The 71,647-nt window shown below is 45.9% G+C and overlaps 4 protein-coding genes and 1 non-coding gene across 7 annotated transcripts; 1 reads left to right on the top strand and 4 right to left on the bottom strand.

Annotated features, from left to right (window-relative positions):
• Positions 1–36,668: 36,668 nt before the first annotated feature.
• Positions 36,669–39,076, top strand: LOC123060987 (protein pygopus). 2 transcript variants are annotated; one of them, XM_044483871.1, is made up of 3 exons: positions 36,669–37,095; positions 37,842–38,276; positions 38,502–39,076. In XM_044483871.1, exons 1-3 carry the CDS (start codon positions 36,780–36,782, stop codon positions 38,792–38,794), a joined length of 1,044 nt encoding a protein of 347 aa, XP_044339806.1. In that variant the 5' UTR covers positions 36,669–36,779; the 3' UTR covers positions 38,795–39,076. The 2 variants fall into 2 exon arrangements, with proteins under 2 accessions (XP_044339806.1, XP_044339798.1); XM_044483863.1 differs by having other exon boundaries at positions 36,670–37,095; positions 37,842–39,076.
• A 480-nt stretch (positions 39,077–39,556) lies between these two features.
• Positions 39,557–42,574, bottom strand: LOC543496 (phosphoglycerate kinase, chloroplastic-like). The gene is made up of 6 exons (NM_001405832.1): positions 41,907–42,574; positions 41,258–41,335; positions 40,895–41,155; positions 40,418–40,735; positions 40,133–40,291; positions 39,557–40,045 (listed from the first exon to the last, which is right to left on the bottom strand). The coding sequence occupies exons 1-6, from the start codon at positions 42,567–42,569 to the stop codon at positions 39,827–39,829; spliced, it is 1,698 nt and encodes a 565-aa protein (NP_001392761.1). The 5' UTR covers positions 42,570–42,574; the 3' UTR covers positions 39,557–39,826.
• A 3,214-nt stretch (positions 42,575–45,788) lies between these two features.
• Positions 45,789–47,275, bottom strand: LOC123060999 (uncharacterized). Its single transcript, XM_044483881.1, has one exon. It carries the CDS (start codon positions 47,107–47,109, stop codon positions 45,934–45,936), a length of 1,176 nt encoding a protein of 391 aa, XP_044339816.1. The 5' UTR covers positions 47,110–47,275; the 3' UTR covers positions 45,789–45,933.
• A 3,441-nt stretch (positions 47,276–50,716) lies between these two features.
• Positions 50,717–54,596, bottom strand: LOC123060969 (polyubiquitin-I). Of its 2 annotated transcripts, none has more exons than XM_044483849.1 (5): positions 54,111–54,596; positions 53,928–54,000; positions 53,610–53,683; positions 53,314–53,358; positions 50,717–52,272 (listed from the first exon to the last, which is right to left on the bottom strand). In XM_044483849.1, exons 1-5 carry the CDS (start codon positions 54,492–54,494, stop codon positions 51,070–51,072), a joined length of 1,779 nt encoding a protein of 592 aa, XP_044339784.1. In that variant the 5' UTR covers positions 54,495–54,596; the 3' UTR covers positions 50,717–51,069. The 2 variants fall into 2 exon arrangements, with proteins under 2 accessions (XP_044339784.1, XP_044339776.1); XM_044483841.1 differs by having other exon boundaries at positions 53,314–53,361; positions 54,111–54,594.
• An 11,228-nt stretch (positions 54,597–65,824) lies between these two features.
• TRNAY-GUA (transfer RNA tyrosine (anticodon GUA)) lies at positions 65,825–65,910 on the bottom strand. The gene is given in 2 exon segments: positions 65,825–65,860; positions 65,874–65,910. It is a non-coding gene; the product is annotated as a tRNA-Tyr (tRNA).
• Positions 65,911–71,647: the final 5,737 nt, after the last annotated feature.

A 71,647-nucleotide genomic window follows, 5' to 3' on the forward strand; every position in this document is an offset into this window, starting at 1 on the left:
CTCACGACATAAGTAGCAACGTCTACTCTTCACTTTCTTCTTACTTGATTTCTCAACTCGAGAAGCATTAGCTTGAGGATTCTTGGGAAGAGGACTTTCTTCAACTTGTGGTTGAGCATGAGATCAAACTTATGGCCGCTTCCCTTGTTGCTTGTCACTAATGGCCTTCTTCTTCAATGGGCAAGATCTAACATGATGCCCTTCTACTTTGCACTTGAAGCAAACAATCTTGGCCGAGTTCTTGACTTGTTCTTGGCCCTTCTTTTTGTTCATCTTGGACTTCTTCTTATTCTTGGAGTTGAATACAAATCCACCTTTGTCATTGGGGGATTTTTGCACACTCAAGATATTGTTGAGTGTGAATTTCCCTTCATGACTCTTTTCCAGGTCTTTCTTCAAAGAAGTGACTTGGGCCTTGAGCTCTTTGATTTCCTCTACATGGTTAGTTTCAACACAAGTACTAGAGGAAGTATAAGTTTCATTGTTAGAGCAACAAGGCAAGGAAAGCAATTCATCACAAGATGTACCAACATTGTGAGTAGATGAATTACAAGGACTAGGACTAGCCCATGGCAACATAGCATTTTGACTAGAAGTAGTGCTAGTATCCACATGAGGCTCACTAGATGTTACCTTAGCAATCATGGCCTCATGAGCTATCTTTAGCACATTATGGGATACTAGAAGATCGTCATGAGAGCTTGAGAGCTTTTCATGACTTTCTTCCAATTTCCCATAATTGCTAGATAACAACTCAAGTTGAGCCCATAGCTCAATATTCTCCTTCAAAATGGATGCTTCACAAGTAATAGAGTTAGTAGCACAAGCATCATCATTAACAACAAGAGGAGAGGACAACTTGGAAAGCTCTTTTAAATAAGAAGCTTCAAGTTGAGCATGAGACTCGATGAATTTGATGAGCTCACCCTTAATGACCCTTGAGCCATTTTCGAGGTGCTCAAAATCCTCAAGGAGTCTAGCATGAGCAACTTCAAGCTTAGCATTTTTAGTTTCAAAATCATTGGCCACCACAAGAGCTCTATCACGAGATTTCCTCACTCTAGATAATTCTAGAGCAAAAGTCTCCTCAAGAGATACCTTGGTGGTTTGTTCAAGTTCAAGAGCTTGAGAGAGGTCCGCAATCTCATTAGCGTAATCACGCTCATGACCTTCCATTTTATCAATGGTGACCTCATGCTCCTCAAGACGAGATTCCAACTCATCAATATATTTCTTGCCCTCGGTAGCAATAGACATGATTTCCATGAAGTTGGAACGAGCAATTTTATTCTTAAGAAGAGCTTTAAAAATCATTTCCCCTTAATTTTTAAGGACGCAACATCATCATTCTCTTCATCATAATCAACATCATCATCACTCTTGCCATCATCAATATCATCACAAGATATATTGGGATTCAAAGTGGGAGATACCTTTGAAGCCCTGGCCATAAGGCAAAATGCAATAGATGATGATTTAGGATCCCTTGAAGCACCATCCAAGACCACATCTTGTTCCATGGAGTGTTGGGTTTCCTCTACATTGTTAGCACAACAACTCGAGGAAATACATGCATTTTCATCATGGCAACAAGATATAGCAAGCATATCATCATGAGATTTAGTCAAGCAATTTATACATGATATGCAAGGACTATCAACACAAGCATGTGAAACATTTGGAGTGCTCGAAGTTCTAAAGTCCAAAGATGAAACATTGCAATAAGAAAGTGATGAAGGATTATCAACAATGAGCCCACTATCATCATTGCAATGAACACCACTACTCACCATGTCATTACCTTGTGGCAAACCACACGTAGGTGAAGTAGAAGAAGTTGATAACACAACACGGCCGGAGGTGGAGGGAGAAAAATCATCCCCACAAAACTTGGACACGCCATATTTATCTTGAAGCTTTGTCCACAACTCATGAGCATCCCGGAACGACATGAGTTGAAATATAACTACATTGCTGAAAGCATCGAAAAGCACATTAGAAGCTTGAGCGTTGAGATAAGAGTTTTTCTCATCCTCTAAAGATAATCTTAGGGGATCCTTTGGAGGAGAAAAACCCATATCTACAATTCGCTCTAAATTTGGGTCCATGACCCTAAAGAGATTAAGCATGCGAATTACCCAAACATCAAAATTTGTGCCATCGAAACTAAGAGTGTCAGAGAATCCTAATCCCCTAGTCGACTGAGGGAGTCCTGGATTAGGGGGTGTTCGGATAGCCGGACTATACCTTCAGCTGGACTCCTGGACTATGAAGATACAAGATTGAAGACTTCGTCCCGTGTCCGGAAGGGACTTTCCTTGGCGTGGAAGGCAAGCTTGGCGATACGGATATGCAGATCTCCTACCATTGTAACCGACTTTGTGTAACCCTAACCCTATCCAGTGTCTATATAAACCGGAGGGTTTTAGTCCCTAGTACAACATACACAACAACAATCATACCATAGGCTAGCTTCTAGGGTTTAGCCTCTCTGATCTCGTGGTAGATCTACTCTTGTACTACCCATATCATCAATATTAATCAAGCAGGATGTAGGGCTTTACCTCCATCGAGAGGGCCTGAACCTGGGTAAAACTTCGTGTCCCCTGCCTCCTGTTACCATCCGGCCTAGATGCACAGTTCGGGACCCCCTACCTGAGATCCGCCGGTTTTGACACCAATATTGGTGCTTTCATTGAGAGTTCCTCTGTGTCGTCGCCGTCAGGCTTAATGGCTCCTACGATCATCAATGGCGATGCAGTCCAGGGTGAGACCTTCCTCCCCGGACAGATCTTCTTCTTCGGCGGCTTCGCACTGTGGGCTAATTCACTTGGCCATCTGGAGCAGATCGAAAGCTACGCCCCTGGCCGTTAGGTCATATTTGGAAGCTTAAACTACACGGCTGACATCCGCGGGGACTTGATCTTTGACGGATTCGAGCCACTGCCGAGCGCACCGCACTGTCACGACGAGTATGATCTAGCTCTGTTGCTGAACAGTGCCCTGGAGGCCGCGCCCACATCGGCTTCAACCCTTAACTCGGAGCCAACTACGCCAATCAAGGATGGGTGGTTGGACGCCGCCTCGGGGGCTGCGATCCCAACGGCGATCGAGCCGAACACCAGCCCCGCACTCTGCGAGACTCGTGACTCCAAGGAGCCAGACTCCTATCTGCACTCCGAACCCTCCGCGCCCCTGCCGATCGAATCCGATCGGGCGCCGATCATGGAGTTTAATGCCGCGGACATCTTTCAGCACTCGCCTTTCGGCGATATTCTGAAGACACTAAAGTCTCTCTCTTTATCAGGAGAGCCCTGGCCGGACTACGGTCAGCAAGGTTGGGGTACGGACGATGAAGAAATTCAAAGCCCGCCCACCACCCACTTTGTAGCCACTGTCGACGATTTAACCGACATGCTCGACTTCGATTCCGAAGACATCGACGGTATGGACACCGATGAAGGAGATGATGAAGAACCAGTGCCTATCAGGCCCTGGAAAGCCACCTCGTCATATGACATATACATGGTGGACACCCCAAAAGAAGGAGATGGCGATGGAACAGCGGAGGATGACCCCTCCAAGAAACAGCCTAAGCGCCGGCGTTAGCGGCGCCGATCAAAATCCCACCAAAACAAATACGACGATTCCAGCACGGGAGATAATAATACTCCGGAGAGTGCCGAAGAAAACCCCCTCCAGCAAGATTTAGCACAACAGGATGGAGAAACCAGCCCTCATGAGAGAGCGGCAGATAGAGAGGTCGAGGACAATAATTATATGCCTCCCTCCGAAGACGAGGCAAGCCTCGATGACGACGAATTTGTCATGCCAGAGGATCCCGTCGAGCAAGAGCGTTTTCAACGCAGGCTTATGGCCACGGCAAGAAGCCTCAAGAAAAAACAGCAACAACTTAGAGCTGATCAAGATTTGCTAGTCGACAGATGGACTGAAGTCCCACTAGCATCCGTCATGGCGGATTCGCCGCATTGGTCCTAGACCCAATTATTGACGGATTTCACCTCACTAGAGTCCTTATGGACGACGGCAGTAGCCTGAACCTGCTTTACCAGGATACAGTGCGGAAAATGGGCATAGATCCCTCGAGGATTAAGCCCACCAAAACGACCTTTAAAGGCGTAATACCAGGTGTAGAGGCCAACTGTACAGGCTCAGTCACACTTGAAGTGGTCTTCGGATCTCCGGATAATTTCCGAAGCGAGGAGTTAATCTTCGACATAGTCCCATTCTGCAGTGGCTATCACGCACTGCTCAGGCGAACCGCATTCGCCGAGTTCAATGCGGTACTGCACTACGCATACCTTAAGCTCAAGATGCCAGGCCCTCGAGGAGTAATTACGGTCAATGGAAACACCAAACGCTCCCTTTGAACAGAGGAGCACACGGCGGCCCTTGCAGCGGAAGTACAAAGCAGCCTCTCCAGGCAGTTCTCCAGTCCGGCCATTAAACTACCGGACACCGTCAAGCGCGTCTGGCGTAACCTACAACAAGACCGCCTGGCACGATCCGAGCAGGCGTAGCAATGCGGCCCCAACCCCAGCCCTCGCAAGAATGCGACACTAGTACTTCGCGTGCATAACTACACTCTAGAAATACCATGGGTACAGGGGGAGGGGCACCATCATGGCACGCCCGAAACACGGCTTAAACCGCACCAGGGGCTGCCGATTTTTTAATTTTCTCTTACTTTCAGGACTCCACTCTTCGGAAGGCCTGTTCGGCAGTTCAATTGCCGCACAAACGATGCAAGAACCAGGGAAGCAGACAAGCCACGCCGCATTACGGAACTCCCAGGTGGTCTCTATCACGAGCAGTATACCTGTTTCGCATACTATTCCGCAGCTTGCCCCTAGAACGGACATGTTACATAGTCCAACCTTTTGCTTATCGCATTATTTGTATCATTCTGCTTTGATCACAGCCCTCTTTAATAAACAATGCATAGCTTTTGTCTATTTTTGCATTACTCTTATATATATATATATATATATATATATGTTCCTTAACGACATATTGCACCCGCACACTTTGGTACGGCCTAAATACGCCAGGGGCTTTAGTACCCCTCAATATGGTGTGAGAAGTCCGAACACTTTAACAAGTGCGGCACCCCGGACTTATAGCATTATATGCATCGGCTCCGAATCATGTCTTGGGTCAATAGTTGGGTTTGCCCGGCTCCTATGTTTTGGTGCCTTACGTTCCGCTATATCAGCTAAGGTAGCACTAGGAGAACCACTGCGATTGTGCCCCAGTTGAGCTGGGTCGAGCACCTCAGTGGAGAAAGCTAAAACTGGCTGTCATGATGAAGCGAGAGCTGGTCGCTGTTCGAGAGGTTTTTCGAGTCCCTAAAGACTTATGCCGCTTAGAGCGAGGAGCCGGCTCTGTCCGGCCAAGGCGTGGATAGCGCCCCGAACTCGGTCTTCCGAATACCAGGGGCTTCGCCGAAATTTAAAATTATAGAATTCTATGGCTAAGTGAGAGTGTTCACGCATTATAGTCCGATTGCCTTGTTCGTTGGGCTGAGCGCCTCCCTCGAAGGACCCAAACATGGGAAAAAGAGCGCTCAGGTTTATCCCCGAACACCCCAGCACTAGCGGCACGGGGGCAGAAGCCGACGACTTGCCATCTCTCAGAATTGATAAACAACCGCACATAAGGTAATATTTTAAATTCCAAACAGCATTGCTTAGCGCATATGAACAAGTTTTCAGCGCACAGGACAAAACGGGCAAATTTCACTCAAAAATTACATCCCTAGAACATTCATCCGCCACAAGGCAGGCACCCTTCAGAACATCCTTATAGTAATTCTCGGGCTTGTGATGCTCTTTCCCCGGCGGTGGCCCGTCCTTCACAAGCTTCTCAACATCTAGCTTTCCCCAGTGCACCTTAGCACGGGCAAGGGCCCTACGGGCACCTTCAATGCAGACGGAGCGCTTGATGACTTCGAGCCTTGGACATGCCTCCACCAGCCGCCGCACCAGCCCGAAATAGCTCCCAGGCAGAGCCTCTCCAGGCCACAGCCGAACTATGAGGCCCTTCATGGCCTGTCCGGCCGCCTTGTGGAGCTCGACCAGTTGCTTCAGCTGGTCGCTCAGGGCCACGGGGTGTCCGGCCTCAGCATACTGACACCAGAACACCTTCTCTGTCAAGCTGCCCTCCTTGGCTCGATAGAATGTGGCGGCATCGGACACACTCCGGGGAAGATCTGCGAACGCTCCTGGAGAGCTCCGGATTCGGGTAAGTAACAAGTAACTCACGTTTATGTATTTGCTTTGCATAAAGAATGCCTTACCCGCCGCTATCTTCTTCACCTCATCCAACTCCTGGAGGGTCTTCTGGGATTCGGCCTTGGCAGACTTGGCATTTTCAATAGCCACCGTGAGCTCGGACGCTCGCGTCTTTGAGTCAAGCTCCAAACTCTCATGTTTTTCCATGAGAGCCTGGAGCTCTTGCCGCACCTTGCCAACCTCGGCCTCATACTTCTCCTGCTCGGTGCGCTCCGTGGCTGCCCTCTTCTCGGCCTCGACCAGCGCTTGCTTAAGGGTCGCCACCTCAGACGTGGCCCCTACAATAGCCACGATAATCCTGTCATTTTTTGCAATTGCACCTTTATATATATATATATATATATATATATATTTAAACAAGGTATTTCTTACCTTCATTGTCCTCGAGCTGCTTCTTGGCACGCCCGAGCTCTTGCTCGGACCGCTCGAGGTTCTGCTTTAGCGTGTCCACTTCCGCAATCAGTGCGGCGGACGCAAGCAGAGAAGCCTGCATACGCATATTGACTCCTTTTTGTTAGACTCCTGCGAATTTTATTTGATCCTCTATTCGGCTTTTCTTCCCGAACGTCAAACAGAGCATCAGGGGCTACTGTCTATGCGGTAATATTATCTACACATTCTTTACTTACCTCAAAGCCAGTTAAAAGGCTAGTACAAGCTTCAGTCAGTCCTCTCTTGGCGGACTGAACCTTTTGGACCACCGCACTCATAATAGTGCGGTGCCCCTCATCGATGGAGGCGCCTTGGAGCGCCTCCAAAAGATTGTCCGGCGCCTCCGGTTGGACGGGGGTCACCGGCACAGTGGGCTTGCTCCTCTTGGAAGGAGGTCGCCCGCCGGACTCTAGAACCTTTGAAGGTTCCGGAGCAGTGTACGGCCTAGAACCGGACTTGGAGCCCTGTGAGATTTTTCCCCCGTCACCCCTGGAGTCCGGGAGGTCGCCTTGCGGCGCCTCCAGGACCACCTCCTCCTGGCTTGGAACTTGTTGGGGCAACACTTCGGCGTCGTCCGTAGGGCGGGGGGAGGAAGCCGTCAGAAGCGAATTCACATCCGACGAGTCCAGTGAACCGCTCGACGATGCGTCAAGCCGGTCTTTGGGTGGGCTGCATAATCATATTCGACATAAGGGAAAGCTGTGCAATAAAGGAATACTATGAATTACTCTGGTATCCGGATACTTATGATTTCGCCAGGGGCTCGGCCCTCGTCGGCCACTCCTCTTCGCCGTTGTCGGCGTTGGTGGAGTAGTCCGGAGGAAGGGTTTTCCCCTTCTTGGACCCTCCGGCCTCCCCAGAGAGGGCGGCCTTCCTTTTCTTCTCTCCTCCCGCTAGAGGGGGAGAGGTCTCTTCTTCCTCCTCCTCGTCTTCACGGGAGGAATGCGCCTCGGTACCGTCGGATGATGGATCCGACACCTCCTGGCGCCGGTCACTCTTTCGAGTCCCCATGGCCTTTTTTGCGGCCTTCTTCTCCGACACCACATAGGGTGCCGGAACTAGCAGCTTCGCCAAGCGAGCGTCCGCTGGGCCTTCGGGCAAAGGAGCCGGACAGTTGATCTGTCCGGACGTCACCTGCCAATCCTGTCAAAGGTAAAGGAGCTTAGATCCCGCATGGAGTCAAACTATGAAAAACTGATACCCTGTAAAAGGAAAAAATAGCTTACCGCATGAGCGTGACGCTGCGTACTGAATCCGCGATCCTTGGTAGCGGATGCAGGGGCCTCGGCGCCCTTGAAAAGCACCTTCCAGGCATCTTCGTACGTCGTGTCGAAGATCCTGCTCAGAGTTTGGTGCCGCGCCGGGTCAAACTCCCACAGGTTGAAAGCCCATTGTTGACACGGGAGGATCAGGTGGATGAGCATAACCTAGACTACGTTGACAAGTTTGAGCTTCTTGTCCACCAGGGTTTGGACGCATGTTTGGAGTCCGGTCAGCTCTCCTTTTTTACCCCACGACAGGCCCGTCTCCTTCCAGGAGGTGAGCCGCGTAGGGGGTCCGGATCGAAACTCGGAGGCTGCGACCCATTCGGGGTCGCGCGGCTCGGTGATGTAAAACCACCCCGATTGCCACCCCTTCAGGGTCTCCACAAAGGAGCCCTCGAGCCATAGAACGTTGGCCATCTTGCCCACCATGGCGCCTCCGCACTCCGCCTGGTTGCCGCGCACCACCTTCGGCTTGACATTGAAAGTCTTGAGCCATAGGCCGAAATGGGGGCGGATGCGGAGGAAAGCCTTGCACACGATGATAAACATCGAGATGTTGAGGACAAAGTTCGGGGCCAGATCGTGGAAATCCAGGCCATAGTAGAACATGAGCCACCGAACAAATGGGTGCAGAGGGAAGCCCAGTCCACGGAGGAAATGAGGGAGGAACACCACCCTCTCATGGGGCCTAGGGGTGGGGATGAGCTGCCCCTTTTCGGGAAGCCGGTACGCAATGTCGTTAGACAAGTATCTGGCCTTCCTCAGTTTTTTTATGTGTCCCTTCGTGACAGAGGAGACCATCCACTTGCCTCCCGCTCCGGACATGGCTGGAGAAGGTTGAGGTGGGGAGTGCGGACTTGGGCGCTGGAGCTCGAGTGCGCAAGAATGGATAAGCAAAGGAGGAAGAAGGTGTAGGTGAAAGGTGGATCCTTATCCCCTTATATGGGTGGACGCAACTACGTGTCCCCACCAGCCTGGTAAAACTCGCTTATCTCCAAGCGCCGTAATCAATAGCGCAGTTGGGTTACCCATGCCCGTATTGATGAGAATCCCGGAATAAGGGGACACGATCTCTGCTTTAACAAGACGTGCCAAGGAAACTGCCTCGCATGACGCGCTGAGGTGGGATAATGAAACGACTCGGATAAAGGCTTGGTCGTGGTGTGTCACACTACGGAATACGTCAGCAGATTAGATTTGTGTAAATATTATTCTCTCTATGGCAATATGTGGAAACTTATTTTGCAGAGCCGGACACTATCTTTGTGTTCAAAATCTTCTATGAAGTACTTGGGGGAGGAACCCGCCTTGCAATGCCGAAGACAATCTGCGCGCCGGACTCGTCGTCATTGAAGCCTGGTTCAGGGGCTACTGAGGGAGTCCTGGATTAGGGGGTGTTCGGATAGCCGGACTATACCTTCAGCCGGACTCCTGGACTATGAAGATACAAGATTGAAGACTTCGTCCCGTGTCCGGAAGGGACTTTCCTTGGTGTGGAAGCCAAGCTTGGCGATATGGATATGCAGATCTCCTACCATTGTAACTGACTTTGTGTAACCCTAACCCTCTCTGGTGTCTATATAAACCAGAGGGTTATAGTCCGTAGGACAACATACACAACAACAATCATACCATAGGCTAGCTTCTAGGGTTTAGCCTCTCTGATCTCATGGTAGATCTACTCTTGTACTACCCATATCATCAATATTAATCAAGCAGGACATAGGGTTTTACCTCCATCGAGAGGGCCCAAACCTGGGTAAAACTTCGTGTCCCCTGCCTCCTATTACCATCCGGCCTAGACGCACAGTTCGGGACACCCTACCGAGATCCGCCGGTTTTGACACCGACATCGACATCTTTACTCTCTAGGTGGTTAAGCCTAACAAAGATAGACGAGGCTCTGATACCAATTGAAAGATCGTGGATGTGGCCTAGAGGGGGGTGAATAGGCGCTTTAAAATAATTACAATTTAGGCTTGAACAAATGCGGAATAAACCTAGCGGTTAATTCGTCAAACACAAAACCTACAACAACTAGGCTCACCTATGTGCACCAACAACTTATACTAAGCAAGATAAACAACTATGTGATAGCAAGATATATGACAAGAAACAATATGGCTATCACAAAGTAAAGTGCATAAGTAAAGGGCTCTGGTAAGAGATAACCGAGGCACACGGTGTTGGGGAACGTAGTAATTTCAAAAAATTTCCTATGCACACGCAAGATCATTGTGATGCATAGCAACGAGAGGGGGAGAGTGTGATCTACGTACCCTTGTAGATCGACAACGGAAGCGTTAACTTGGTTGATGTAGTCGTACGTCTCCACGGCCCGACCGATCAAGCACCGAAACTACGGCACCTCCGAGTTCTAGCACACGTTCAGCTCGATGCCGATCCCCGGACTCCGATCCAGCAAAGTGTCGGGGAAGAGTTCCGTCAACACGACGGCGTGGTGACGATCTTGATGTACTACCGTCGCAGGGCTTCGCCTAAGCACCGCTACAATATTATCAAGGACTATGGTGGAAGGGGGCACCGCACACGGCTAAGAATATGATCACGTGGATCAACTTGTGTCAAGGGGTGCCCCCTGCCCCCATATATAAAGGATCAAGGGGAGGAGGCCGGCCGGCCCTCTATGGCGCGCCAAGGACGAGTCCTCCTCCTAGTAGGAGTAGGACTCCTACTAGGAGTGGGAAAGAAGTGGGGAGGGAGAGGGAAAGGGGGGCACCGCCCCCCCTCTCCTAGTCCAATTCGGACCAGGGGGGAGGAGGCGCGCAGCCCACCTCTGGCTGCCCCTCTCTCTCTCTCCACTAAGACCCATATGGCCCATTACTTCTCCCGGGGGGGTTCCGGTAACCCTCCGGCTCTCCGGTTTTCTCTGAAATCACCCGGAACACTTCTGGTGTCCGAATATAGCCGTCCAATATATCAATCTTTATGTCTCGACCATTTCGAGACTCCTCGTCATGTCCGTCATCACATCCGGGACTCGGAACTAACTTCGGTACATCAAAACTCATAAACTCATAATATAACTGTCATCGAAACCTTAAGCATGCGGACCCTACGGGTTCGAGAACAATGTAGACATGACCGAGACACGTCTCCGGTCAATAACCAATAGCAGAACCTGGATGCTCATATTGGCTCCTACATATTCTACGAAGATCTTTATCGGTCAGACCGCATAACAACATATGTCGTTCCCTTTGTCATCGGTATGTCACTTGCCCGAGATTCGATCGTCGGTATCTCAATACCTAGTTCAATCTCGTTACTGGCAAGTCTCTTTACTCGTTCTGTAATACATCATCCCGCAACTAACTCATTAGTTGCAATGCTTGCAAGGCTTAAGTGATGTGCATTACCGAGAGGGCCCAGAGATACCTCTCTGACAATCGGAGTAACAAATCCTAATCTCGAAATACGCCAACCCAATATGTACCTTTGGAGACACCTGTAGAGCTCCTTTGTAATCACCCAGTTACGTTGTGACGTTTGGTAGCACACAAAGTGTTCCTCTAGCAAACGGGAGTTGCATAATCTCATAGTCATAGGAACATGTATAAGTCATGAAGAAAGTAATAGCAACATACTAAACGATCGGGTGCTAAGCTAATGGAATAGGTCATGTCAATCAGATCATTCAACTAATGATGTGATCCCGTTAATCAAATAACAACTCTTTGTCCATGGTTAGGAAACATAACCATCTTTGATTAACGAGCTAGTCAAGTAGAGGCATACTAGTGACACTCTGTTTGTCTATGTATTCACACATGTATTATGTTTCCGGTTAATACAATTCTAGCATGAATAATAAACTTTTATCATGATATAAGGAAATAAATGATAACTTTATTATTGCCTCTAGGGCATATTTCCTTCAGTCTCCCACTTGCACTAGAGTCAATAATCTAGATTACACAGTAATGATTGTAACACCCATGGAGCCTTGGTGCTGATCATGTTTTGCTCGTGGAAGAGGCTTAGTCAACGGGTCTGCAACATTCAGATCCGTATGTATCTTGCAAATCTCTATGTCCCCCACCTGGACTAGATCCCGGATGGAATTGAAGCGTCTCTTGATGTGCTTGGTTCTCTTGTGAAATCTGGATTCCTTCGCCAAGGCAATTGCACCAGTATTGTCACAAAAGATTTTCATTGGACCCGATGCACTAGGTATGACACCTAGATCGGATATGAACTCCTTCATCCAGACTCCTTCATTTGCTGCTTCCGAAGCAGCTATGTATTCCGCTTCACACGTAGATCTCGCCACGACGCTTTGTTTAGAACTGCACCAACTGACAGCTCCACCGTTTAATGTAAACACGTATCCGGTTTGCGATTTAGAATCGTCCGGATCAGTGTCAAAGCTTGCATCAACGTAACCGTTTACGATGAGCTCTTTGTCACCTCCATATACGAGAAACATATCCTTAGTCCTTTTCAGGTACTTCAGGATGTTCTTGACCGCTGTCCAGTGATCCACTCCTGGATTACTTTGGTACCTCCCTGCTAGACTTATAGCAAGGCACACATCAGGCCTGGTACACAGCATTGCATACATGATAGAGCATATGGCTGAAGCATAGGGAACATCTTTCATATTCTCTCTATCTTCTGTAGTGGTCAGGCATTGAGTCTGACTCAACTTCACACCTTGTAACACAGGCAAGAACCCTTTCTTTGCTTGATCCATTTTGAACTTCTTCAAAATCTTGTCAAGGTATGTGCTTTGTGAAAGTCCAATTAAACGTCTTGATCTATCTCTATAGATCTTTATGCCTAATATGTAAGCAGCTTCACCGAGGTCTTTCACTGAAAAACTCTTATTCAAGTATCCCTTTATGCTATCCAGAAATTCTATATCATTTCCGATCAGTAATATGTCATCCACATATAATATCAGAAACGCTACAGAGCTCCCACTCACTTTCTTGTAAATACAGGCTTCTCCAAAAGTCTGTATAAAACCAAATGCTTTGATCACACTATCAAAGCGTTTATTCCAACTCCGAGAGGCTTGCACCAGTCCATAAATGGATCGCTGGAGCTTGCACACTTTGTTAGCTCCCTTTGGATCGACAAAACCTTCCGGTTGCATCATATACAACTCTTCTTCCAGAAATCCATTCAGGAATGCAGTTTTGACATCCATCTGCCAAATTTCATAATCATAAAATGCGGAAATTGCTAACATGATTCGGACAGACTTAAGCATCGCTACGGGTGAGAAGGTCTCATCGTAGTCAACCCCTTCAACTTGCCGAAACCCTTTTGCGACAAGTCGAGCTTTGTAGACAATAATATTACCATCAGCGTCAGTCTTCTTCTTGAAGATCCATTTATTCTCAATTGCTTGCCGATCATTGGGCAAGTCAACCAAAGTCCACACTTTGTTCTCATACATGGATCCCATCTCAGATTTCATGGCTTCAAGCCATTTTGCGGAATCTGGGCTCACCATCGCTTCTTCATAGTTCGTAGGTACATCATGATCTAGTAGCATGACTTACAGAACTGGATTACCGTACCACTCTGCCGTGGATCTCACTCTGGTTGATCTACGAGGTTCAGTAGTATTTTGTTCTGAAGTTTCATGATCATTATCATTAGCTTCCTAATTGGTGTAGGTGTCACAGAAACAGTTTTCTGTGATGCACTACTTTCCAATAAGGGAGCAGGTACAGTTACCTCGTCAAGTTCTACTTTCCTCCCACTTACTTCTTTCGAGAGAAACTCCTTCTCTAGAAAGTTTCCGAACTTAGCAATAAAAGTCTTGCCTTCGGATCTGTGATAGAAGGTGTATCCAATAGTCTCCTTTGGATATCCTATGAAGACACATTTCTCCGATTTGGGTTCGAGCTTATCAGGTTGAAGCTTTTTCACATAAGCATCGCAGCCCCAAACTTTCAGAAACGACAACTTTGGTTTCTTGCCAAACCATAGTTCATAAGGCGTCGTCTCAACGGATTTTGATGGTGCCCTATTTAACGTGAATGCGGCCGTCTCCAAAGCATAACCCCAAAACGACAGCGGTAAATCAGTAAGAGACATCATAGATCGCACCATATCTAGTAAAGTACGATTACGACGTTCGGACACACCATTACGCTGTGGTGTTCCAGGTGGCATGAGTTGCGAAACTATTCCGCATTGTTTCAAATGTACACCAAACTCGTAACTCAAATATTCTCCTCCACGATCAGATTGTAGAAACTTTATTTTCTTGTTACGATGATTTTCAACTTCACTCTGAAATTCTTTGAACTTTTCAAATGTTTCAGACTTATGTTTCATTAAGTAGATATACCCATATCTGCTTAAGTCATCTGTGAAGGTGAGAAAATAACGATATCCTCCACGAGCCTCAATATTCATCGGACCACATACATCTGTATGTATGATTTCCAACAAATCTGTTGCTCTATCCATAGTACCGGAGAACGGCGTTTTAGTCATCTTGCCCATGAGGCACGGTTCGCAAGTACCAAGTGATTCATAATCAAGTGGTTCCAAAAGTCCATCAGTATGGAGTTTCTTCATGCGCTTTACACCGATATGACCTAAACGGCAGTGCCACAAATAAGTTGCACTATCATTATCAACTCTGCATCTTTTGGCTTCAACATTATGAATATGTGTGTTACTACTATCGAGATTCAATAAGAATAGACCACTCTTCAAGGGTGCACGACCATAAAAGATATTACTCATATAAATAGAACAACCATTATTCTCTGATTTAAATGAATAACCATCTCGCATCAAACAAGATCCAGATATAATGTTCATGCTTAACGCTGGCACCAAATAACAATTATTTAGGTCTAATATTAATCCCGAAGGTAGATGTAGAGGTAGCGTGCCGACCGTGATCACATCGACTTTGGAACCGTTTCCCACGCGCATCGTCACCTCATCCTTAGCCAATCTTCGCTTAATTCGTAGTCCCTGTTTCGAGTTGCAAATATTAGCAACAGAACCAGTATCAAATACCCAGGTGCTACTGCGAGCATTAGTAAGGTACACATCAATAACATGTATATCACATATACCTTTGTTCACCTTGCCATCCTTCTTATCCGCCAAATACTTGGGGCAGTTCCGCTTCCAGTGACCAGTCTGCTTGCAGCAGAAGCACTCAGTTTCAGGCTTAGGTCCAGACTTGGGTTTCTTCTCTTGAGCAGCAACTTGCTTGCTGTTCTTCTTGAAGTTCCCCTTCTTCTTCCCTTTGCCCTTTTTCTTGAAACTAGTGGTCTTGTTGACCATCAACACTTGATGCTCCTTTTTGATTTCTACCTCCGCAGCTTTTAGCATTGCGAAGAGCTCGGGAATAGTCTTATTCATCCCTTGCATATTATAGTTCATCACGAAGCTCTTGTAGCTTGGTGGCACTGATTGGAGAATTCTGTCAATGATGCAATCATCTGGAAGATTAACTCCCATTTGAATCAAGTGATTATTATACCCAGACATTTTGAGTATATGCTCACTGACAGAATTGTTCTCCTCCATCTTGCAGCTATAGAACTTATTGGAGACTTCATATCTCTCAATCCGGGCATTTGCTTGAAATACTAACTTCAACTCCTGGAACATCTCATATGCTCCATGACGTTCAAATAGTCGTTGAAGTCCCGGTTCTAAGCCGTAAAGCATGGCACACTGAACTATCGAGTAGTCATCAGCTTTGCTCTGCCAGAGGTTCACAACATCTGGTGTTGCTCCAGCAGCAGGCCTGGCACCCAGCGGTGCTTCCAGGACGTAATTCTTCTGTGCAGCAATGAGGATAATCCTCAAGTTACGGACCCAGTCCATGTAATTGCTACCATCATCTTTCAACTTTGCTTCCTCAAGGAACGCATTAAAATTCAACGGAACAACAACACGGGCCATTTATCTACAATCATACATAAACAAGCAAGATACTATCAGGTACTAAGTTCATGATAAATTTAGGTTCAATTAATCATATTACTTAAAGAACTCCCACTTACATAGACATCCCTCTAATCCTCTAAGTGATTACGTGATCCAAATCAACTAAACCATGTCCGATCATCACGTGAGATGGAGTAGTTTCATTGGTGAACATCACTATGTTGATCATATCTACTATATGATTCATGCTCGACCTTTCGGTCTCCGTGTTCTGAGGCCATATCTGTATATGCTTGGCTCGTCAAGTATAACCTGAGTATTCCGCGTGTGCAACTGTTTTGCACCCATTGTATTTGAACATAGAGCCTATCACACCCGATCATCACGTGGTGTCTCAGCACGAAGAACTTTCGCAACGGTGGATACTCAGGAAGAACACTTCTTGATAATTTAGTGAGAGATCATCTTATAATGCTACCAATCAAAGCAAGATAAGATGCATAAAAGATAAACATCACATGCAATCAATATAAGTGATATGATATGGCCATCATCATCTTGTGCTTGTGATCTCCATCTCCGAAGCACCGTCGTGATCACCATCGTCACCGGCGCGACACCTTGATCTCCATCGTAGCATCGTTGTCGTCTCGCCAATCTTATGCTTCCACGACTATCGTTACCACTTAGTGATAAAGTAAAGCATTACAGCGCGATTGCATTGCATACAATAAAGCGACAACCATATGGCTCCTGCCAGTTGCCGATAACTCGGTTACAAACATGATCATCTCATACAATAAAATTTAGCATCATGTCTTGACCCTATCACATCACAACATGCCCTGCAAAAACAAGTTAGACGTCCTCTACTTTGTTGTTGCAAGTTTTACGCGGCTGCTACGGGCTTAAGCAAGAACCAATCTTACCTACGCATCAAAACCACAACGATAGTTTGTCAAGTTGGTGCTGTTTTAACCTTCGCAAGGACCGGGCGTAGCCACACTCGGTTCAACTAAAGTTGGAGAAACTGTCACCCGCAAGCCACCTATGTGCAAAGCACGTCGGGAGAACCGGTCTCGCGTAAGCGTACGCGTAATGTCGGTCCGGGCCGCTTCGTCCAACAATACCGCCGAACCAAAGTATGACATGCTGGTAAGCAGTATGACTTATATCGCCCACAACTCACTTGTGTTCTACTCGTGCATATAAAATCAACATATAAAACCTAGGCTCTGATACCACTGTTGGGGAACGTAGTAATTTCAAAACACTTCCTACGCACACGTAAGATCATGGTGATGCATAGCAACGAGAGGGGGAGAGTGTGATCTACGTACCCTTGTAGATCGACAACGGAAGCGTTAACTTGGTTGATGTAGTCGTACGTCTCCACGGCCCGACCGATCAAGCACCGAAACTACGGCACCTCCGAGTTCTAGCACACGTTCAGCTCGATGACGATCCCCGGACTCCGATCCAGCAAAGTGTCGGGGAAGAGTTACGTCAGCACGACGGCGTGGTGACGATCTTGATGTACTGCCGTCACAGGGCTTCGCCTAAGCACCGCTACAATATTATCGAGGACTATGGTGGAAGGGGGCACCGCACACGGCTAAGAATATGATCACGTGGATCAACTTGTGTCAAGGGGTGCCCCCTGCCCCCATATATAAAGGATCAAGGGGAGGAGGCCGGCCGGCCCTCTATGGCGCGCCAAGGAGGAGTCCTCGGAAAGAAGTGGAGAGGGAGAGGGAAAGGGGGCGCCGCCCCCCCTCTCCTAGTCCAATTCGGACCAGGGGGAGGAGGCGCGCGGCCCACCTCTGGCTGCCCCTCTCTCTCTCCACTAAGGACCATATGGCCCATTACTTCTCCCGGGGGGTTCCGGTAACCCTCCGGCCCTCCGGTTTTCTCTGAAATCACTCGGAACACTTCCGGTGTCTGAATATAGCCGTCCAATATATCAATCTTTATTGCTCGACCATTTTGAGACTCCTCGTCATGTCCGTGATCACGTCCGGGACTCCGAACTAACTTCGGTACATCAAAACTCATAAACTCATAATATAATTGTCATCGAAACCTTAAGCGTGCAGACCCTACGGGTTCGAGAACAATGTAGACATGACCGAGACACGTCTCCGGTCAATAACCAATAGCGGAACCTGGATGCTCATATTGGCTCCTACATATTCTACGAAGATCTTTATCGGTCAGACCGGATAACAACATACGTCGTTCCCTTTGTCATCGGTATGTCACTTGCCCGAGATTCGATCGTCGGTATCTCAATACCTAGTTCAATCTCGTTACCGGCAAGTCTCTTTACTCGTTCTGTAATACATCATCCCGCAACTAACTCATTAGTTGCAATGCTTGCAAGGCTTAAGTGATGTGCATTACCGAGAGGGCCCAGAGATACCTCTCTGACAATCGGAGTGACAAATCCTAATCTTGAAATACGCCAACCCAATATGTACCTTTGGAGACACCTGTAGAGATCCTTTATAATCACCTAGTTACGTTGTGACGTTTGGTAGCACACAAAGTGTTCCTCTGGCAAACGGGAGTTGCATAATCTCATAGTCATAGGAACATGTATAAGTCATGAAGAAAGTAATAGCAACATACTAAACGATCGGGTGCTAAGCTAATGGAATGGGTCATGTCAATCAGATCATTCAACTAATGATGTGATCCCGTTAATAAAATAACAACTCTTTGTCCATGGTTAGGAAACATAACCATCTTTGATTAACGAGCTAGTCAAGTAGAGGCATACTAGTGACACTCTGTTTGTCTATGTATTCACACATGTATTATGTTTCCGGTTAATACAATTCTAGCATGAATAATAAACTTTTATTATGATATAAGGAAATAAATAATAACTTTATTATTGCCTCTAGGGCATATTTCCTTCACGCGGAGACGACGATGTATCCCGAAGTTCACACCCTTGCGGATGCTAATCTCCGTTTGGAGCGGTGTGGAGGTACAATGCTCCCCAAGAAGCCACTAGGGCCACCGTAATCTCCTCACGCCCTCGCACAATGCAAGATGTCGTGATTTCACTAAGGGACCCTTGAGGGCGGTCACCGAACCCGTACAAATGGCAACCCTTGGGGGCGGTCACCGAACCCGTACACTTTGGCAACCCTTGGGGGCGGTCACCGGTACCCGTCAAATTACTCGGGGCAATCTCCACAACCTAATCGGAGATCCCGACGCTTGCTCGGAGCTTTACACCACAATGATTGAGCTCCGAACACCACCAACCATCTAGGGAGCCCAAGCACCCAAGAGGAACAAGATCAAAGGTAACAAGCACCCAAGAGTAATAAGCTTCTCAACTTGTAACTTCCACGTATCACGTGGAGAACTCAAATCGATGCACCAAATGCAATGGCAAGGGCACACGGAGTGCCCAAGTCCTTCTCTCTTAAATCCCACTGAAGCAACTAATGCTAGGGAGGAAAATGAGAGGAAGAACAAGAAGGAGAACACCAAGAACTCCAAGATCTAGATCCAAGGGGTTCCCCTCACCTAGAGGAGAAAGTGATTGGTGGAAACGTGGATCTAGATCTCTTCTCTCTTTTCCCTCAAACACTAGCAAGAATCCATGGAGGGATTGAGAGTTAGCAAGATCGAAGAAGGTCAACAATGGGGGAAGAACACGAGCTCAAAGGATAAGGTTCATTGGGGAATAAGACCCCCTTTTATAGGTGGGGAAAAATCCAACCGTTATGCTCACAGCCCGCACTGAGCGGTACTACCGCTCCAAGGAGTGGTACTACCGCTAGGGCAGTAGTAGCTCTTTGAAACACAACAGCGAGGAGGCAAAAAAGCCAGAAGAACCGTCGGAGCGGTAGTACCACTTGACCTCACGGTACTACCGCTAGGGGTAGCGGTACTACTGCTAAGGGTAGCGGCACTACTGCTTGCGAGCGGTATTAAAAAATTACATCCGTGCCTACCACCGCTGGACTTGTGACGAGTTTTTGGTCCCGAGCGGAAGTAGCCACGGAAGTAGCCGCGGTAGTACTGCTCCAAGCGGTAGTACCACTCCCAAGAGCGGTAGTAAAAAATTACATCCGCTCCTGTCCGTGGTAGTACCGCTGCAGCCTTTTCAGAACACCAAAACTGACACAACTTCTGCAAACGGACTCCGAATTCGACGAAACCAAGTTTGTTGGAAAGCTAGCGACAAGGGCTAACACAATCTTGATAGAAATGCCAATAAGAAGCAAATGAGAAAAGGGCCAAAATAAAATGGTGAGAACCCTTCCTCGGATAAGACCGGTAAAACCTCCAACACCGAAAACATCATAGAAGACGCATGCAAACTCCATTTTTGATGAACTCAAGCTTGCCATCAAGATGACCATAAGCTCTAAGACTCACAAAGAGAACCAAACAAGAACCAAGAAACATGATGCAAGTATGCAATGGTTTGAGCTCTCGATGAACGATACGATCAAGCTACTCACTTGAGAGCCCCCCTTGATAGTACGGCTATCGATCCTATAACCCGGTCTCCCAACTATCACCATGAGACTGGTAAAATAGAAAACCTATCAAGGGCAAACCTTTGCCTTGCACATGATCCACTTGAGCTAGATGATGACGATCTTGTCCTCCTGAAGATGGACCACGTTTCTTGATTGCGTTGGGTCGATGGAGACTAGATGATTGCTCCCCCATACTCCACTATGGGTGAGACACTCTTCGGCACATCTTCACAAGTCCATTGACACCACAATGGATGGCAAGCTTCAAGCACTTGATCTCTTCGTGATTCTCCACTTGAACTTGCACACGGCAATCTTGATGACGATCACCACTTGATGTCATCCTTCCCATGGGTTGTATGATATCATCCTCTTGATGCAAGCCCATGGAAACGTACCTAACCCCACATAGACTATCACATATACCATGGGTTAGTACACAAAGTGCAATGGACAATGCTTACCATACCATGGGATCACTTGATCCCTCTCGGTACATCTTCTACTCTTTGTGAGTTGATCAACTTGATTCACTCTTGACTTAGTCTTGATCAACCTTGAATCTTTCCAACTCTCTTCGTTTGGATGATGCCTTGAAGGTAAACATGAATGATCACACAATCTTGCCTTCTTCAAGACATGCTTGCAATAAGCTCATCACTCACATGACCAATCTTTGGATAATTCCTTAATAGCACCTTGGTCAACCCGTAAACTCCTTGAAACCAACACATGGACTTCAAGAAATGCCAATGGAAAAATCCTTCAAATATAACTCAATGCAACCATTAGTCCATAGAGAATGTCATCAATTACCAAAACCACACATGGGGGCACCGCATGTCCTTTTAGTGGGGAGGGGTGATTGAACTCACCACCATCATGAATTCCATTTCAAGATAGTAGAGAATAGTCGATGAGGATGCTCACAATACTTGCAAGCTTCATGGTACTCCCAAATTTGAAAACACTACTCTAAAAATAAATAATTAAAAGCAAATAGATATTTTTGGACAAACAATGAAATAAATGTTGTAGACACAAGAAACCCATTGAAAGACTATAAAATCTCTAAAAGTGGATAAACTCTTCGGTTGAGTGGTAGTATGGAAGTACCCCGCTTGAGAGAATTTCCTGTACAATCATAAACAAAAATCCTCTGTATTTTATTGAGAGTAAAATTCCTTTTTTCGCTAGAACGACTTCTTCATGTATTTTCTGCAATGACATATACAAACACATGGGTTCTCTCTTCTTTGAAGTCTAAACAATAGCCAAGCAGTTGGGGTCCCATGGCCTCCAAAGCAGTAAAGTTGTAGCCGACTTGGTCAATGGGGGGCCATAATCCCAACAAGCCCAGGAGGAGTCACTGGCCAATCATTGGGAGCACCTTCTCGCCCTTCGCTCTGCCGCATCCTCCTCCTCAAAAGAAGCAACGCAATGCCACATTGCCTCTCTTTCAATGAACACATGGTGATCCAACCGACGACATCAGCAGGGAACATATCTGGTGCACTTGAGCATTTGGTGCTACTGGTGTCCCGGTCACCACAACTTCCTTCGAAAACATAAAAAAAGTTGTAAAACTTTTTGAGGATGTAAGTATAATACATATCAACCATGGTATTAATTTTAGATCTAAGTTCAAAGTTCAAAACTAGAAAATGACAAACCATGGTGTGGATAGTAGCTAATGTAAACTAGCCCTTGAATTTGAACCATTTATTCATCGACAATGAATTTTCTTTATTTTTTCTCATACCAGGTTTTGAATTTGGATCTGAAATTCGGTAGCATGATGATTTTTTTGGCTACTACAGCATAATATTTTTCAGAATGTTTAACATTCGTGAAACAGTTATGTAAATCGGGTGCGTGGATATCACCAAATGCCCTAGTGGACCATATATTTCCCTGGCAACATCACAAAGCCACACATGGGTTCAGATTAACAGACAGAAGAAAATAAGGATTTGCTTTATTGCCTGGATAAGCGAGAATAAGTGAGTTCTTGAATCTTCTGCACTTCATTTCTTCATCGGCAATGGGTACAACCTTTACTTGTTTCTTTTAATCTATGCTTAATCCGTTACACCACTGCCTTTTTCCGGGTTTTTTGTAGCTAGAACAATGGTGGGCGGCGGCCCACCAGAATTTCGTCTCAAAAGGCTAGAAAAAGCCAACATATACATATATATATATACAGTAGTGTCTTATCAGACTCCCATAGGAGAGAGTGCAGCGCATCAAGGATTGGTACATCAAGTACACCCATGGAATCGGCGCAACACACTCAAAAAAGAGGGGAACACCAGAGATTTATGGGGCAGAGATCAGCACGAAGGGGTGATCAAGTGATAAAAGTCCTTTTTCAGCGGTTTTATCCCATCTAATTGATTGATTCTTATGTGTTTGATTTGTAGTTTGCACAGTTGAATCAACCAAGGGAAACTTGGAGAAATTTCCTGGTGCCTCCCAGACCAAACTAGCACTTTTTATGTGTTCGCCCAATGGCAATGTGATAGCTATAAACTTGATGGGCGAGCTTACACTTTGGTTGTGCAATCTTGAGTGTACAACTATATACTCGTCGGGACCATGCAGATAGGTGCAAAGTAGCTATTCAACACTACATTTATGGGCCGGGTGTTGTTGATTTTACCGCCTCAATAGCCATAACTCCATGTGTACGACTTGTATTGGTGCCAGCAATCCTAAAGAATTAATTTTGTTCCAGATAACTAGAAGTCTAGTGTTGTGCTATGTGTAATCTAGGTGAATTTATGAACCTCCGTTAATTAGAGGTCTAGTTGTAACTCAACTTATACACATGTTCAACACAGTTCCAAGAGAAAAACCTGCTTTAGGTTTTCAATTTATTTTACTTTAATTTATCCTACACAAAATTTATGTTTTTCATTTGAGTTTTTCCTAGCCTATAGTTTTGAAATTTATGAAAGGTGAGAAGAGAAAATAGGTTGATGAAAGTGGTTTGCATGTCTCACACGCAACTAGTGAGTGTATGTAGTTGACACCCACTTTCACAAGAAGTTGTCATTAAATTAGTTACTCCCTCCATAAAGAAATATAAGAGCGTTTAGATCACTATATTTCTTTACATAGGAAGTACATCACACATAATGTAGTTATTTGCCTTTATACTCTAATCAATACTCTATGTAGAGAAGAGCATAACATGTTGGGGAACGTAGCATAAATTCAAAATTTTCCTATGTGTCACCAAGATCTATCTATGGAGTCATCTAGCAACGAGGGAGGAGTGGATCTACATACCCTTGTAGATCGCGCGCGGAAGCGTTCAAGAGAACGGGGTTGATGGAGTCGTACTCGTCGTGATCCAAATCACCGATGATCCTAGCGCCGAACGGACGGCACCTCCGCGTTCAACACACGTACGGAGCAGCGACGTCTCCTCCTTCTTGATCCAGCAAGGGGGGAGGAGAGGTTGATGGAAGATGGCTCCAGCAGCAGCACGACGGCGTGGTGGTGATGAAGCTGTAGTACTCCGGCAGGGCTTCGCTAAGCACTATGGAGGAGGAGGAGGTGTTGGAGAGGGAGAGGGAGGCACCAAAGGCCAAGGTAAGAAGTCCTCCATCTCCCCCACTATATATAGGGGGGCCTAGGGGGGGCGCCGGCCCTAGGAGATCCAATCTCCTAGGGGGGCGGCGGCCAAGGGAGGAATCCCTCCTCCCCAAGGCACCTAGGAGGTGCCTTCCCCTCTTAGGACTCTTCCTTAGGGTTTCCCCACCCTTAGGCGCATGGGCCCTAGGGGGAAGTGGCGTCCCAACCCACTTTGGGCTGGATCCCTTCCCACTTCAGCCCATGGGGCCCTCCGGGATAGGTGGCCCCACCCGGTGGACCCCCGGGACCCTTCCGGTGGTCCCGGTACAATACCGGTGACCCCGAAACTTGTCCCGATGGCCGAAACAGCACTTCCTATATATAATTCTTTACCTCCGGACCATTCCGGAACTCCTCGTGACGTCCGGGATCTCATCCGGGACTCCGAACAACATTCGGGTTACTGCATACTAATATCCCTACAACCCTAGCGTCACCGAACCTTAAGTGTGTAGACCCTACGGGTTCGGGAGACATGCAGACATGACCGAGATGACTCTCCGGTCAATAACCAACAGCGGGATCTGGATACCCATGTTGGCTCCCACATGTTCCACGATGATCTCATCGGATGAACCACGATGTCAAGGACTTAATCAATCCCGTATACAATTCCCTTTGTCTAGCGGTACGATACTTGCCCGAGATTCGATCGTCGGTATCCCGATACCTTGTTCAATCTCGTTACCGGCAAGTCTCTTTACTCGTTTCGTAACACATCATCCCGTGATCAACTCCTTGATCACATTGTGCACATTATGATGATGTCCTACCGAGTGGGCCCAGAGATACCTCTCCGTTTACACGGAGTGACAAATCCCAGTCTCGATTCGTGCCAACCCAACAGACACTTTCGGAGATACCTGTAGTGTACCTTTATAGCCACCCAGTTACGTTGTGACGTTTGGCACACCCAAAGCACTCCTACGGTATCCGGGAGTTGCACAATCTCATGGTCTAAGGAAATGATACTTGACATTAGAAAAGCTTTAGCATACGAACTACATGATCTTGTGCTAGGCTTAGGATTGGGTCTTTGTCCATCACATCATTCTCCTAATGATGTGATCCCGTTATCAATGACATCCAATGTCCATGGTCAGGAAACCGTAACCATCTATTGATCAACGAGCTAGTCAACTAGAGGCTTACTAGGGACATGGTGTTGTCTATGTATCCACACATGTATCTGAGTTTCCTATCAATACAATTCTAGCATGGATAATAAACGATTATCATGAACAAGGAAATATAATAATAACTAATTTATTATTGCCTCTAGGGCATATTTCCAACAGTCTCCCACTTGCACTAGAGTCAATAATCCAGTTCACATCGATATGTGATTAACACTCAAGGTCACATCCCCATGTGACTAACACCCAAAGAGTTTACTAGAGTCAATAATCTAGTTCACATTACCATGTGATTAACACTCGATGAGTTCTGGGTTTGATCATGTTATGCTTGTGAGAGATGTTATAGTCAACGGGTCTGAATCTTTCAGATCCGTATGTACTTCGCAAATCTCTATGTCATCTTGCAGATGCAGCTACTACGCTATATTTGGAGCTATTCCAAATAACTGTTCTACTATACGAATCCAGTTTACTACTCAGAATAATCTGGATTAGTGTCAAAGTTTGCATCGGCGTAACCCTTTACGACGAACTCTTTTACCACCTCCATAATCGAGAAAATTCCTTAGTCCACTAGTTACTAAGGATAACTTTGACCGCTGTCCTGTGATCCATTCTTAGATCACTCTTGTACCCCTTGACTGACTCATGGCAAGGCACATTTCAGGTGCGGTACACAGCATAGCATACTGTAGAGGCCTATGTCTAAAGCATAGGGGACGACCTTCGTCCTTTCTCTCTATTCTGCCGTGGTCGAGCTTTAAGTCTTAACTTCATACCTTACAACTCAGGCAAGAACTCCTTCTTTGACTGATCCATCTTGAACACCTTCAAGATCATGTCAAGGTATGTGCTCATTTGAAAGTACCATTAAGCGTTTTGATCTATCCTTATAGATCTTGATGCTCAATGTTCAAGTAGCTTAATCCAGGCTTTCCATTGAAAAACACTTTCCAAATAACCCTATATGCTTTCCAGAAATTCTACGTCATTTCTGATCAACAATATGTCAACAACATATACTTCATCAGAAATTCTATAGTGCTCCCACTCACTTCTTTGGAAATACAAGTTTCTCATAAACTTTGTATACACCCAAAATCTTTGATCATCTATCAAAGCATACATTCCAACTCCGAGATGCTTACTCCAGTCCTTAGAAGGATTGCTGGAGCTTTGCATACTTATTAGCATCTTTCAGGATTGACAAAACCTTCCGGTTGTATCACATACAACCTTTCCTCAAAAAAATCGTCGAGGAAACAATGTTTTTGACATCCTATCTGCAAGATTTCATAAATAATGCAGTAATCGCTAATATAATTCCAACAGACTCTTAGCATCGCTACGAGTGAGAAAGTCTCATCGTAGTCAACTCCTTGAACTTGTCGGAAAACATCTTAACGACAAGTCGAGCTTTCTTAATGGTGATACTTACCATCATTGTCCGTCTTCCTTTTAAAATCCATCTGTACTCAACAGCCTTACGACCATCAAGTAGTTCTTCCAAAGTCTACACTTTGTTTTCATACATGGATCCTCTCTCGGATTTTATGGCCTCGAGCCATTTATCGGAATCCGGGCCCACCATCGCTTCTCCATAGCTCGTAGGTTCATTGTTGTCTAGCAACATGACTTCCAAGACAGGATTACGTACCACTCTGAAGTAGTACGCATCCTTGTCATCCCACGAGGTTTGGTAGTGACTTGATCTGAAGTTTCATGATCACTATCATAAGCTTCCACTTCAATTGGTGTAGGTGCCACAGGAACAACTCCTGTGCCCTGCCACACACTAGTTGAAGAGACGGTTCAATAACCTCATCAAGTCTCCACCATCCTCCCACTCAATTCTTTCGAGAGAAACTTTTCCTCGAGAAAGGACCCGATTCTAGAAACAATCCCTTATTGCTTTCGGATCTGAGACAGGAGGTATACCCAACTGTTTTGGGTGTCCTATGAAGATGCATTTATCCGCTTTGGGTTCGAGCTTATCAGCCTGAAACTTTTTCACATAAGCGTCGCAGCCCCAAACTTCTAAGAAATGACAGCTTAGGTTTCTCTAAACCATAGTTCATACGGTGTCATCTCATCGGAATTACGTGGTGCCCTATTTAAAGTGAATGTGGTTGTCTCTAATGCCTAACCCATAAACTATCGTGGTAATTCGATAAGAGACATCATGGTATGCATCATATCCAATAGGGTGCAGTTATGATGTTCGGACACACCATCACACTATGGTGTTCCAGGCTGTATTAGTTGTGAAACAATTTCCACAATGTCTTAATTCTGTGCCAAACTCGTAATTCAGATATTCATCTCTATGATCACATCATAGATCTTTTATCCTCTTGTCACGACGATCTTTCAACTTCACCCTGAAATTACTTGAACCTTTCAATAATTCAGACTCGTGATTCATCAAGTAAATATACTCAACATCTACTCAAATCATCTGTGAAGTAAGAACATAACGATATCCACTACATGCCTCAGCACTCATTGGACTGCACACATCAAAATGTATTACTTCCAACAAGTTGCTTTCTAGTTCCATTTCACTGAAAACGAGGCTTTCAGTCATCTTGCCCATATGGTATGATTTGCATGTCTCAAGTGATTCAAAATCAAGTGAGTCCAAACGGTCCATTTGCATGGAGTTTCTTCATGCATATACACCAATAGACATGGTTCGCATGTCTCAAACCTTTCAAAAACGAGTGAGCCCAAAGATCCATCAACATGGAGCTTCTTCATGCGTTTTATACCGATATGACTTACGTGGCAGTGCCACAAGTAGGTGGTACTATCATTACTATCTTATATCTTTTGGCATGAACATGTGTATCACTACGATCGAGATTCAATAAACCATTCATTTTAGGTGCAAGACCATTGAAGGTATTATTCAAATAAACAGAGTAACCATTATTCTCCTTAAATGAATAACCGTATTGCGATAGACATAATCCAATCATATCTATGCTCAACGCAAACACCAATCTCGATGGTAGAGGGAGCGTACGATATTTGATCAACCTTGGAAATACTTCCAACACATATCGTCATCTCACCTTTAGCTAGTCTCCGTTTATTCCGTAGCTTTTATTTCGAGTTACTAACACTTAGCAACCGAACCGGTATCTAATACCCTGGTGCTACTAGGAGTACTAGTAAAGTACACATTAACATAATACATCCAATATACTTCTATCGACCGTCTTCTCATCTACCAAGTATCTAGGGTAATTCTGCTCCAGTGGCTGTTCCCCTTTATTACAGAAGCACTTAGTTTCGGGTTTGGGTTCAACCTTGGGTTTCTTCACTTGAGCAGCAACTGACTTGTCGTTTCATGAAGTATCCCTTTCTTGCCCTTGCCCTTCTTGAAACTAGTGGTTTCTCCAACCATCAACAATTGATGCTCCTTCTTGATTTCTACTTTTGTGGTGTCAAACATCGCGAATATCTCAAGGATCATCATATATGTCCCTGATATATTATAGTTCATCACGAAGCTCTAGCAGCTTGGTGGTAATGACTTCGGAGAAACATCACTATCTCATCTGGAAGATCAACTCCCACTCGATTCAAATGATTGTTGTACTCAGACAATCTGAGCACAAGCTCAACAATTGAGCTTTTCTCCCTTAGCTTGCAGGCTAAGAAAATCGTCGGAGGTCTTATACCTCTTGACGTGGGCACGAGCCTGAAATCCCAATTTCAGCCCTCGAAACATCTCATATGTTTCGCGACGTTTCAAAACGTCTTCGGTGCCTCAACTCTAAACCGTTTAACTGAACTATCACGTAGTTATCAAAATGTGTATGTCAGATGTTCGCAACATCCACAGACGACGTTCGAGGTTCAGCACACTGAGCGGTGCATTAAGGACATAAGCCTTCTATGAAGCAATGAGGACAATCCTCAGTTTACGGACCTAGTCCGCATAATTGCTACTATCAACTTTCAACTAAATTTTCTCTAGGAACATAACTAAACAGTAGAACTGAAGCGCGAGCTACGACATAATTTGCGAAGACCTTTTGACTATGTTCAGGATAATTAAGTTCATCTTATGAACTCCCACTCAGATAGACATCCCTCTAGTCATCTAAGTGATTACATGATCCGAGTCAACTAGGCCGTGTCCGATCATCACGTGAGACGGACTAGTCAACATCGGTGAACATCTTCATGTTGATCGTATCTTCTATACGACTCATGCTCGACCTTTCGGTCTCTTGTGTTCTGAGGCCATGTCTGTACATGCTAGGCTCGTCAAGTTAACCTAAGTGTTTCGCATGTGTTCCGAGGCCATGTCTGTACATGCTAGGCTCGTCAACACCCGTTGTATTCGAACGTAAGAATCTATCACACCCGATCATCACGTGGTGCTTCAAAACGACGAACTTTCGCAATGGTGCACAGTTAGGGGAAACACCTTCTTGAAATTTTAGTGAGGGATCATCTTATTTACTACCATAGTTCTAAGCAAATAAGATGTATAAGATGTATAAACATGATAAACATCACATGCAATCAATAGTGACATGATATGGCCAATCATCACTTTGCTCCTTTTGATCTTCCATCTTCGGGGCTCCATGATCATCATCGTCACCGGCATGACACCATGATCTCCATCATCATGATCTCTATCATCGTGTCTTCATGAAGTTGTCTCGTCAACTATTACTTCTACTACTACAACTAACGGTTAGCAATAAAGTAAAGTAATCACATGACGTTTATGTTGACACGCAGTTCATAAATAAATTAAGACAACTCCTATGGCTCCTGCCGGTTGTCATACTCATCGACATGCAAGTCGTGATTCCTATTACAAGAACATGATCAATCTCATACATCACATATATCATTCATCACATCCTTTTGGCCATATCACATCACATAGCATACCCTGCAAAAACAAGTTAGACGTCCTCTAATTGTTGTTTGCATGTTTTACGTGGCTGCTATGGGTTTCTAGCAAGAACGTTTCTTACCTACGCAAAAACCACAACGTGATATGCCAATTGCTATTTACCCTTCATAAGGACCCTTTTCATCGAATCCGATCCGACTAAAGTGGGAGAGACAGACACCCGCTAGCCACCTTATGCAACTAGTGCATGTCAGTCGGTGGAACCAGTCTCACGTAAGAGTACGTGTAAGGTCGGTCCGGGCCGCTTCATCCCACAATGCACGCGAATCAAGATTGGACTAGTAACGGTAAGCATATTGAACAAAATCAACGCCCACAACTACTTTGTGTTCTACTCGTGCATAGAAACTGCGCATAAACCTAGCTCATGATGCCACTGTTGGGGAACGTAGCATAAATTCAAAATTTTCCTACGTGTCACCAAGATCTATCTATGGAGTCATCTAGCAACGAGGGAGGAGTGGATCTACATACCCTTGTAGATCGCGCGCGGAAGCGTTCAAGAGAACGGGGTTGATGGAGTCGTACTCGTCGTGATCCAAATCACCGATGATCCTAGCGCCGAACGGACGGCACCTCCGCGTTCAACACACGTACGGAGCAGCGATGTCTCCTCCTTCTTGATCCAGCAAGGGGGGAGGAGAGGTTGATGGAAGATGGCTCCAGCAGCAGCACGACGGCGTGGTGGTGGTGAAGTTGCAGTACTCCGGCAGGGCTTCGCTAAGCACTATGGAGGAGGAGGAGGTGTTGGAGAGGGAGAGGGAGGCACCAAAGGCCAAGGTAAGAAGTCCTCCATCTCCCCCACTATATATAGGGGGGCCTAGGGGGGCGCCGGCCCTAGGAGATCCAATCTCCTAGGGGGGCGGCGGCCAAGGGAGGAATCCCTCCTCCCCAAGGCACCTAGGAGGTGCCTTCCCCTCTTAGGACTCTTCCTTAGGGTTTCCCCACCCTTAGGCGCATGGGCCCTAGGGGGAAGTGGCGCCCCAGCCCACTTTGGGCTGGATCCCTTCCCACTTCAGCCCATGGGGCTCTCCGGGATAGGTGGCCCCACCCGGTGGACCCCCGAGACCTTTTCGGTGGTCCCGGTACAATACCGGTGACCCCGAAACTTGTCCCGATGGCCGAAACAGCACTTCCTATATATAATTCTTTACCTCCGGACCATTCCGGAACTCCTCGTGACGTCCGGGATCTCATCCGGGACTCCGAACAACATTCGGGTTACTGCATATACATATCCCTACAACCCTAGCGTCACCGAACCTTAAGTGTGTAGACCCTACGGGTTCGGGAACCATGCAGACATGACCGAGATGACTCTCCGGTCAATAACCAACAGCGGGATCTGGATACCCATGTTGGCTCCCACATGCTCCACGATGATCTCATCGGATGAACCACGATGTCAAGGACTTAATCAATCCCGTATACAATTCCCTTTGTCTAGCGGTACGATACTTGCCTGAGATTCGATCGTCGGTATCCCGATACCTTGTTCAATCTCGTTACCGGCAAGTCTCTTTACTCGTTCCGTAACACATCATCCCGTGATCAACTCCTTGATCACATTGTGCACATTATGATGATGTCCTACCGAGTGGGCCCAGAGATACCTCTCCATTTACACAGAGTGACAAATCCCAGTCTCGATTCGTGCCAACCCAACAGACACTTTCGGAGATACCTGTAGTGTACCTTTATAGCCACCCAGTTACGTTGTGACGTTTGGCACACCCAAAGCACTCCTACGGTATCCGGGAGTTGCACAATCTCATGGTCTAAGGAAATGATACTTGACATTAGAAAAGCTTTAGCATACGAACTACATGATCTTGTGCTAGGCTTAGGATTGGGTCTTTGTCCATCACATCATTCTCCCAATGATGTGATCCCGTTATCAATGACATCCAATGTCCATGGTCAGGAAACCGTAACCATCTATTGATCAACGAGCTAGTTAACTAGAGGCTTACTAGGGACATGGTGTTGTCTATGTATCCACACATGTATCTGAGTTTCCTATCAATACAATTCTAGCATGGATAATAAACAATTATCATGAACAAGGAAATATAATAATAACTAATTTATTATTGCCTCTAGGGCATATTTCCAACATAACATAACAGTGGTGAAGGAGCAACATGATGGTCTAATTAAATTCGAATGAGAACGGTGTTCTTTGATCGAAGCCCATGTGGTTTCCTAGGGGCTTTTTTTCTCGAATATGCACGAGTGTGCGTACTATGTATTAAAGAGAGGATGGGGAGAAGAAGCCCCTCCACGTTGGATATTACATATTACACGTACACCAACTCTACTCGGAATCCACCTAATACATATCTAACTTCTCGCGTTTGCCCATGTAGCTAATGCATGCAACATCGGCTCCACGTCTCCCTTGAAGATTCCCGCTTGCTTCCATCTTGTGGCTTCTTGTTCGATCTTCATAACTAACTGGTGCATAGAGGGAGAGTCCGCGTCGAACACGATGGAGTTTTGATGCTTACAAAGCTCCATAGGACCAATAGCAACATTGCTCACACATCCTTCGTGCATGTCGTAGCACCATACCTGTTGGCACACCATTGTGACAAGCTGGACTGATGATGAGGGATCCAGTCTCATCTGTTTAGGCCGGTGCATACAATGGTCCAAATTTGTCTCGCAAAAACGCGGGTGAGGAGGATGTTGTCAATGGTTTCTTGCTCTTGCCCGCAGAAAGGGAAAGCCTCCTGATGCTCTAGTCCATGCCCCACAAGCCTGTCAGACGTCCAACACCTTTTTTGAAGTTCTAGCCATGCAAAAAAACGACATTGTAGTGGTGCCTTAGACTTCCAAGTGAAATCAGCCATGGGGATAACCTCTCTTCCCCAAAACTTGGCTGCATAGGCCGATCGAGCTGAGAAGACACCATCCTTTTCCCAAGCCCAAACTATGGAATCTAGGATGTCTTGGTTGAGCTCTACTTACTCCATTGTAGTCCATAGGTTAAGGTACTCCTGAATCTCAAGGGCCGACATCTTCAGCCCGATGTCCATTATCCAGTTGCCGCCAATCACTGCCCGGTGCACTATGCACAATCTCTTGACACCATTGTTGACTCTGTCGTATAGGGCCGGTGCAACCTCCTATATCCAGAATCCATTGAACCATTTGTCCTCCTAGAATAGGGTTGAAGTGCCATCACCCACATTCGCTCGTGTGGCCTCCTGGAAAAGTTGTGCCGCCTCCTGTGGCACCGGGATCTCGAAATTTGCCCATGGTCGTTGTTGATCAGTTCGTTGAAGCCATGGCCTCCTAGCATGCACCGCGATGTTCCTCCACCTGAGATTAGGAATATCGAGGCCACCCGCCCATTTTGGAGAGCAGACTATCTCCCAAGCTACCATACACTGCCCACCGTTAGCCTGATCTTTTGCACACCAAAGGAAACATCTGCATATCTTGTTCATGGCCTTGATGATCTTCTGAGGGATGTCCAAAGCAAGCATTGCATGGATTTGAATCGCACATAGCACAGACTGTACAAGGATCATTCATCCACTCTTGGGCATAGATGGTGATTTCCATCTTGGCAAGCAGCTGGCAAGTTGGTCCATGAGCCCCATAAGCTGAGTCGCGCTTTGCTTCCTGATGGTTAGAGGCAGCCCAAGATACTTACATGGAACATACCCACTGGACATCCAAGAACTTGGCTAACCCTTTCCATCATCTCCTCACTGCATCATATTGGCGGGGCAACACTCTTCATCAAGTTGACACGAAGGTTGGAGGCTTCGCCATATAGTTGGAGGATTGTAGAGGAGACTTGCATTGTAGATCGAGCTCTCTCGGTCTAATGAATAGCACGACATCTTCATCAGACATTGACACTCTCTGTTGGAAGCCAGTGCGAGAAAGTGGTGCAAGTAGTCCATTTCTTGCCGCAAAATCCATCGTCTTGTGTAGTGGTTCCATGATGAGTATGGAAAGCATAGGAGACAAAGGACCTCCTTGTCTCATGCCTCTTCAGATGAAGATCAGTTTTCCTGGGCATCCATTCACCATTGCTCTCGTAGAAGAATTTGCCAGGAGGCCACAAATCCAAGCAATCCACTTTGCACCAGAGCTCGTTCTCCTAAGAACCTCGAGTAGAAAAGGCCATTGTACAGTATTGAAAGCCTTTGAAATATCTAGCTTGAGCATCATTGTTGGCTCTTTAAGAGCATGCAAGCATGTGTCGTACTTTGAACCAACATGAAGTTGTTGTGAGTAGATCTCCCCTTGACGAAAGCACATTGATGGGAGCCCACTAGCTTGGGGAGCACGGCCACGAGGCTGTTTGCCAATACTTTGTCAAAAAATGAAAACCCCATGGATGACGCTCACAAGCCTGAAATCTTTCACTTCCACCGCTCCATCAATCTTTGGCAGTAGAGAGATGATTGCCTTGTTGATCGCCAGTAGTCCACGCATATCCCCTCGGTGGAATAAGTCAAAAGCTCGCATGAGGTCTTCCTTTATGATGTGCCAACAAGTGGCGAAGAAACGACCGGTGAACCCATCGGGGCCCGGAGCTTTGTTCGAGGGAATGTCCTTGACCACCTTTTCCACTTTCGCCTTCGAGAAGGGTGCTTCCAGATGTACCATGTCCAAGGATGGCAGATCGAGCTTGTCTAGGTCAATGGTGTGATCTCTCGATGGCGCCACAATGAGGAGTCTGCCATAGTAGGAGTCCACCATATTGGCAAGCTCCTCATGTGCCGTAGCAATGGTGTTAGCATGTCGTAGTGATGTGATCATGTTACGCCGCTGGCAGTGGCGCGCGTATTGGTGGAAGAAACTGGTGTCATTGTCTCCTTCCTTAAGTCTTAGCAGTCTCTGTCTTTGACACGCTATTGTTTGTTCCAGAGAACAAAGCCTAAGCAACTTCACCTTCAGCATTTTGCGTAGCTCTCCCTCTGGTTGTGATAGGGCCCTGATGTCCATTGCAGCATCAAGCTGCGATATGACCTCAAGGGCAATTGCAATATGGAGTTTTATATTCCCAATCCACCAGTCACTCCATTTTCCCAAACTTTTGGTCGTGGGCTCTCAACTTCTTGTCCAGCAACACCTCATTGGGGACCGAGGCCCACACTCTCTCCACCGTGTCTAGAAATCCTCCCGCTTTTGGCCAGAAAGATTCAAATTTAAATCTGCGCCCTATGCATAATTCCGCATTCAAGTCGAGTAGGAGAGGACAATGATCCGATATTGCGGTGCCGAGGGCCGTGAGATAACATGTTGGGGCTCATTTGATTAAAGGATTTCCACAGAAATTTCGTAGGATTATAATCCTTTGTATTTTTTGTATGTTGCGTGTGTTTTGTACAAAAAATCATGTGTCTTGAACTTCCTGGAAATCAAAGAGGTCGACATGCTCTAGAGGAAGGGACGATAGCGGAAACTTCATAGGTACAGAAACAAGTATGGATAGCTCTCTGGAAGCTCAAAGTTATCCCGAAAGTTCGGGTCTTCTGGTCGCGAGCACTAAGGGGAGTTCTCCCTGACTACGCTACCATGCGATATCGACATATCAGAACAAATTCTCTTTGTGACCTTTGCAAAGCTACAGAGGAGGATTTGATGCATGCTCTTGTCCATTTTTTCCATGCAAAAAGTTTCTGAAACGCGGCAAAGGAAATCTTGGGTTTGAAACTACCCCGTTTGCATGCGGAGACTTGGACACAAGATCTTATTGTTGACAGTATGTTCAACGAATCAGATAGATGCAAGATAGTAACTATTATGCATACAATCCGGAGTTCACGAAGCCGATGGACCCATGATGAGGAAGGGTACAGTCCTGCACATGCAATCAAGCAAGCGGGAGATGATCTGATCTTGTTAGAACTACCTAAAACTCATCATGTTGGCCGAGTTAATCAGTGTTGGCGTCCACCTGATCCTGACTGGGTGAAAATGAACACCGATGAAGCTATTGACACTCAGGCACAAGTGGGAGGAGCGGGAGGTATGGCTCGCTCCCATCTTTCTTTCATGGGTGCATGGAGCAAACCCTTGCCTGGGGTTACAGACCCTTTTATCGCTGAAGTGCAAGCAATGCGAGAGGGTGTGATTTTTGCCCAACTCAAAGGGTACTCGCATGTTGTCATGGAGATTGATTGTTTAGAGGTTGTCAACACTTGGTTCTCGCGTCACAACACTAGATCATTGTTGGCGCCTATCTTTGATGAAATTAGGGACAAAGCTTTAAGTTTCGCTTCTTTTACGGTTCAGCGTAGTTCCAGGGATGGTAATGGCCGTGCGGATCCTTGTGCTAAACGAGCTACTACTTTAGCAGTGTCAGAATGCTGGTTGGACAGCTGTCCTTCCTTCCTTCCTTGTAAGCAGCCTCTTGGCTGATTGTAACCGTACCTCTCTGATGCAATAAAGTCCTAAGTTTCGCGTCAAACAAAAAAAAAAGGTCGTGAGAGGATTTCATGGCCGTTAAAAGAGAACCCCTCTTTTTCTGAACTTTCTGAAGCTACATGTTTTCCTGCTCCTGCGTATTGTGCGATGACAAATAGTACAAACGCAAGGGTTACTCTTCTCTGAACCCAAGCGGCCGAGGCCCCGTCGCAGGCAAGCAGCAATCCCAGATGGACACCGGCGAGCAAGCCGGGGAGGAGTCGTCGGCGAACCGCCGGGAGCGCCTCCTCGCGCTCCGCTCCTCCGCCGCCGCCGCCGCTTCCTCCACCTCCTCCTCCTCCTCGCCATCTGCCGCGCCGCCGCCGCCCGCGTGGGATCTCCCGGAGCCCGACCTGGCGCCCACCTCCTCCGCCCCGCGTCCGCGCTCGCGGTTCGACTTCTACACCAACCCCGGCGCCGCCTTCTCCTCCTCCGCCGCCGCCGTCCCGCAGAAGCGCAAGAGCGCCGACCCCCCGGGCCCCAATCCCGCCCCGGCCCCGCCTCACGGTCCGTACCTTACCCTGCTAGGGTATTGCCCCTCTTCTTCCCTTCCTGATGTTTATTGTATACTCCGCTCCTGTGCTTCTAGGTTAATTCCCTTTGTAAGATTCATATTTGTAGGATTTATATTATTGTTGGCATAATTCGTAGCAGTTCCATTGATCCAGACAGTAGAGTTTTCCTGGGCTTAAGCTAACCTTCAACAAAAGCACCCTGTTACAAGTATGTAGATGCTAGTAACTTCTAACTGGATGATGTGAGTATTGGTCGATTGAAGAATCTTTGGTGGTCCTTTTAGGTTGAAGAGAGTAATTTTGAACATTTTACATCACCTACCATGGCACGGAAGGTTGATTAAGAGAACACTTTTGACTCTCTAAATAAATACCGGTTTAAAAACTGGCTAGTACAAAATTTTGACTGCTTAGTGATTACTTGTAGCTGTACTGTGCTGCAAGAAATCCAGCTACTGTTTTGGCCTTCTGCACATCCTGCAAAATGTGAAAACTACAATCATGTTTCTAGCCAAACATAACTGTCTTAACGTATTGTTTACTCTTTGCGTTGATCTTAGCTAAATTGCCCTACAGAGAACTGGGTTAGTCAGGATAGCAAGTTAAGTAATTATTACAGTTTTAAGCCATGCATCTGTTTGAGATTTGCAGTTTACATGCAGGATGCCATATAAATAACTAACACTACAAAGTTTCACCCTGATCATTGGTCTCACTTTGCTTGTTTATCTGGATCAGGGAACTCTGGCAACAATTATCCTCCTCCACACCAGCACCATATGGCCCAATCTCCGATGGAAGGTGCACCAGGGAATAGTCCATGGAGAGGTCCTATGCAGTTCCAGACTCCTATGTCTGGATACCGAGGAACACCTCCTGGACCTCCACCTCACTGGAACCCACATTCTGCTTCTCCAGCTCAAGATCCGTATCCACATCCACCCAACTTTGGGTTCAGAGGCCCTAATGTTGGCCGAGGGGGCAGCCCGATGAATTATGGACCAGGAGGTAGCCCGATGAATTACGGACCAAGAGGTAACCCGATGAATTACGGACCAGGAGGTAGCCCAATGAGTTACGAACCAAGAGGAAACCCGAGGAGTTATGTACCAAGAGGTAGCCCGCACTCGTCTTCCGGACGTGGCAGGGGTGAGAACTACTACCAGAGCCCAGGTTCGAGAGGAAGAGGGGGAAGGGGTGGCTTCCAGAACCATTCTGGATCGCAAGATCAGAGGAACTTCTACAGGAAGTCCATGGTTGATGATCCTTGGCAGGGCTTGCAACCTATCGTTGGCAGCATACTACCCATCGATGGTGCCAAGTCCTGGCTTCCAGAGTCATTGCGCAAAAAGGAGACACCTAATCAAGGCAGGGGTGGGAATTTCTACCACAGCCCAGGTTCGAGAGGAAGAGGGGGAAGGGGTGGCTTCCAGAACCATTCTGGATCGCAAGATCAGAGGAACTTCTACAGGAAGTCCATGGTTGATGATCCTTGGCAGGGCTTGCAGCCTATCGTTGGCAACATACTGAAACCCATCGATGGTGCGAAGTCCTGGCTTCCAGTGTCATTGCGCAAAAAGGAGACACCTAATCAAGGCCGAACAATATCAAATCCAACATCAGGATTGAGTCTGGCAGAATACCTCGCCTCGTCTTTCAACGAAGCTTCTAACGAGTCTAATGAGACGTGACGTGAGCTCTTTTGTCAGTGCCTCCTTTCAGCATAAACTTTTGTACCATTAGGATTGCTGGTGTTCCTCAGTATACATATATTTATCACCTTTTAATTTATTTCTCCTGCATCTAAGACTGCTTCTTTTGGGCTAGATATAAACATTTTGATCTGCGATATCTGTGGTACTGTTTATGCACATTGTGGCCATCTTGTACCTTGGTCTAGGGTGATGTATGACATACCCTTTGAGCTTGTATTGTCTATCATTCGCGATATATTTTCATGAGCTAAACCTAAATTTTGAGATATCATGGAGCCAGGTGGTAAAATTGCACGCTGAGTTGGTTGCATTCTTGTGTGGTGTTAAATATGAGAATTACTGGGCATGCATGGAGGCAGAAAGTGCCCACAATGAAGAAACACCTTTGTGATATCGCTCTTCATGATGCTGAACTGTCGATCGTCGAAATCCATATATGCAGTAAGTTTGTGTGTAAAGCCTGACATGGCCAAACCCCAAATGAAATGTTTCTGAAGAATTTCCACCAATAAGACATTCTTACAACAAACAAAATGCGCTGATGCTTTCAATGGTCAGCTTCAGCACTCTGTTGGTCCGTCAAATTTATGCTGAAATTGGAAATGGAAGGTGAGCATGTCTGCTTGTTCCATGGTGAACTTCGACATGAACCGAATTTTTTACTGCTGATCGCAACAGGCATCCACAAAGTGCATCTTCGACACCTCTAAAGTTTGCTTTGGAAAGGAAAACAAAACAAGACAAAAATCAAACATCCTCAACCAACATCATTCCATCTTTGCCTTATAAATAAAACATTTGCTGGTGCTAATTATGTGAGCTAAGAAAGGGCAACTCAAGTGAGCACAAATTGCTGGGGGTGTTATTCAAACAGTTCCCAGTATTTCTCTATAAAACATTGGTCTCTTACATTTCGAGTGGTCGAAGACGAGCAAAAGAGGGAGGACAACATGGCAGGTTTGGAACGGTACATGAAAGGAATTAAGATGCAACAAATGAAGCTTAGCCTCATACGGTCACCGACCTCGTCATGACACCTTCATCAAGTGCAACGACTCCAGGAAGCTCCTTTCCTTCCAACAACTCCAAGCTGGCGCCACCACCAGTTGAGATGTGGCTCATAACATCAGCCACTCCCACCTTCTCAACAGCCGCAACGGAGTCTCCGCCTCCAATGATAGTTGTCACACCCTTTTTGCTAAGCTCGGCCAACTTCTTTGCAATAGACTACAGGAGAGGGATCACAGTTAAGTTTCTTTCTGTGCAAATTTGTTCCATAATAGAACTGAATGAATGAATTACACATGGCATTACCTCAGTTCCTACTGCAAACTTGTCAAATTCAAAGACACCCATTGGTCCGTTCCAAATGATTGTCTGTGTTGTGTCCAGGGCATCATTAAATGTTTTGACTGAATCTGGGCCAATGTCCAGCCCCATCCAACCATCAGGAATTGCAGATGCAGGGACGGTCTACAGAAAAATTGTAGATCAGGTATATAGCCTTCACATATTTGTGAGCTGCTTCAGCTTGACTAAAAAAGATCTATTGATAATTATCTTCAACGCTTGCATGAGGAAAACAAAAATGTAATATACCTGACTGTTAGCATCAGGAGCAAACTTATCAGCAATGATAACGTCAGATGGCAACAGAAGGGAGACACCCTTTGCCTTTGCCTTTGCAAGGAGAGATGTTGCCAGCTCAAGTTTATCTTCCTCAACCAAGGAAGAACCAACTGAGAGTCCTTGTGCCTTGTAAAATGTGAAGATCATACCACCACCCAAAAGAAGGATGTCACACTTCTCCAACAGGGATTCGATAACCCCAATCTTGGATGACACCTTTGAGCCACCCACAATGGCAGCAAATGGGCGCTTAGGGTTTGAAACAGCTCCATCCAGGTAGTCAAGTTCCTGCAATTAAAGAACAGCACTTCAGACTCTGTCTGGAACCAATGGATGGACGTTAAGTCTTCTGCTCGAAATTCTTTTTCCTTTTATATTTTGTGGTGCATAGCATCAATTGAGTTCAAGCATCAAACTTCAGAAATAGAAATAAAAGAAAGTATGAACCTTCTGCAAAAGGAATCCAGCAACAGAAGGCTTCAAGAACTTGGTAACTCCCTCAGTCGAGGCATGTGCTCTGTGGGCTGTTCCGAATGCATCGTTTACAAACAGATCTGCCAGTGACGCAAGCTTCTTTGCAAACTCTGGGTCATTCTTCTCCTCTTCCTTGTAAAATCTTACGTTTTCCAGGAGCAAAACAGCACCATTTGCCAGGTCAGCCACCAATTTCTCAACTTCTGGGCCGATAACATCTTCTGCTTTTTTCACCTAATTTGTGAACAAAAATGTGTTTAAATAAGTAGACTACAATCACTTCGGCATATGCTTGATTAGAAGCCTCGATGGTGTGGAAGTGGAACAAAAGAATACCTCAATGCCAAGAAGCTCGGATAATCGGGGCACAAGGGGAGCCAAGCTAAACTTAGGAGTAACACCCTTAGGACGACCCTGCAAATCCATAGGAGACAAGGGTTACGAATCTGATATCCATGACATGAACAATCATAAGCAACTCTGTGTGAAACTAGCATCGGATTATCCTTTATAAAGGTTTGCTAGGAAATAAAATGGGGAATCCAAAAGTATCACCAATTAGAATCAAAAGGATAATTCACAACTAGAGAAGTAATGATTCAATAGCGAGATCACATAACGATTTGGCTCGGCAGTAGTCAGCTAATGTTTTTTGGGACTACAGAACACATAAAGTCATCATAAACAGATGATGAATTAAAATGAGTCAAAGATTGTATTCAGTAATTCCTTGGAAACTATGATCAGTCGTTTTAGGACAGGCTAACCATCAGTCAATCGCACAAGGCTTTAATCAAACTGACAAGTACTGTAGTAGATAGAGCTTGGGTGTTATGTGTTCATATATCAGGCTTTCCGAACAGATTATGACAACACTCACATTCTGCAAGTGATGTGTTCCTACATTGTATATACATATATGGGGCTGAGATCATTGATTAGTTTGCGGGGAAGGGGCGAGAGAGGTGGGGGTGGGGAGGCTTACCAGGTGGCTGGTGAGGATGACCTTGGCGCCGTTGCTGAGGAGGTACTTGATGGTGGGGATGGCGGCGCGGATGCGGGTGTCGTCGGTGATGTTCTGGTTGTCGTCGAGCGGCACGTTGAGGTCGGCCCGCACGAGCACGCGCTTGCCCTCGAGGTCGGCGGCGGTGAGGTCGCCCACGCTCTTCTTGGCCATGGTGGCGACGGCGCGTGTCCCGCGCGCGGCGGACGCCGCCCGGCAGCGCGACGCGACGTGGACCGCGAGGCGCGGGTCGGCGCCGGCCGCGAACGCCAGCGAGCGCGCCGGCTGGCACCCGGCCGCGAGCCCCGCGCCCCGGAGCGGCGCGGCGACGGACGCGGACGCGGCGCGGCGGGCGACGAGGGCGGCGGGCGGCGCGGCGGTGGACGCCATTGGGGCTGGGGCTGGGATCAGGAGGGAGGGGCGGGTGGAGAGGAGGAGCGAGGTCGGGATGGGGGTGGTAAAGAACGGGGCTTTTGTGGACGACGTGGAGGCGGGCGGGATTTGCTTATCGCTGGCGAGAGGTCGGGACGGCGGCTGGGGCGGGTGTGTGGGGGAGGGGGCGCCGGCGATCACGGCGATGGCGACCGTGTGTGTCCCCCTGGCCCCTGTTCTCCGTCTGATCTGGGCTTGGAATCTTCGCAGCATCCGCCCGGGTAGACACACATCGTGTGACCACAGTGGGACTGTTATTTTTAGGACAACCATCTCAACTTCACCTACACAACCAAACTGACCAATACAAGCAAACTGCTGGTAACCATGAATTTGGTCGACAATTATTTTTCTCTCTACAAATGAAATTTAAATTTCAATTCACCCCCCACCCTACCCCCGGCCCCCATAGTGTTGGAAAAAATGACGGCGGAGGGGCAAGAAACTTCTAGGCTTTACACTTAGATTTCTTTGGATCCTGATAAGTGCCACACGTGTGGCATGAAGCAATTACGTCTGATGGCAAATTTAGTTATTCGATGATGGCAACTTTAGTTGTGAAGTATGGCAACTTTTTGTTTGGATAGCAAGTTCCAGTTTTTTGGGGGTTTGTTTCTTTTGGATGGCAATTTTAGTTATAAAAACCTTAAGTAGTGTTACCTTGTGCCATTTGTGTTCTTTTTTACGGTATACTGGACGGCCGTTTTTGCTCCAGGGATGAACAATAAAATCAAAACAAATACTCCCTTCGTTCCAAAATTCTTGTCTTAGATTTGTCTTGATAAGGATGTATCTAGACAAATCTAAGACAAGAATTTTAAGATGGAGGGAGTAGTAAATAAATTTCAATTATTCAAAAAAAAATTTGTGAACGTTCATGTTAGAACAAGCGTGCTTGAGAATTTTCATGCGAAACGGGATAGCAATGCTTCCTCGGTGAAAAAACAAAATTAAGGGTAACATTTGGAGGTAATATTTAGTGTTCGATTTGTTTTTTTCGCACAGGTCAAAATGCTTAAGCTTTTACCGAAAAAAATTCAAGTAGCATTTTGGTGTGACGATGACCACATCTATTTTCTTTTTTTTTAAAGTGACATTTATAAAAAAAAACATTTTTGATGGGCAGAAACATATGCTCCCAAGAGTGGAATTGGATTTCTGTTTTACTTTACATATGAAGATTGTCACAAGTCAAACTTTCTAAAGTTTGACCAAGTCTAAAAAGAAAATATCAATATTTGTAATACCAAATCAATATCATTAGGTTCATCATTGAATATATTTTCATTTTGTCAATGCTGATATTTTCAATATTGATATTTTTACATTTTGCCGAGAAAATGTGATTTGTCAACCACTTTCTGGAGGTTTACATACAACAAGGCACAAAATCGATAGAAGTTCTAACGCATGTATAAAATGGTTACAGAGCTGACAGAGAAAGCAAAGAAAGGACTTTTCATCAGCCAAGCCTATGCCAGATGGATGCACTTGAGGCGATCTCGATCGCCTCTTTGTACTGAATCAAGGCGTTGCAAAGCATCAAGTAGTACAGATATAACTTTATACATGGTGTTTACCTTGGTGCGGCCTAGTACAATAGTACTCCATAACTCATTCGGAAGAGGAAACATTATACGATTCTAACAGCTGACTAGATTAGACCACCATACCTGCTACAACAATCTTAGGACAAATGGATCGTCGTGCTATTTTCTGACAGGGCCTGCAGTTCCGTGCAACCATCACGAGCACCGGGAAATTCAAAGGTGGCAAAAACAGAGTGCTTCGGAGAACAATGGAATGGAGAGTAAGATGTGTGTCCAATACGAATAAACACAAGCGCATTTTACAAAGCAAAAAGCAAGTGTAAGAATCGGTACACTTCTACTCGTATAGGATTTAAAAGCGCGGAATAGAAAGAAAGAAAAACGTGTGTCGGCTAGTAGGAGGCTAGGCAATGTTTTGTGTCGCATTTCAAGCTATGAATAAGCAAATGGGTTCATATGAATCAGTTTACAGCTTCGGTGACATGTTAGAATGGTTCTGAAGTTTGAGATACAAGTGACGCAGAGCTGCAACCTTAGACACCATAGTGCATTTTGTTTACATGCAAACATTTCCAATATGAACAGTGGGGATGTTTGCTGTAATTACAAGTGATTAAATGGGTCAATGGAATCATATGAACAAAAACACTCATAGTGACGTCAAATTTCAACATTTGTAGAACATACAGAAGACATTGGCAACTTTTTTGTTTTTACAGAACCTCCTCTCGACCAACTGCGTACATTTTATTCTTATGTCATCTATCCTGCATATGACCGAAACTGTACATTGCATATAATAACTCTGACCTACCAAGGATAAGCAGTTAAGCACACATCATAGACTGAAACATACTAATTTGATCATCACCCAGATAAGCTTGTGCACCTCTTCCTTTTAATACTAAGTTTAATTGGACACATATGGTGCCTATTAGTATACCCCCAAAGCAACATGACATGTATCTTCCTGATTTTTTTAGTTTAAATGGTTAGAAGATTTTGGACAGCTTGTACAAATAAGGAAACAGAAATATGTTCAGAACACATTTGGTGTTTTGGGGTAAATATTGAAGAGGGCTGGGACTGCACTCACTGCACTTCACGAGTGAGTTGAGATACAAGGATATGGAGTTGGAGACATAAACCATATACGAAATAGAAAAAAAATGCGGTGCTTGATTTCATAAGTTGCAACCATTAGCTTCAATTCCTTTATGTACTAGGGATTATTTGCTGAATACAAACTGGATATGACACTAGATTATAATATAAACTGATAGCTACCAATGCTACCACCTATGTGCACTCCTAACTCGGTGCACACTCTATGGACTAGCAATCAGGTGATTCTCCTGATCTGGCCCGACTCGAACCGATCTCCAGGTGGACATCATGGTGCCGGACCCCTAGGTTTCTTGCAGTGGAATATAATAAGTGTGGCCCAACATAACAAGGATGTGTTCCTAGACCAGAGATGTAACTTTATCATGTGCTTGTCATGCCAAGTCGTTCAGCTATAACATGCTGCATTGCATAAACCTTCTCGATATCCTGAACTTCCTAGAATTCATGGTGCAAACTTCAAACATGCCATTTTACAGAGCTTATTTGTAAGAATATCTTATATTTTGAGAGTACAGTAGCTTTAGGTCCGATATATTATCGTGCTCATATATGCTTAAAAGGGATGCAAGCAGGCAACCCACAAAGCCCGCATATTATGCTAAGATCAAGTGAAACATTACACTAGACGGAACATCGCAGGCTGCCCGCTTGCATCCCTACGATTTCCGGGCAGTTTCATCCATCTGCCATTTCTTCCCACTTCAAAAGTCAGAATTTACACAGAAAAATAGGGATAGTCATAACAAACAGGATATAAGTTAAAGTTCTTTGATCCCAGGTGCATTGCATGGCATGATTTCAGAAAGAGAAAAGTGCAGTTAAGTTTAACAAAATTAACAGTAGAGGCCAGGGGAAAAACAGTGCCTTTGTGCAGGGTAGAGCGCCGCAGAATCTTCCAGCTACTTTACAGTCACAGCACTGTCTGTCCCAGCTCCTCTATAAGCTTCCAGAACTTCAGGAATAGTTTGCTGGTAACCAGTGACATACTTCTCCATGAACTTCTTCTCCCCCAGTATCAAGTGGCTTATTCGGATTCGCTGGATGACACCCCTTGACACCAATATGTCCAGCACCTGGTACCTTGGTAGGAGCCGCTTCTCGTAGCTGAGCGAGATAAGCATCGGGCTAGCCGAAACATACTCCGGGCTCCAGCCAAGCTTATCGGCAAAGAAGTGCGAGATACGCCTCACTTTGTCGTCCGATACAGACATGCAGTAGGGGTGCCTGACAAAGGCCAGCTTCACCAGCTCCTCGGTCCACCCCAAGCTGAGATAATTGTCGATCCTGCGCTTCCAGGTCACCGGGCTCAGTCTGGCAAACAGCCCAAAGGCGTAAGGGAAGATGCCGGAGGACGGGCTGACCCCGAGCTCTTTCATGGCAGCCAGGCTCTCGTTGAAGAAGGAGGACCTGTGAATGAGCGACCTGGGGTGCGTGGTGACCAGCTTGACGATGACAGCGTCCGTGGCGCCATGGTCACGGAGGATCTTGACCTTGGGGAGCAGGTCGGAGCGGACGTTGCCGTGGATGAGCTCAAAGGACTGCTTGACGGCGGAGCGCACGTTCTGGTCGGTGCCGAGGAGCTCCCGGAGGAGGAGGTAGTTGGGGCGGAGGCGGCCCTCGAGGCTGTAGCAGAGGGAGCGGTACGGGTTGGCGAGGATGGTCTTGCGGATGTGGTCGTCGGTGAGGCCCAGGTCCCGGCGGAAGAAGTCGAGCTTGGGCGCGAGGACGGCGTCGGCGCGGTAGTTGAGCATCTCGGGGGCGGCGGCCACGACGCGGGCGAGGTCGGCGCCCGCCAGGCCGAGGCCGCGGAAGAGGGCGAGGACGGCGTGCGCCCTCTTGGTGGAGCGCAGGTGGACGCGCCCGGCGATCTTGGCGACGGCGGGCTCCGAGAGGCCGCAGGAGCTGCGGAGGAAGTGGAGCGTGAGGGAGCACGGGTCCGCCGCGGCGTGGGAGACGCCGGCATGGCCGCCCAGCAGGTGTTTGAGGAAATGCGCGAGAGGGAGATGGCCGCACGAGACCGGTGATACGGGTGGGATGCCGCCGCCGGGGAGGAGGAGGCGGTGGCTGCGAAGCATCTGGCGGTCGGTCGCGGCGTGGGAGAGCGCCGGGAGCGGCGGCCGGGGAGGAGCACGGCGCGGCGCGGCGGCTGCGCGGCCTCCTCTCTGTTTCTCTAGTCTATCTCAAATCTGTCAATCCACCGTGGCTGGGTCGATTCAGTATGGATGGGGGTAATTTGGACAAATCCTGGTCTATTTGGTTAGTTCTGAATATCAAAAAGGCCCCCGTGGCAAAAGGGGTGGGTGGAGAAGAGACCGCGTCTTTCCCTCTTGCCACCACAAATTGACTGATTTGCCCTATGCCCTTGATTCAATAGTTTAAAAAACCGAACCGGAGATCGAACCAGTGAGCCTGTCGTTTCAGGTTTTTACTGGTTGGACCGCCGGTTCCCCGGTTCATCGCCCGGTTGTTTACATAAAATAATACTATATGTTCAGCAATATTTATATATGCTACTAATATAGTGTTAAGTAATGATCAAATAAAATTAATTCCTCATAATTAAAAACAAAGTAGCATGGTCGAGTTGGTTATTGGCACATGAGCATGTAATTCCTGCTCCCTTCTGGGATTGAACCCCACTTCTTACAAATTTTGCACTAGTCATTTTCATGTTCTTCTCAGGTTTATTCACCAGTTTTTCAGAAAACCGACCGATAGTCCAATTGCAGAACAGTCTTATATTAGCTTAAAAAGGCACCAAGGCCGCCGGTTCCCTTTTTTTCCAGTTCGACCGCCGGTCCGTCTGGTTTTTTAGACTATACTTGATTCACTATAACATGTTATGGGTGGTGACTCCGCTCCTCCTAGCGAGGTTGTTGCTCCCCTCTCCCATCGATTGCAACGTGTCCTGTGGTGGCGGCACTTCAATGGTGACGATGAATACTTGATTCACTATAACATGTTACGGGTGGTGACTTCGCTCCTCCTAGCGAGGTTGTTGCTCCCCTCTCCCATCGATTGCAACGTGTCCTGTGGCGGCGGCATTTCAATGGTGACGATGACGCCCTGGCGCTAGACCCACCTCAGTCGCTCTTTTGTTGCTCTTGGCGATGGGTCTAGGGTTGTACGCATCGTGGTGAAGTTTGTGAAGATTGCTTCAGGAGGATTGTCGACGGTTGATGTCTTGGTTGACGGCAGTGTTGGAAATGGAGATGTTGGTTATGCCGAAACTGTGCAGGCGGCAATGAAAGGCGGATCAAGCACATTTCTTCGACAAGGGTATCAAGGTATTTCCCTCTTGTCACGCCAAATTGATTGATTTGCCCTTGATTCCATAGCTTAAAAAACCGAACCGAAGATTGAACCGGTGAGCCTATCGGTTCAAGTTTACCGGTTGATCGACCATCGGTTCACCAGTTCATCGGCAGGTTTTTTTACCTAAACTAATACTATAAGTTTAGTAATATTTATATATGCTAATATAGTGTTAAATGATGGTCAAATAAAATTACTTACTCATATTTGAAAACAAAGTAGCATGGTCGAGTTGGTTATTGGGCCATGAGCACGTAATTCCTGCTCACACGCGTCCTAGGATTGAACCCCACTTCTTCCAAATTCGGCATTAATCATTTTTCTGTTTTTCTTTGATTTATTCACCATTTTTTTTCTAGAAAATAGGTTGATTTTATCGGTCTTCTCTGCTCCAATTGCAGAATGGTCTTATGAGCTTGAAAAACCGCCAGGGCCGCCTGTTTCGGTTTTTTCAGTCCGACTGTCGGTCCCGTTCGTTTCTTTAACTATGCTTGATCGCTATAACATGTTATGGGTTGTAACTCCACTCCTCCTAGCGAGGCTGTTGCCCCCCTCTCCCACCGTTTGCAATGTGTCCTGCGGCGGCATTTCAATTTCAACGACGATGCCTTGGCGCTAGACCCACCGTAGTCGTGAGAGGAGTTTGGTGAGTTTATCTTTTGTTGTTCTTCTTGGGCGATGGATCTAGGGTTGTCGACATTGTGGTGAAGTTTGTGAAGATTGCTTCAGGGGTATTTTCGAGGGTTGTTGTCTTGGTTGACAATGGTGTTTGAAGGTGGAGATGTTCGTTATGCCGAAACTGTGCAAGCAGCAATGGAAGGTGAATCAAGCACATTCCTTGGACAAGGTCAGAGCGGGGCCGACTACAATCCCGATCAAAGCGTTACTTCAAGTTATTGATGGTCATCCATGGACTTGGTTGTTTCTTTTTCTTTTTCTTGGGTGGTTTCTACAAACTTTCAACACATGTTATTGATGGTCATCTTCAATCACTTCACGTGATGCACTATCAATGATTTTATGTCACTGCTTAAATTTTTGGAGCATTATTTTCCACAAAATAGTACTACTAGGTGTACAACTATTATTTTGTACTACTCTATCCCATAATATAAAAATGTTTTTTAAGCTAAAACAGTTTGAAAACATTCTTATATTATAGGACAGAGGGAGTAGCAACTAATAGTTTTGACTTGAAGCATAATAATATCACTCTGCTTAGTACTACTGCGGACCGTCTCATTCCGCCTGTCAGTACTTTTATTTTTCATTACGCATCTTTTTTCTTCTAACGTTATACACATCCATTCCTACTGGAACAAGAAGAGAGGCATTTCCAACCGTTTAGTCAACAGCCAGCCGGCGACTCTCTCTTCTGCTAAGTCAATGAAAAGCCAGCAACGCTGGATCTTTCAAAAAAAAAAAAAAACAGCCAGCCGGCGAGTGAGACTGCCTGTGGGGCCCAATCAACTTGGACACGAGCAGAAGATAACCCCAGCACTCCAGCACTGGACAGGCAAAGAACACTGACTACACATAACCCGAAGAGGTAATTACTTACCATCCCTCCTTTGAACAGCTCAAAAACCTACAGGCCGATCCAGTCCAGGTCATTCAGGTTCAGGCATCTCTCCGCGGCCGAACGAAACTTGGTGCTGACATCTGCATCAGTTTCACAAGGCAAACACAACGAAATCTTACTAATATGGAACTTGGTTGGACAATCGCGACAAAGTCGAGCATATTGCTTGCTCTACATTGTGTTCTTGCTGCCAGCTACAGCAGCGATGGGTAGAGTTTCAGTTTCAAGGTCGTTGAATTCGGCGTCTCCTGATTTCAGTCAAGGAATCATCATCATCCCGTGAGCCTGCCTGGAGTTTCTGGTTTGAAATGCACTAGGTGTAAAGGTAACTAAGATGGAAGATCCCAGCTTCCAGAGCTATTATTAACTGAACTCAAGGTACGACCGAATGATCAAATTTCAGACCAATTGTTTTCAGAGTACCAGGAAAGGAAAGTAACCACCACAGGCTCTAGGCCTAGGTGTGTATGAATGACCTAGCAGTTTAATGAGCTTCAGTTACACAAAAACGAAGCCGGTTTCAGAGCAATTAGTTACTTTGGCTGATACCTCTTATTCCCCATTGAAGGCAGAATTTACCGACTCCGAAATTTATACGGGTGCAAGCTCAGAAGTCTTACATCCAAAATTTGTGCGATGTGCTCTCCTTGAGTAATTTGATGCAGGAGACAAGCAAAAGTTGTAGTGATCAGCCCTGGTGATTGGTGAAGATCTCCATTGTCTATCTTTGCTCTGCATCTAGTATATGGTTTAGGGATTCTGAAAAGAAACAAAAAGAAAATCTAGGCAAAACAGAGCAGCACAATGCTCATCAACAGTTAATTTCTGGGCATCAAGGGAATATATATCCTTCTCTCCTTAATACCAAACTCAACATAGTAACATGTTAGGCTAACGACACCATAAGCTTCACGGTGACATCAAGTGCTTACACCTTCACAGAAACCCCACCTACGTACACAGGGTTGCGAGTGACTCTTGTTACCAGCCCAGAAACTACAACTGTCCATTCATTTTACACCCTGCATTGTACCAAAATGACCCCACGCATGCTAAATTAGCACTTCAAAGTTCAAACTCAACCTCTACCGAGTCTGACTTCTCACTAACACCACCACCAGCCAAGGACTGATTCATCTCATTGACCACCAGGAGGACGGATCTGCAGAACAAGGGTGCACGAACAAGAGATCTCTTCAGCCAGGGGGGCGCCGCCCTGGTCAGAGAGCTGCTGATGGTCCGGGAGAATGCACAACTCAGAGTAGATCCACGCTTTGATATCGTCAATGGTCTGTCCGGGCTTAAACGCGCGATCAATGACCTCCTTCCCGTTCACCGTCCTGACAAATATGCGCATCCCACCTCTCTGCCTCGTGACGCCGCGCAACACAACATGAAGGGTAGATGCATGTTGCACGTCGTAGTCAGCCAAGGTGCGGCCATCCTCCAGCACATTCCCAGCAAAGATGAGAGTCTGTCTGTCTGGGGGAACGCCGGTTTCAGCGGAAACCTTTACCTTCACACTGTATATGGTATCTTCTCCCTCAGCCACAGCAGTCATGATCTTGTCAGTCAGTCCCCTGATAATGATGTGCATGTGCATCCCACTTCTTTGACACGTGAGGCCGTGGAACACCACAAGATGAATGGTACATTCGTTGTGCACATTGTAGTCAGCCAAGGTGCGGCCATCCTCCAGCTGCTTCCCAGCAAAGATGAGACGCTGTCTGCCTGGGGGGATGCCGGTTTCATCAAAAATCTTTGCCTTCACACTGTATAGACTATCTTCTCCCTCAACATCAATAGCCATGATCTTGCCAGTCAGTGTCTTGACAAAAATGTGCATCCCATCTCTCTGACACGCCAAGCGGAACACAATATGAAGTGTAGATTCATTTTGCACGTTGTAGTCAGCCAAGGTGCAGCCATCCTCCAGCTCGTTCCCAGCAAAGATGAGACGCTGTCTGCCTGGGCAAATGCCGGTTTCATCGTAAACCTTTGCCTTCACAATATATATGCTATCTTCTCCCCCAACCTCAATAGTCATGATCTTGTTAGCCAGTGTCTTGACAAAGATATGCATCCCTCGGGGGACAAGGTCAAGGGTGAGCGTGGACTCTTCCTCGATGTTGTAGTACTCCAGGGTGCCGCTGTCCATCAGCAGCTCACTGCCAAACATGAGTCTCTGCTGGCCTTCAGGGATGCCCTCCTTGTCTCGAATCTTATCCTTGACATCATAGATCGTATCTGATCCCATGACATCAAGAGTGATAGTCTTTAAACAGTGGATCTTTCTTTTTTTGCGAAAATTTGAACAGTTTATTTTGACAAAGATCTGCATCTGTTGAACAAGCGCACAAAACATTAGCATCTTAGACACAAGGCTTTCATTAAAGACACCAAACTGTAAATGAAAAGAATAGTAGCAATTCCAACAGATAGTAGAACTAAAAACAGAAATCTGCACATTAACCGCAACAAACCATCAAGTTCCACGATGATGATAGTTGGTGTTGCACAGGGTAATACATCTTGTTAAGATCAGAAGGACTAGCAAATTATTGATAAATATAAACATCAGGGCTGTTTTGGGCTATGTTGTCAGTCATTCATAGATACACAACAATGTTTTGAGAAAATCAAGTATCTTACACAAAGTTGACAGATATTGTGATATTATAGTACATAATACTTGAGAATCCTACAGATTAGTCCTTTTCCTTCTTTTAAATATAAATCAAACGAGAACAAGTTTGATATTCTCCATCTAACCGGTCATAAGATCTGACAAGTCTAATGAGATCAACCCCATCTATGATGCATTACCCTTCAAATTAATCCATGGATTGGAAATACAAAAAAAACTACCAGACAAATGCATTCAAGATCAAACGTTATATGCAGGTAGACCCTACTAGAGACTGAGACCAAACCAACAGCTGTATACGATTCAGGATACTGACCTTTATATCTTTGGCCAGCAAAATGTCACAATGGTGTAAATTAAATGATTGACTGGCCAGAAACAAGTATGGGGCAATGTTAACTTGTTAAGTGCTGAACAGGAGCAGGAAGACCTTCAAGTTGCTATATGATCATATAAGGCTGATCACGACCACAGTTCTCATGCAAGGTTAATTCATCAGGGAGTCTGTCAGCAATATTGGATCCACTCGGATGACAAAAGTGAAAGAAACAGCTATCTTATAAGGAATATGAACACTTCGATCCACTCGATTTCTAGAGAAGATGACACAGCAAAATTGTTTACAGCAAAATCATCTAGATCTCGAGGAGATAAGTATCACATATGCTGAATCTGGGATGGATCAGGCAAAGATGGAGCAGTACGTGAGAAAAGGAGATTGAAAGAGAGACTCACCGTGCACTGTTCAAGATCCATCTCATTAGTATCCTCACTAGTCACCTGCTACCAAACAGACCCTGGTCTATTAGCACTCCCCCAGAAGAGGATTATCCTATGTAGACATCAGATATCATGGAAATCAAACCTAACCCCTAATTAATGGTTTTTTTCCAGGAACCTTCTTTAGGTTGTATCATGCATTATTAATTAACAAGAAAACCATGGGCACAGATCAATGACTAAGAAAATCATGGCATACAAAAGCTGGACAGATTGTTTTTCAGATGTGGAACTGATGTTTCAGTGAGTACCTTGAGTTGAGAGTTATCGGGGTCAGAGAGAGCTTCACAGGCTTCGGAATCCACCAAGTCCCTCTTTTGAAGTTCTACATTGAACACAAAAGGAATGATATCAGTAGCAGCATAATTCGCCAGAGTTGGGCGCTTTGTTCTAGAAGTTAAACTCTCCTAATGGACAACCAAATTGCTGTTGAGCACATCATAGAGCTACATAGATAACTTCCTGACCCAAATGGAGGGGCCAAAATGGGGAAATGATGCCAATTTTCCAACCCAGATCATTCAAAGCAAGCAACTTTTTTGTGGCCTGAGAAGAAGAGGAGAGATTACCGGCAAGCTTGGGATTAGCACCTGGAGGCAGCTCCGCGTAGGCCGCCTTCCACCTCTCCCTGCTGGCCTCCGCCTTCAATCGCAAGCACAGGAGCCAGCATCAGGCGAGAACAAGCCATGATTATTTACGAAACCCCCAAATTGACAGAAACCCTAGAGGGAACCCGCGGTCCAGCGAATCACCTGGAGGAGGCGGGCACGGAGGCTCTTCTCGCGGGCTTCCGACAGCCTGTTGATTTCCTCCAGGCGCGCGCGGTCGGCGGCCAGCTCCTCGACCTGCGGCAGCAACCCCATGAGCCGGTCGTAGACGCGGCGCCACTCCGCGGAGGGGAACTCAAGAGGCAACGCCCCCGGACCGCCGCCGCTCATGGAGACGACGGATGGTCTTTTTCCCCCTCGCTTTCGTGTGGTGGCAGTGACCCTGGAGCGAGAGCAGAGCAGATCAATGCGTGTGGCCGTGTGGGCGAGACTGGGGTCGACGGGAAGCTCGTGGAGTGGGGAATCCGATGGTGTGGTAAGCGCGAGGAGGGGATTTGGGTTTCTCTCTGAGACAAGCAAGCTCGTCATCCGTCCATGGCGGCAGGAGCGAGGGAGGGTGCGTGGAGTGGGAGAGTGTTGGGGTTTGGGGGTGGAACGAAGCGGAAGGGTGGGGAAGAAACCTCTTTGACTGATTCGGCTCTGTATATCCCGCCGCCGCCGACGGCTTTTAGGGTGCGTTTGGGAGCCAAAGTATTTTTGTAAGAATACTATGGTTTTTGAAAAAATCTTGGTATTCAATACTTTGAGTCGTTTGGATGAAAAAATACTATAGTTTAATAAATCGTAGTATCTTTAAAACGGTGGTATTTTCATAGTATATGAAAAAGAGGCCCAGACCTTTTTTAAAAAAACTGAGAAATGTTGGCTGGGTTGTCTCTCTGTGTCCATCTTCTTCTGGCCATCGACGCATGTGACACCTAGTGCCGGCTGAAAACACATGTCAACTTGCAGTGCATGTCGTAACTAGCTCTGTCTTTGATTGATTACAAGAGATAACTCTAATCCTTCCTAGCATCTACTAGGAGAGAACATGCCCGTATAAAGCTACGGTGGCGATTAGCACAAGCTGATCGATGAGTGTAATTGCGTATGCATGCAACAAACGTAACAATCTGTGCAAACCAAAGAAAATTGAAAAAAGCTGCCAGTTGCCAAACACCTCGGCGGTATTATCGAAATTGAGAAAATCTATGTTTTTCATAAACTTGAGTATTTGTTGCCCATCTATTGAAATACTGAGGTTCTGAAATACTATGGTTTTAAAAAAATGGTGATGCCAAACTAGGCCTTAGCCTCTTTTTGGTTTGTAGGATAGGAATTTTATAGCAATGGAAAAATCATATGAAGTGAGATTGATACCTGTAGAGAAAGAAATGTCATTTGATGTATATGATAGGATTTTTTTTCATTGAGTCTAGGCTAATGTTTTTTCTTCAAAATATGAAGGATTGATTTCTATTCTACATAGGAATAGGAATCCATTTCTACAAACCAAAGGGCTTCAAAGGAATTTTTTCTTTGCAAATCCTATTCCATAGAATTCTTACAAAAATCCTACAGACTAAAAGAGGCCTTAACGTTTTCAGATTGTTTTCTTGAGGGGCACGTTTTCAGATTTTTTTTAGGGGGGCGGAACAAAGGCGCTATATTTTTCTCGGCCCGTAAAAAAATATACAATGACCGGAAGAATGCACAAATCAAGCAACAACATTATTGTTGTGAAGATCATTGTCACCATCACCAGCCATAGCAACTCGATCATCATCTTCATCCACATTGACTGAAGAATGAGCATCATCATCTTCACTGGCTGAAGCAACAACATGAACTTCATTTGCCGAAGGACCACCACCACCATTGCCAAAAGCTTCACCACCTCCACCTCCACCTCCACCTCAATTGCCGAAAGCTCCACTACCTCCAAAAACCTCACCACCACCATCATCAATGTCGAAGCCAACACCACCTCCAACCCCCACCATCACCATTGCTGAAGCCAACACCACCTCCCCCCCCCCCACCATTGCCGAAAGCAAAACAACCTCCAACCCCTCCCCCCACCACCACCTCCATTGCCGAAGCCACCACCAGCTCCAACACCTCACCAATATTGCTGAAACCACCATCACTCGCCATAAGATTTTTAAGCTCCATATTCCTCGATCTGTTGCCAATACTTCATTGTGCTTTGATCTTTGTCGGTCACCGCATCAAGTGGCACACTCTCCCATGATTGAATCAAACAAACATCCCTACCATTGTGTAGTTGTCTGTCCTTTTCCCTATTTTGTCTTGGCTAGCATCGAACCCAACCTCCTCAAGCTCATCTACTTCATCACCACCGACATTCCCTTGTTCCAGCTCGGCTTCGACCTCTACTTGATTTGTCGAATCGAATTTGTCAGGCGGAGCACTCAAGTCCACCGCATTCTCCTCCAACATTTTCGATATATGCTGAGTGAATGGTTTTGGCTATGAAATTCAATGGCCGAAACATAAGGAAAATGATCCAAAGTCGAACCAAAGATCACCGGAGCAAAGGAATTATTTTACTTCTCGGACGTTTCATCGAACATGCTGTACACATGGGCGGTGGAGTGGACGGGAGCGGGGAGGACATGGCCGATTGGAGAGGGTGGACGAGGAGCCCAGTCTCGAGCCGTAGCCGCCTTCTTCCTTGGTCCCTTTGATTGCAACTTCGCCCGCGCACCGAAGGGGCCAGAGGAGGCACTCTTCCTCGAGCCGGCAACTGCGACGAGAAGGAGCACAATGGCGTTGGGAGAAGGCGGCACGACGGCGGGCACGCGTCCTTGCAAGAGGTGATTCCCCTGCCGCTTTCGCTTGGAGCCGATAGAGGAAGGTGTTGGTGCTGTGGCGGCATGCATGGCCGCGGGAGGGGCGAAAGGCCGGAGTGGCACCGTTGGGTCCCGGTGGCTGTGGGTACTCCATAGCGGCGGTTGGCGGCGTGACAAGGTGAGACAACGAGGGCCCAACGGGATTAGCGGCGGCGAGTGGAAGCGAGAATGGAACGGGCGAAAGTTTCCTTCGCGGCAACGAACGGGTAGGATAGAGGAACTGGTAAACGAAGGGGACAAAACCGTAAATATGGCAGACAGGGGCCAAAACTTACAGGATCCGACAAGAAACCTCTACTCCTAATGGACGAATTGGTTGAATAGTCCCCCCCACTTTCAACCGGTTTATTTTCAACCGGTTTATTTTCAACCGGTTTTTCTTCGTCCCACCTCCCACCAGCCCCTCCCATCGGTTTTTCTCTTTTCTCGTCTGACCGGCAATACCCAACGTATTTATGGTAATCAATCATAATTAATCCACGTATAGTAATAAATCAATCCAGGTATGGTAAGGTCATAACTTAGGAAATTTTGAATATGGCAATTATATGGTAATAAATTTAAATTACCCCAAAGGCTATCAATCCAGATATGGTAAGGCCATAACTCGGGAAATATCGAATATGGTAATAAATTTAAATTACCACCAGGTATGGTAAGGCTATCCACGTATAGTAATAAATCATATAGTAATAAATCATAATTAATCCACGTATAGTAATAAATCAATCCAGGTATGGTAAGGTCATAACTCAGGAAATTTTGAATATGATAATAAATTTAAATTACCCCAAAGGCTATCAATCCAGGTATGGTAAGGCCATAAATCGGGAAATATCGAATATGGTAATAAATTTAAATTACCCCAAAGGCTATCAATCCAGGTATGGTAAGGCCATAACTCGGGAAATATCGAATATGGTAATAAATTTAAATTACCACTAGGTATGGTAAGGCTATCCACGTATAGTAATAAATCATATAGTAATAAATTATAATTAATCCACGTATAGTAATAAATCAATCCAGGTATGGTAAGGTCATAACTCAGTAAATTTTGAATATGGTAATAAATTTAAATTACCCCAAAGGCTACCAATCCAGGTATGGTAAGGCCATAACTCGGGAAATATCGAATATGGTAATAAATCAGCGATCCGTCCGCATTACTAGCTCATCCGATAAATCAGCGATCGAGTAATTAAACCGTGCAGTAATTAGTTCCGTATATGGAAGGAACCGCCGGAGTATTCCATAGATTAGCCACAGGATTTTGGCAATCTCGCTGTGGCATCTCGGATTTCGGAAATCACGTGCCCGCAGACGCCGCCGTGCCCCCCCTGCAACCACCGCCGGAGTCGGAGGCGAACGCGATCGCAATCGCGACGTGTATATATATACAAGGACGTACTACGTGCACAAGGGCCTGCAAGCAAACCCCAGTGCTCCTGATCACCATGCATTTCTTCCAGGTCGTCATGGCGTGGATGTTCCCGTGCGCCGTGTGGGCGGCGATGGCGCCGGCCGTGGCGACGGCAGCGACCACGGACGGCGCTTCGAGCGTTGAGCAGGGCAGCTCCTCGTCGCCGGCGTTCGGCCCTGGCGACGCTAAGGTGGCCTCCGACCCGGGCTCCTCCCCGGCGTCGAGGTCGTCCACCTCCTCCTCCTTGCTCGGCGCCCGAAGCAGCTCGTCGAACAGCGCGCGCTCACCGGTGAGGGAGGGCGGTGACACGGCCGCACGGAAGGGCCACGCGCTAAGGCGGTGCTCCTGATCACCATGCATTTCTTCCAGGTCGTCATGGCGTGGATGTTCCCGTGCGCCGTGTGGGCGGCGATGGCGTCGGCCGTGGCGACGGCAGCGACCACGAACGGCGCTTCGAGCGTTGAGAAGGGCAGCTCCTCGTCGCCGGCGTTCGGCCCTGGCGACGCTAAGGTGGCCTCCGACCCGGGCTCCTCCCCGGCGTCGAGGTCGTCCCCCTCCTCCTTCTTGCTCGGCGCCCGAAGCAGCTCGTCGAACAGCGCGCGCTCACCGGTGAGGGAGGGCGGTGACACAGCCGCACGGAAGGGCCACGCGCTAAGGCGGTGCCTGCGCAGGTTTGCCAGAAATCTGCAGCGCGCCGGTGCTGCGGACGAGCGGCCAGACGGGCGCGGGAGACGGAAGGGCCGGGCGACGAAGCCGGACGGGAGGGTCGCCGCCGGCGAGGACGGCACCGCCCGGGCGAGGGAGGAGGCCGTCGCGAGCGCGATCGCCTACTGCAAGGAGTCGAGCCGGCAGCGCTGCAGGCCGCCGTTGGCTCCCTCGCCTAGCTTGGGCGGCTGGCTCCTCGTTCGTCCAGAGGAGGAGATCGGCACCAGCGCCACGAGCGCCGTCTCGCCCTGCGAATGCGAGGCGCAGGGCACCTCGAGCGCCGCCGCCCCCCACCACGGCCACGCGGCCTGCGACGGTACGTGTTGTCAACCGATCCGTCGGTCGATCTGCTCTGCTGCACCCGTGCACGTCTAAACCGTCGTTGATCTCCTTCGTGCAGCAGAATGCGGCGGCGGCAGGCCGTCGACGGTGGAAACTCGGCGAGGTCCAGCCGGGGAGATGGAAAAGGGTGACGCTGTCGACGGGCTTGACGGGGACGTCCTTAGGATAACGAGTTACTTCGCCGCCAAATATGTGCGCGCGGTGCGCCATTGAAGAATAGCTCGGGGTCCGTCTCACATGAGGCGAAGCAAACAGTTTTTCGTAATCTAGAGGACCTTGTCTTACGTACCTTCGATCTTGTATGATCTGTCCATATCAGTGTGCGAGTAGTAGTAATATGATTGTAGTAAGATCTGTCCATATCAATTGTCGATCTTATTCTTATATGATATGATGGCTTGCAGCGTTCCTAAGATCTAACGAGAATCTCCTGGAGTTAACGACACAATCGTTCGATTGTTTCTGAATCAGACTGCAATTTTGAAGCTTAATTGGCAAAGGAGTTAAGATATAGACAATCCTATTTATTCGAACTAGCTTTGCTGAATCGAAAGAAAAGAGACAACTTGGATTCAATCAAAAGAAATTAGAAGATTTTAGTACTGGCATGTATTCACCTCAATCAAAAGAAACTAGGTCACCACTATATGCTCTGTTTGTACTCTACACATGAGGAATATATTCACCTTTAACTTCTTTTTTTGCGGAAATAAGACTTTCATTCATCAACCACGGTCATTACACTCCAGATTTTACATAGAGCGTGAATTCCATCCGGTGCATGCCCATGCACGTTGAATTATCAAATGAGTATAAAGTTGGTCTTTTTTTTAACTACTACACTCCAGATTCTCGAGCATGGAGATAGGCGAGTTGTAGACCAAGAGCTGGTACAGATATAGGCGAGTTGTAGACAAGAGCTGGTGGGCAGCAAGAAACGCATGCACACCAAAGAACAAATCTGAGTCACATGCCTACTTCTATTGGTTTCTACAAAGAGCGGCTAGCTTAGATCTTAGACCAGTCGGTCACTGTCGAGGTCGCCAAGGTGATCTTACAGCACCGCCGTGGGGATTTCTCATATGATTTTATGTAGGCAAGCCGCAAGCGGTGGTGGTGATTGGCTGGGTGGTGTCGCTGCCTTGGGAAGAGACGAAGTGATGGTAAAAGTAAGCAGGATCCGATGATTCTTCCGTGGGGATAGCCAAAGTCAAGATGTCGACTATAGACTCGTCGCAGACTTGCAGTGAACCTGGATGCGGCGAGCCTGATTTGTGGATCGATGGCGGGTCTTGACTTTGTTAGGCTGGGATTGGATGGTTGCGGAGGGTGGTGTGCTTGGTTGGGTTCCCATGGAAGAATGTGGCCTCCTCGTGGATCTGGTCATGCCCATCCTAGAGAACATTGTGTCCCTAGCTCCCTCGAGGAGCAAGGACAGTGCAAGCGGCAGCAGGGGGTAGGGTAGATGTGGGGAGGGATGTCGGCGGCTGCTCGAGGTCATCATGATGAAACCCTTGACGTCCCATCTTTATCAATGGAAGTGGAAGAGCACGAAGTCGAGATTGGATAGGAGTTTGAGTTCTTTTTGGCACCGATCGATTCCCCACTTTAGAGATGTATTTTTTTTTGCGTGCGAGCAAACAGTGGGTTGATTCTAAAAGGGATAGGCACTTTTCAACAGAAGTGCATGACGGACCAAAAATATGACCTCATTTTATTCGTTTGATAGATATCGTATTATTCGTTGTTGTTTGTTCGGTGAAATTTCCTAATATTTGATTGTTGTGTTTCTAATTAGAGCACCCCATAATCACCTAATATAAGGGGATGACAAATGAAAGATACTGATTATAAATTTTGAAGAGCCCGTGGCAACGCACGGGCGTTATACTAGTTTTTATAGTGGACGACCAAATATAGTGAATCTGCGCGGGGCAAAAAATCATTCTGGTCCTTTATATTGGCAGTTATTATAGCGGACAGGCGGATTTAGCGGACCTGCTAGAGTTGCTCTTACCATGTCTTCTTGTTCTTTCTTTCTTGCCATCTGAAGTTGACTGATTTACCCTTGATTCATTGTGACCCGACCTGCCCAATGGGCCGGCATGGCCCACCCTTAAAGGGGTCGGGCATGGCACGACACGCCAGGCCCGTATATAAGCGGGCCGTGCCAGGCCGACACGCGTGCCTCGCCACTCCTTCCGGTGATGTTGTTGATCCCCTCTCTCTCTCTCCTTGCACTTTAACAGCGAGAGGAACCCGGTCCTCTCCTTTGTCGTCGTACACGGTGGTGCCTTAGTGCCAACGACATAACCATGCAGAATAAGTCCCACCTCGGCCGCGAGACGAGTTTGTTAGGTTTATCTTCTGTTGTTCCTCTTGGGCGGCGAATGTAGGGTAATCGGCGCCTTGGTGGAGTTTGTGAAGATTGCTTCAGGAGCATCGTCAATGGTTGCCGCCCCCGGTGGACATGCCACACGCACACTGTATCAACTAAACAACTTGTAGCAATGTATAATCTCACCCTAATTAGTAGCACTAACAGTCTGCTTCCCATTACACACACATCCATTTCTCTTACTGTACACATCCATTCGTACTGAACGGGAAGAGACACCTTGCAAACGTTGGCTCATCAGTCCGTCGGCGAGTGGACAAGCAAAGAACACTGACTACACACACGCCCAAAAATAGATAGCAGTCACGGGCCAAGCATACTTTCAGAATCCCTTCCTTCGAGCAGCTCAAAAATCTACAGAACCAAACAGTCCAGGTTCGGGTTCAGAGCACAAGGGTCAGGATCTACATCAGCTGGTTGTCCACAGACGGGGTCGACAAAGAAATGCAGCTCGACATGTCTGTCTGCGACCGGATCAAACTTGGATGCCCACGCCTGCATCGATTTCACAACGCATGCACAATGAAATTATATTCAGATGGGACATGATTACACATTCATGACACACTCAGGCATAGTGCTTGTTGTTCATTATTCTTGCTGTGCTGCTGTCAGCTAGAGCAAATGGGTACAGAGTTTCAGATTTTAGGCTTTTAGCTAAGTAACCATCATCATTATTCTGTGAGCCTAGCCTAGCTTGAGCTTCTGGTTTTGCAATGCAGTTTGTAAAGATAACCAAGATGAGAGATCCCATCTTCCAGAGCCATTATTTACAAAACTGAAGGTATGACTGAGTAATTCAGTTTCAGAGGAATTATTTTTAGAGCCCCAAGAAAGTTATCACAGCAGGTTCTAGGGTATGGAACTATAGATGATCCAGTAATTTACTGTGATCCTGTTAGTCTCTTAGTATTGTCTGATCCTCGATAAAAAGAAAGTTCCCCTTCAAAATCCATCCAAACAGAATTTACCAACACCCAAATCCATAAAAAAAGTATGTACCATGTATTAAAAAATTGTTCATCTTGTATTGAAAAATATTCACATGTTCTAGAAAAATGTTCATAATATAATTTCCAAATGTTTATCGTCTACATGAAAAATGTTCTCTATGTGTTTAAAAAACATGCTCACTATGAATCTCACAACATGTAATTGAAATGTGTTCAATGTGTATCTAAAAGTTGTTCAATATGCTTTAAAAAAATTCAATATGTATTAACAAAATTTCAACATGTATTTTAAAATGGTAAATGAAAAAGGAAACCAGGAGAAGAAAAATCAAAATTGAAAAATGAAAATAGAAAATTTTAAAATAAAGATAAACATAACAACCGAAAGAAAATAAAACGATAACACATAAATGTGAAAAGAAGAAAAACCGACTGGAACCTTCCAAAAACCGGACGGAAGGTTCCCAAAACCCACCACTCGTTACACCGGCCGAAATAGATATGCGAGTAGTCTATTAGTCTTGCAATAAGCTAGATATAGCTCTTACGATGCTATGCCATGCAAAAGCTATTTATCGCTTACTGTCACGACACGTTAGCGCTCGCCTCAAGGCCGACGGGACAAGGGCCGACACAGAAGTAGATGAACAGAACCGGTTTCTACGGATTTTTTTCAGGTTTTGTGTATGGTTTCTCTAATCTGGTTTTTGGTCTGATTTTTATTCTTCTTTTTTTTCTGTTTTCTAATTTTATTTATGTTCTTCATTTTCTATTTCTCACTATAATTTTTCTTCATGTTCTTTTCGTGTTTTTGTTTCTTTTAGTTTTCTAATTTGATTACATATATTTTTAAATAAAGATGTTTTTGTAAAATGAGATGAAACTTTTTAATGTTTTTTCTTTGCCTTTTCATACCTATTTTTTATTTTTTATTTTTTCCCTCCTTTTATCATTATTTTTTAAAAATATGCATAGTGCTTTTCAGAAACAGAATTATCACGCATTTTTAAAAAATGATCAATGAATATTTTGAAAAATGCCATCATGTATTTAAAAATTGTTCATCATGTATTTGAAAACATTCTAAGTGTATTTAAAAATATTTTTCATTTTGTATAAAAAATTTCATCATGCATTTTAAAATATTCAGCCTATATTAAAAAAATGGTTCAAGGTGTATTTAAAAATCTTCATCGCATTTATTAAAAAATGATCATCATTTATTTAAAAAAATTATTGGCATGGTTTTAAAATATGTTTATCATGAATTAAAAAAATGTACATCATGCATTTAAAAATATTTCCACCATGTATAAGGAATTTTTCAGTTTTTGAAAAGGTTCTTTGTGAATTTAATTAATGTCATCGCTCATTTAAATAAATCTTCAGGTTGTAATTAAAAACTGATCATCATGTTTAAAAATACGCATTGTGTATTTAAAAATATTTTTCATCATGTACAAAAAAATCATCATATTTTTAGAAAAGGTTTAGTGTACATTTGAAAAATGTTCATCATGTATTTAAAAGTTGTCATTTATTACTTAAGAATATATCCATCGAGTTTAAACATATTATTCATCATTTATTTGAAAAATGTTCAGTGGATATTTTAAAAAATGTTCATCGTGTTTCAAAAAAATTCCTGTTGATTTGCGAAAAGTTCATCGTTTTTTTTTAAATGTGAACGTCGGCTAAAAAAGTTGACCCTGACAAGAACTTCCGTCCATGGCCATCGCCTCCATGGAGGTGTTCTATTCCTGAAGCTAACCGAGGTCGGTAGGGGGGAATTTTCAAATTGATCTGCCTACAATGAACACACTTTACGTTATGTTAGGTGCTTATCCCTTTACCCCTATCCCTATAATAAAGGGGGTGTTCACACTAAAAAACTCTTCATCATGACTTGATGCCTACGTCGACTACAATCGTACAGGTAATATGTTAACCAATTTACCAACGTTTCATCTGGAATTCCAGATGAATGGGCTCCCCCCTTGATAAATTGCAACATTTTGCCAAGCAACTATACTTTGCATGTACATGCTGAATAGCTGATAATAGTAACTAACATGCGGTAGTTATATCATTATGCATAGGAGCTCAGTACTCGTGGTTAGAGAAGGATCTGCAGAAAGCTGAACTGACGAGTCATGTCGCTTCTTGGCACTCGCCCTGGTATAACTGTTCCTCACACTACCAGGAATTTGAGTGCATGAGGCAAGAAATAGAAGGACTCCTCTACCAATATATGGGGTCGACATTGTCTTCTCAGGACATTGTTTGGTAAATGGTTTGATTCAGACTAAATTCCTTCGATTTCTTTGGTTTCTTTTCCTCCATCTCGATTAATCAATCCTACTCCCCTCAGCTCCTGCTGTTAATACCTTTTTCTTTTCTTTTGGAACAAGTCTAGTTTATTTGATTGCTCAAGGTACACGCATACAAAAGGATGAACCGGGTGTGCAAGCACACGATCCGTGCGGGCCGGTTTACATTACGATCAGGGATGTCGGTAACACTGAGAAAATCGACAGTGATCAGGCAGATGACCTTGGAAAATGCCCCTCGCCAGGTGACAACCACCCTGAATTTGGTGGAGTCTGCCATCTGAACTTCACGACTTACCGGATTCTGGTCCTGGTCCTGCCATGGGGAGATTTTGCTGGGAACGACAGCCGGAATGGAGGGCATTCAGGGGAAGCAGTTTCGGGCATGGCATTTTAGATGCAATTAAATCACTTCACCTTCTCCTCCTCCTCGCCCGATGTGTGTGACCTGGAAGGGAATGTGTTACGTGTATGTTTTTCACACAAGAGATCATACAGGTTGTGAATTCGACATGTGCCTTGTGGACATGGCACCAGAACCGGGATACATATGGAGAACACAATGTGGGAGATCAGATCAATATAGTAAGTGCCTATTGCAGCCAAAGGGTGTGATTTCACAGGACTGGTGATTCTGAAGTCTATCTTCTTTAACTTTGTGTTTATCACCCATGTAGATTCTCAATGCCTCGGCGGGATCCCCTCTCCATTAAGTAACATCTCAGGTGCTCAACAAGCTGCTAAAATGGCTGTGCTCCTTTGGACAGCATCATTGAGAGCGTCTTTTTTGGCGGGTACCACAGAGAATTTTGTGTAAAAAAAAGGAGTTGTACACGACTAAAAAAAGATAATTCCGACTTACCGGATTCGAACCAGTGACCTAAGGATTTACCTGCACACACTACAGTCCTCCGCTCTACCAACTGAGCTAAAGTCGGATTGTTATTCTGAGATGGCCAAAGTCTAGAGAACATTGCCTCTGGGACTTGCGTCATTTAGTGAGATCTGAAATGCATCTCCACAAGTAAAACCAGCAATGCTGGTATAATACTTGCAGTAAAACAAACATCTGAACCAAATACATACACAGGCAACTTAACGTTAAAAAAATAATTGAACATATATCACGCCCAACACCACCATTATATAGCTTTCAACTCAAATGATAAAACTTATAGAAAGAATTCCTTATTTAACACTTTTAAATTTGCTTTCCCTATTTGACCCCTTTATATCGTAGTTTCTTATGCAGAGTTGTTTGCATTGATGTCTTTGTTGTAGTATTTCTTATTCTCTGATTGGTTCTTCATCCGTGGCTTATCGTTGCCCACTAAGAGCACATACAAAATCATCCTCCACAAAGAAGATGAAACCCCATTGATAGGCTAGTCTGGGGCAGCAGAGTCCCTAACAAAGTTACATTGCTCCCAATAATATTTGCATGCCTTGTGATCACCATGTGGAAGACCGTGACCACATCTTCCTCCATTGTCTACTCTCCGCAGGTATTTGGAAATTAATAGACATTCTCCAGGGATATCTATCTCGACACTCTCTAGGACTTATCGCAGTCCCTCATCTATATGACCTAGTATACCATTTGATTCTATTCATTTTCTTTGGAAATTTTGGGATGCTAGCAACGCGAAGGTTTTCGCAATGAACACCAGCGCCACTCCCTCACTCTCAAGATGATTATTTATAATCTCATCATATGGTCACTTGTCTTTCAAAAACCGAGCAACAAGGTGGTTGCCTCCACATGTGCCAATACCCCAGAAGTGCAAATCCTAGCTTTTAAGTCGGACCACAGAGATGATTCATGAAGGAAAAATAGTACTCCCTCCATTTTTATTTACTCTGCATATTAGGTATGATTGAAGTCAAACTTCATAAAGTTTGACTAAGTTTATAGAAAAAATATGAACATATACAATAGCAAATCTGTATGATGTGAAGTGTATTCAATAATGAAGCTAATGGTATTGATTTGTTATTGTATATGTTAATATCTTTGTCTATAAACTTTGACTTTGACTAAAGCTAATATGTGGAGTAAATAAAAACGGAGGGAGTATATAAGTAATGTCCACCTGCGACAAGTTTAGGGAACTATATTGAAATAACCTGATCCAACAATAAATTATTGTAGTCGGTTGAAAAATCAAAACCGCCTCAGAGAATTCATTGAGCCGGTCAAAATTTCAAACTGACTAGGATAAGTTTTCTATAGTCGGTTGCTTTGTGGCAACCGACCATAGTCATTCTTGTTGGGGAACATAGTGATAATTCAAATAATTTCCTACGTGTCACCAAGATCAATCTAGGAGATCGTAGCAACGAGAGAGAGGGAGTGCATCTTCATACCCTTGAAGATCGCTAAGCGGAAGCGTTACAAGAACGCGGTTGATGGAGTCGTACTCGCGGCGATTCAAATCGGGGAAGATCCAATCCAAGCGCCGAACGGATGACGCCTCCGCATTCAACAGACGTATAGCCCGGGGACGTCTCCTCCTTCTTGATCCAGCAGGGGGAGAGGAGAAGTTGATGGAGAACTCCGGCAGCACGACGACGTGGTGGTGGAGCTCGTGGTTCTCCGGCAGAGCTTCGCTAAGCACTACGGAGGAGGAGGAGTTGGAGGGGGGAGGGCTGCGCCAGGGGAAGGGTGCGGCTGCCCTCCCACCCCCTCACTATATATAGGGGGAAGGGGAGAGGGGCCCGGTCCCCTTAGATGCATCTAGAGGGGGAGGGACGACCAAGGGGGGAGACTTGCCCCCAAGCAGGTGGGAGGCGCCCGCACCCCCTAGGGTTTCCAACCCTAGGCGCCTTGGGCCCTTGGGAGGGGGGCACCAGCCCACTAAGGGGCTGGTCCCCACCCATATTCAGCCCACTAAGCCCTATGGGGCAGGTGGCCCTACCCGGTGGACCCCCGGACACCTTTCGATGGTCCCGGTACAATACCGATAACCCCCGAAACTTTGTGGCGACTGAAACTGGACTTTCCGTATATAAATCTTCACCTTCGGACCATTCCGGAACTCCTCATGACGTCCAGGATCTCATCTGGGACTCCGAACAACTTTAGGTAACCACATACAATTTCCCATTACAACTCTAGCGTCACCGAACCTTAAGTGTGTAGACCCTACGGGTTCGGGAACCATGCAGACATGACCGAGACACCTCTCCGGCCAATAACCAACAGCGGGATCTGGATACCCATATTGGCTACCACATGTTCCACGATGATCTCATCGGATGAACCACGATGTCGGGGATTCCATCAATCCCGTATACAATTCCCTTTGTCCATCGGTATGTTACTTGCCCAAGATTCGATCGTCGCTATCCCCATACCTCGTTCAATCTCGTTACCGGCAAGTCTCTTTACTCGTTCCGTAACACATGATCCCGTGGCTAACTCCTTTAGTTACATTGAGCTCATTATGATGATGCATTACCGAGTGGGCCCAGAGATACCTCTCCGTCATACAGAGTGACAAATCCCAGTCTCGATTCATGCCAACCCAACAGACACTTTCAGAGATACCTATAGTGCACCTTTATAGTAACCCAGTTATGTTGTGACGTTTGATACACCCAAAGCATTCCTACGGTATCCGGGAGTTGCACAATCTCATGGTCTAAGGAAATCATACTTGACATTAGAGAAGCTCTAGCAAACGAACTACACGATCTTGTGCTATTCTTAGGATTGGGTCTTGTCCATCACATCATTCTCCTAATGATGTGATCCCGTTATCAACGACATCCAATGTCCATGGTCAGGAAACCGCAACCATCTATTGATCAACGAGCTAGTCAACTAGAGGCTCACTAGGGACATGTTGTGATCTATGTATTCACACATGTATTACGGTTTCCAGTTAATACAATTATAGCATGAACAATAGACAATTGTCATGAACAAGGAAATATAATAATAACCATTTTATTATTGCCTCTAGGGCATATTTCCAACAATTCTTAAGCAGTTCTGACATTCCAACCAGCTGTAATAATACCACACCCAAAAGTCCCACCAAGTCCATCCATATAAGTATACTCTTTGAGCTCTAACCCACTCCTTCTACCCTCCTCTTTCTGTCGCTATCGTGGTGGCAACACCCTCTTCCCACCGCCCACCACACATCCGACCGTGCTCACCACCTGTTACTCGATTTGACAAGTCTAGTTGTCCCTACGTGGATTTGGTTGCACTGGCCATCTCCATGTGTGGCTCTGACATGGTTGAAGGTTGTTAGGATCGAATATTTAAGGATTGGAAGCAGGGTGAATAGTCATATACAAATAAAACCACACTTATTTTAAAAGTTGGTTGTTTTAAGCAACAAGCTTCTATGTTGGTCCTGGAGCACTTTAACAACAAAGCTAGAAAGAGCATTGTGGAAGAATAAGGTAACTTGCCAGAAAGTAAGAGTTAAGTTTACGGAATGCAAACGCAAATGGCTTGGCTTGTTTTCCCCATGGTTTGAATAGTTGGCGCTATCCTACTCGACATTGATGGAGGCTAGCTTTGAACCAAATGATTCTAGGATCACAAGGATCTTAGCTATGTTGCCCACCAAAGAGGCCTACCAAGGACAAGATACCTATTGTACCGTGGAGTGCATCAAGAAGCCACACGAAGGGGTACATCCTCATGAAGTAGGAAATCATTGAGACCTCACAAACTCTTGAGTACTTCACAATATAGATGAAACATGTGTTGGGGAACGCAGTAATTTCAAAAAAAATTCCTACACACACGCAAGATCCATCTAGGTAATGCATAGCAACGAGCGGGGAAGAGTGTTGTCTATGTACCCTCGTAGACCATAAGCGGAAGCGTTATGACAACACAGTTGATGTAGTCGTACATATTCACGATCCGACCGATGCTAGCACCGAAGGTACGACACCTCCGGGATCTGCACACGTTCAGCTCGGTGACATCCCGCGAAGTCTAGATCTAGCTGAGTGTCAAGGGAGAGTTTTGTTAGCACGCCGGCGTGATGACGGTGATGATGAAGCTACCGGAACAGGGCTTCGCCTAAGCACTGCAACAATATGACCGAGGTGGATTATGATGGAGGGGGGCACCTGATACGTCTCCAACGTATCTATAATTTTTGATTGCTCCATGCTATAGTATCTACTGTTTTGGACATTATTGGGCTTTATTATCCACTTTTATATTATTTTTGGGACTAACCTATTAACCGGAGGCCCAACCCAGAATTGCTGTATTTTGCCTGTTTTAGGTTTCGAAGAAAAGGAATATCAAACGGAGTCCAAACGGAATAAAACCTTCGGGAGCGTGATTTTCTCAATGAATACAACTCAGGAGACTTGGACCCTACGCCAAGCCAATTAACAGGAGGCCACGAGGTAGGGGGGCGCGCCTGCCCCCCCAAGCACGCCCTCCACCCTCGTGGGCCCCCTGTTGCTCCACCGACGTACTTCTTCCTCCTATATATATATATATATATCCACGTACCCCCAAACGATCAGAACAGGAGCCAAAACCCTAATTCCATCGCCGTAACTTTCTGTATCCACGAGATCCCATCTTGGGGCCTGTTCCGGAGCTCCACCGGAGGGGGCATCAATCACGGAGGGCTTCTACATCAACACCATAGCCTCTCCGATGAAGTGTGAGTAGTTTACTTCAGACCTACGGGTCCATAGTTAGTAGCTAGATGGCTTCTTCTCTCTTTTTGGATCTCAATACAATGTTCTCCCCCCTCTCTTGTGGAGATCTATTCGATGTAATCTTATTTTTGTGGTGTGTTTGTTGAGACCGATGAATTGTGGGTTTATGATCAAGTCTATCTATGAATAATATTTGAATCTTCTCTGAATTCTTTTATGTATGATTGGTTATCTTTGCAAGTCTCTTCGAATTATCAGTTTGGTTTGGCCTACTAGATTGATCTTTCTTGCAATGGGAGAAGTGCTTAGCTCTGGGTTCAATCTTGCGGCGTCCTTTCCTGGTGACAAGGGCAGCAAGGCACTTATTGTATTGTTGTCATCGAGGATAACACGATGGGGTTTTCTTCATATTGCATGAGTCTATCCCTCTACATCATGTCATCTTGCTTAAGGCGTTACTCTGTTTTTAACTTAATACTCTAGATGCATGTTGGATAGCGGTCGATGAGTGGAGTAATAGTAGTAGATGCAGGCAGGAGTCGGTCTACTTGTCTCGGACGTGATGCCTATATACATGATAATACCTAGATATTCTCATAACTATGCTCAATTCTGTCAATTGCTCAACAGTAATTTGTTCACCCACTGTAGAATACTTATGCTCTCGAGAGAAGCCACTAGTGAAACCTATGGCCCCCGGGTTTATCTTTATCATATCAATCTCCTACTACTTAGTTATTTACTTTGCTATTTACTTTGCCTTTATTTTACTTTGCATCTTTATCATAAAAATACCAAAAATATTATCTTTATCATATCTATCAGATCTCACTCTCGTAAGTGGCCCTATAGGGATTGACAACCCCTGTTTGTGTTGGTTGCGAGGATTCATTTGTTTTGTGCAGGTACGAGGGACTCGCGCGTAGCCTCCTACTGGATTGATACATTGGTTCTCAAAAACTGAGGGAAATACTTATGCTACTTTGCTGCATCATCCCTTCCTCTTCGAGGAAAACCAAC

The sequence above is a fragment of the Triticum aestivum genome, chromosome 1A (assembly GCF_018294505.1).
Source record: "Triticum aestivum cultivar Chinese Spring chromosome 1A, IWGSC CS RefSeq v2.1, whole genome shotgun sequence".
NCBI lineage: Eukaryota > Viridiplantae > Streptophyta > Magnoliopsida > Poales > Poaceae > Triticum > Triticum aestivum.

Bases quoted from the DNA above. Each gene is read 5' to 3' on its own strand.
- LOC123060987 (XM_044483863.1), top strand. From the start codon at position 36,780: ATGGACACCGGCGAGCAAGCCGGGGAGGAGTCGTCGGCGAACCGCCGG. The intron at 37,096-37,841 runs GTCCGTACCTTA...TATCTGGATCAG, and splicing joins CGCCCCGGCCCCGCCTCACG to GGAACTCTGGCAACAATTAT.
- LOC543496 (NM_001405832.1), bottom strand. From the start codon at position 42,569: ATGCTGCGAAGATTCCAAGCCCAGATCAGACGGAGAACAGGGGCCAGG. The intron at 40,736-40,894 runs GTTCATACTTTC...CTTTAATTGCAG, and splicing joins CTGGATTCCTTTTGCAGAAG to GAACTTGACTACCTGGATGG. The intron at 40,046-40,132 runs GTAATGCCATGT...CCTCTCCTGTAG, and splicing joins AGTTTGCAGTAGGAACTGAG to TCTATTGCAAAGAAGTTGGC.
- LOC123060999 (XM_044483881.1), bottom strand. From the start codon at position 47,109: ATGCTTCGCAGCCACCGCCTCCTCCTCCCCGGCGGCGGCATCCCACCC.
- LOC123060969 (XM_044483841.1), bottom strand. From the start codon at position 54,494: ATGACGAGCTTGCTTGTCTCAGAGAGAAACCCAAATCCCCTCCTCGCG. The intron at 53,684-53,927 runs GTAATCTCTCCT...TGTTCAATGTAG, and splicing joins TGCTAATCCCAAGCTTGCCG to AACTTCAAAAGAGGGACTTG. The intron at 53,362-53,609 runs GTACTCACTGAA...TCTGTTTGGTAG, and splicing joins CCGATAACTCTCAACTCAAG to CAGGTGACTAGTGAGGATAC.